This window comes from Oryx dammah, unplaced genomic scaffold (assembly GCF_014754425.2).
Source record: "Oryx dammah isolate SB20612 unplaced genomic scaffold, SCBI_Odam_1.1 HiC_scaffold_1, whole genome shotgun sequence".
Lineage (NCBI taxonomy): Eukaryota > Metazoa > Chordata > Mammalia > Artiodactyla > Bovidae > Oryx > Oryx dammah.
In genome coordinates this window covers 16,505,758-16,566,705 of record NW_024070185.1, presented here as the reverse complement: position 1 = coordinate 16,566,705, position 60,948 = coordinate 16,505,758, and the positions used below count along the sequence as shown (strand labels likewise).

The following is a 60,948-nucleotide window of genomic DNA, read 5'->3' as shown; positions in this document are numbered from 1 at the left end:
GGGGCAGATCAGCTGATAAAAATCTTGGATTGTCCTTCTGGTGGGAAGTGAGGTCTTTGTCCCATCAGAAGATAGAATGTTAGGAGAGTTTTTGATCCCTTAGGCTTTTGAAAATAGGAGAAAGACCTGAACCAAAGGAACCTCAGAATTCTTTCCTAGAGCTCATGTGGATGTGAAAGGTCAAGTAGGGGTCATCTAGGAAGTCTGAGGTGAGAGACAGAGGGGGATAGGAGATGGGGGGGCGGGAGGCAACAGAAAGACATATGTGGCATGAGTCCCTCAAACCTGGATTCTGACTGAGGGCCATGGAAGGACTGACGTATGGAAATTCTCAGTCCTTTCCCTGCTTTTGGCAAAAGCTAGTGTGCCATTCAGTCATTTTTTGGGTCCCCCAGTTTGTATTGAGGCCAGGCCTTTTGCAGGGTCAAAATTGTCCAGTTTCTGAGAACGTAGCCAAGAGGTGAGTCTGAGAGAGGCTCCTGAGACATACCAGAACCCATCCTTAGCCTATATGCTACGGAATGAGGGGGTACTGAGAGTCACCGGCTGGCAAAAAGGTGTCCCTTTTTGTCTCAGTGATGTCTCCGTGCAACTAATGGCACAAAAATGGCCGACCATCCCAACAGCCACATCTGACAGTGAGAGGTGATCTCTGAGAACCGTGAGGCTAAGGCACCATGTGACCTGGGTAAAGAAAGACAGAGCTAAGACACCATGTGACCCAGGCAGAGAAAGAGATTTCTCACCTGGAGCAACCGGATGAGTCACCATTTGGCAATCTCCTGAAATGCAGAAGGCGCCTTTGGGATGGCTCAGAGGCAACAACACCTGCTGCTGCTGCTAAGTCGCTTCAGTCGTGTCCGACTCTGTGTGACCCCATAGACGGCAGCCCACCAGGCTCCCCCGTCCCTGGGATTCTCCAGGCAAGAACGCTGGAGTGGGTTACCATCTCCTTCTCCAATGCAGGAAAGTGAAAAGTGCCCGACTCATAGCGACCCCATGGACTGCAGCCCACCAGGCTCCTCCGTCCATGGGATTTTCCAGGCAAGAGTACTGGAGTGGGGTGCCATTGACTTCTCCGGGATGGCTCAGAGGCAACACCTAGGCTCCTGTAAATCAATCTGGACCAAAAGGGAAAGAAATGAAGGTGACAGGGAAGAAGGCTGAGGAATCAGCCTTACAATCCTATTGGGGAGGCGGTGACCAGGGGACAATGGTCTCTGTTTTGCTTCAACCACTATGCGCCTGACATGGTGCACAGAAGTTGTCTTGCTGGGGGCGGATGCCCTCGTGGCCTGACCCGTTGTGTGTCTGCCTTATCCTCACACGGGAGTCTTCATGTGGCAGGCGCCCTAATGGTTTTTAAGTGCTTGACCCATGCCCACACAATATTGGTTGGCCTAGTCCTCAGGAAAGAAGAAAAAGGAGAGACCCTCACCCATCTGGGCAGCAGCTACTGGGGCTCAGTGAGTAGTACGGCATTTGGAACACACCAGAGGGTGACCCTGGCCAGAGCTCCTCAGTGGCTTCCACAGTACCTGCCTGTTCGCAGAAGGTCCCTGTGAGAAAGGAGAAGCAAGGAGGCGGGGGAAGAGACCCCAAGTTCCCCATATGGGCCACCAAAAATGTCATGGTCTGGGCGCAGGTTGGAAAAGAATTTCCAGACATGAGACAGAATGAAAGGGAAATAAAGTTTATTAGAGTGGGAGACACTGTTTGAACAGCAGGCCAGCTCAAGGGAGAACTGGTGTTGAACAGGGGTCCTTAGTCCACTTGTATACCCAGGGTACAAGGAGTGGGATAGGGGGCTTGCAGGTCATTTGCTGCTTGGATGAGGCACATATACTGGGTGGGGGAGGGGGGAGCAAGGTAAATATCTTCTCCCTATGGGGTAGGAGGGGAGACAGGTTATACTGCTCAGGAGGACCTGAAATCTGTTAATAGTTACAACATAGGGGAAGGAAGGATGATAAGGGTATGGTTTTTCCATTCCGGCATTCCAAGACCCTCTGGCTTTTTCTGTTCTTTTGTCCTTGGGTCACCACATTATAAAACTTTCCTGGTGGCTCAGACAGTAAAGAATTTGCCTACAGTGCAGGAGACCTGGGTTCGATCCATGGGCCAGAAAGATCCCATGAGAAGGGAATGGCAACCCACTCCAGTGTTCTTGCCTGGAGAATCCCAGGGACGTGGGAGCCTGGTGGGCTGCCGTCTATGGGGTCACACAGAGTCGGACACGACTGAAGCGACTTAGCAGCAGCAGCAATGCTTGTATTCATTCTCTATGGATGCTATCTATAACAAATTACCCAAAACTTAGTGGCTTAAAGTGATACAAAATTATTATCTATGGTTCTGGAACTTAGATGTCCTACACAAGTTTCACTGGGCTAAAATCAAGATGTCATCAGGGCTGCATTCCTGCTTTAAATCAATAGGGAAAATGAGTTTCCTTGTTTTACTAGCTTCTGGAGGCCACCCACATTCCTTGGCTCATAGTCCCCCTTCTCCATCTTCAAAATCAGCAAGGGTAGGTCAAATCTTTCTCATATTGCATCACTCTGGCCTTTTCTGCTTCCCTCTTCTATTTATGGGGAAATGACATTGAAGCCAACTAGAAAATCCAAGATTATCTCCTTATGTTAAAATCAGCTGATTAGCAATGCTAATTCCATCTGCAACCTAATCCCCTTTGTAGTGCAACATACTCACAGGTTGGGGAGATAAGGATGTGGATGCCTAGAGAAGCAGTTATTTCATCTACACACTGCCTAGTTACTCTTCCCACTAGAGTATAACTCCATGAGACAAGGATTTTTATCTGTTCAGTTTATTGCTCTGTCCCTAGACTAGCTCAATAAAAGCATAGGAAATGTGTAGATACTTGCTATGGACTGAATTTTTGTTCCCTACTCCATGCCCCCTCCCCTGCTGCAATTCACATATTGAAACCCTAATCCCCAGTGTGATAGTATTTGAAGATGTGGCCTTTGGGAGGTAATTAGTGTTAGATAAACTGAACGGGCATGGGGGTGGGGGCTGCTTCCCAGGTGGCTCAGTGGGTAAAGAACCTGCCAGCCAATGCAGGAAACAGAAAGAGAGGAGAATACGATCCCTGGGTCAGGAAGATCTCCTGGAGGAGGGCATGGCAACCCCTCCAGTATTCTTGCCTGGAGAATTCCATGGGCAAAGGAGCCTGGTGGACTGCAGTCCACGGGGTTGCAAAGAGTTAGACATGACTGAGCGACTAACACACACACACACACACACACACACACACACACCCACACACTTGCTAAGTACTTTACATGAAGTATCCCATTTAATTCTCAGAAGATCCCCACGTGGTAGGTACAGATGAAGATACTATAGACTAGAAAGTTGAATTAACTTGCTTAAGGTCATGCAGCTAGAACATCATGTAGGTGGGTTTTAGACTGGACAGTATGACTTAAGCCCACGGCCTTAACCCTCACACTCCACTGCCTCTATCACGTGGCAATAGGCAAACCTGGATCTTGCCCTCAATATTCTTCCAATCTAGTAAAAATGATAAGAGAAACACAAGCAGTAACACACACACACACACAAAGACTATGGAGTGTAGTGTAGAAGAGGCCAGCATGTTTTTGTGGAGCATAGAGATGGGATAGATTAATTCTGGTTGGAGCTGATTGTAGGCAACTTTAGGGAGGATGTGGCATTTGGGCTGCACTTAAGATGGTGGACATTGGTGGAGTCGGATGGAAAGGCTGTTTCAGACAGAAAGAGCCACAGGAATAAGGATACCCGAAAGGAGAAAAATGCTAGATGTGTTCCGGAAACCAAGATTCATCTTGTTGGTATGGGGACTATGCATGCAGTTAGAGGATAAGGGCTGGGATCCCAAAAGCTAGGCTAGAGATCAGGGGGATTTAATGATTTTGTTAACAGTTCTTAATGGAGAAAAATGACCTCAAGGAGCTTCCAAAGTAATGTCTGAAGCTGTAACTCAAAAGGCAATAAGCAGTAGACAAAAATGAATATCTTGTTGAATAAATTGTGTTCAGAAACTGCTGTTTGCAGGGCAATCCTGGACCTACAAATCTGAATTCAGAGCACAACCTCAAATACAGGAGGCTCAAAAGTTTCTAAAAGAGGGCAAAAATGGACAATGAGAACAACTGGCCACTCCCAACCTTTGGACAAGTATGGTTCTCACCACTTCCACTTCACAGATAAAGGAACTAAGGCTGGAAGGATTAAGTGATTCACCCAAGATGACACGACCACTAAAACTGAGACACTGAATCTGGATTTCATGACCATCAGTGTTCTGTGTATCCTGATACATAAGTGGAAAAGGCCACAGGGTGTATCAGTCCCAGGTGAGGAGGTTGTCAGCTTTTAGGCTCTTTCACATCCCAGGTTCCTATGGGATGAAGGTGAAGGTGAAGTCGCTCAGTCGTGTCCGACTCTTTGCGACCCCGTGGACTGTAACCTACTAGGCTTCTCTGTCCATGGGATTCTCCAGGCAAGAATACTGGAGTGGATTACCATTTCCTTCTCAAGAGGATCTTCCCGACCCAGGGACTGAACCCAGGTCTCCCGCATTGGAGGCAGACGCTTTAACCTCTGAGCCACCAGGGATAAGTCCGAGGAATTTGGATGTGGCCACTCATGAGTCTCACTTCCAAGCTCTTCTAGGGAAAAGAGAGAGAAGCCAGAATTATCTGAAAGATGAAGTATAGAGAGACAAGGTTCATAGTAATTAAGAGAATGGGCTTTGAAGTCTGAAAGACTGAGGTTAGCTGTGTCTAGTCTCTCTGAGTCAGCTTCTCATTTCATAAAATAAGGGAAATGACACACGTAATTGTACGGACTCAATGTAGGGCTGCATGTAACGTGCTTAGCAGAGTACCTGTCACTCTAAGCGCTGACAGGTAAGTGCTCTAAAACCTATGTCCTCTTCCTTCCAGTCATTCTCACGCCACCCTCACACAGCCCCTCCCCCAGGAGAGTAAGCTGTCCAGGCACTCAGCGCGTGTTACACTCCACACTGAATCCAGAAGACCCACTGTCCCTGGGGGTGACATCTCCTGGGACTGGGAACAAAAAGAGAATGTTTCTGGTGAGGTCGATACAGAATGAATAACATTCACATTTCTTGTCAAGTCAGTGCAGCTTATTTTTCATCATTTTCAGTTCATGCTTTATACATACATTTCCTGGAAGAGGACAGTCATGCTGGTCTTCAGTGGTGTTATGGGAAAAGTCCTAGAAAGATTCTGTGGCCAGACCTTTTCATTAAAGATTCCTCTGAGAGGGCACCAAAAGAGCAAAGGAATGTCAGAAGGGTATCACCATAGCAACATCATAACAGTCAGATTGAAATAGAGTAAAAATGGAGAGAGCGTGTATGCCTTGTCATTGATGAACATAGGCTCACAGTTACGTTGCCCTGGAGAGCAGTGCTCAGAGTTCAAGGGCTACTCCAGTTCGGTTTGGTGAGAGGTGAGATTTGGTGAAAATTCTGTTCATTTGGGCTGAGTTATTGTGTGCTAACCTGATTACTACAGGTGGCTTGCTAACAAACAGTAGATGGTATCAGAGTCTCTCCTTTGATCCCAAGCAATGATGATTTGCAAGCCTAAGTGTCTACATAACAAATCAAAAGTAAGGGCTTACCCACTTTGATTTTGTTTACAAAACTCTGACTAGTCACAAGTTTGGAGGGATTGTCTCAGTGCTTTATGGGATCTGTGATACTAGCATTTATGTTAGTGAATTCTGGGTTCTGGAAATAAATGTACATATCTCCCCCAAAGCACTGAAATAATGGCAATTCAAAGAAAAGTGTATATGTGTGTGTGTGTGTGTGTGTATGTGTGTGTGTGTGTATGTATATATATATATATCAAGCAATTTCAAACCAGGACAAAACTCCATGTTATCCATGTTGTTTTTAAAATGACACTGGATGTCCATAGTCATTTCTGCTGAAATGATACTCTATGATACTGTTCAAAGTCCTAGCAGCAGCTAAAAAAAAAAGAAGTGTAATTTAGAATCACAATGGATAATTACCTGCCTTCAATTCTATAGGCATAGAATGAATATTCTTTCCTAAATTGTTTATTGAAAGGAGACTGTGAGCCTTCTTTCTGTTTTTAAGATCTGTTTGCATTTTTCATAGTGACCCAATGTTCTTTCAGTTCTTCCCTACTAGACTAGATTTAGGGTTTCTAATATAATTTGAATCTTTAATGGGTGACTCTTCTTCTCATCAGAAGATAAGCCTGATGTTTTCGCTCGGGCCTGACACAAGCTGAGTGTGGTACACTTGTGCTTGGCCTCAGCACTTGAATAATGGAGAGAAATTGTCTCACCATTAAACAGGTCAACTTAGATATGATCCAAGGAGGGATGGTTACCAGGAGAACCAGCAACTAACGTAGTCTTCTTTGCTGCTGCTGCTGCTAAGTCGCTTCAGTCGTGTCCGACTCTGTGCGACCCCATAGACGGCAGCCCATCAGGCTCCCCCGTCCCTGGGATTCTCCAGGCAATAAGGACCAGGTATTCTAGTTCCCCCAAATCAATTTAAGAGTGAGTTTTGAGCACCTGTCTCAAGTGGGAAAATCAGACCATTGTATGCTCATGGATTTGGGAAGTCATGCTCTCAGAGTAGTTCATACAGAAGGGCATAGGAAGATAGAGAAGAAGCTGGTGTGTCATGGATGTTTCGAACTTGCTTACATCCCCTTCCTTCTTTCAAATAGGAACATAACATGGGTATCAAATAGACTTTCTCTTCAAGAGGAGAAAACACCGCCATACCTTTGTGATCAGTGTCTACCCACTGGGTGGCCAATAAGTCAGTCATGAGTCCCTGCCTACCTTGTAGGGCCAACCAAGAAGTTGTGCAGATATAGTTCTCCTTGAATATCTGTGCAAAGAAACAAAAGAAACTACTGTCAGACTCAAGGTGCCGTGGAAGAACTTCTCCTAAGCAACCCCTGCCTTCCCAGCCTAAAAAATAAACAAGATTTTCCTTTTCCTATCATAATTAAGGCAAGACACAAAAGCGAGGACATCACTTACTCTGTTCTACATTAGCCTCCAGCTGTTTCACCTACTCAGGACCCTCTTTCCTCAAGATTCCAATTAGATTTGATATACTGCTCAATATTAATTTCCTCCTAAGAAGCTACATCACCATTTGGAAAGCCCCTTGGGTTGAATAATTATTGAATTTCTGAATGGCCTCCAGCCAACCTCAAATGTGTCCAGTAATATGAAAAAGACTTTGCCCTGGGCATTGAGCAGCCCTGATGATGCTTTTCTGAAGAAGCACAGCTCTCTGAAAGGTTTTCAGGGAAGTTTCATTTTAAACTGTCCCTGAGTCTTACGGTCTGCTCAGTAGAGTCCCTGTTGGATTATTTCCTTCCTTCTTTCTTTTACTTATTCTCTCTTCTTCCCTTCTACTATCCCTCTCTCTTTCCTTCCTTTCTTTCTCTCCTTTCCTTCCTTTGTTACTTTGTTCCAGAGAGGATTTATGACAGCTAGGTCCCTCATCAAGATTTCCACCTAGCATTCCAGAAGAAATCTCCTTTTTTATAAAAATAGAATTACACTTCCATTCCCTTTCCATGGCTTTTTGCTTTCCTGGGTTCTTTTTTGTTTGTCTCAGCAGATGCTAAATCAGGTTTTCACTTGAAGTGGTTTCTCATTGCTACTCAAGTTGGGGCAGAGTCTTCACCAGAAACCCAAAAGAAAGCACAAGTGAAGAGTTGGAAAGACTTTAGAGTTGATTTGCTTCAGTGTCTACTACAGCTCCAGAATTTTTCAGGCAATGGAGGGCAGGGGATTCATATTTATTGAGTGCCTGGTATGTGCTAGGAGCTGTGTTGGGCATTTTCACTTCTATTAGCGCCTCTCATCCTCACAATGACCTTGGATGGTAGGTATGCTTCATCCTCATAGTGGCTTTTCCTCTTTTTTCTTTTAGTCAGCCTGCTCTCTAACTCCAGCTTCTTATAATCACCTCCCAAATAAACTCATTGTCCTGGAGTCCTTGTCTTAGGCTCTTATTTGAGGGGAATCCAAACCAAAATCCTTGGGTTCCTGCTGGACTGGAAATGAAAACCGTCTTGCATGCTGATTAGTAAGGTAGAAGGTTATTGTCCTGAGTTCTGCAAGAAAATAAACTAAACCAGAGAGAAACCCTGAAGCAGAGGAGACAATTCCAAGCCAGGAACTCTATTAAGAAAATTTCCCTTGAGTAGAGCTTTCTTTGAGAAAATATATGCAAAGTGTTCACTCAACATGCGTGGCAGACAATACATCCAAACAGTCAACGTTTTTCTCTTCTGAATAAATCTTCAATAGAAGTCCCCTGGTCATCCTCCCTTCTCTTTATCTGGCAGTCTATTTTTAAAAATTATTTCTTGGGCTGTGCTGCGTCTTCATTACTGCTCTCAGGTTTTTTTCTCTAGCGGTGGCAAGTAGGGGCTTCTCACTGTGGTGACTTCTCTCATTGTGGCGGCTTCTCTCGTTGTGCAGCGCAGGCTCTACGGTACTCGGGCTTCGGTAGTTGCGGCGTGGTGGACTCAGGACGCGGCTCCTGGGCTCTCGTGCACAGGCGCAATAGCTGTGGCGCAGGCGCTTAGTTGTTCCACTGCTTGTGGGATCCTCCTGGACTAGGGGATCAAACCCGTGCCTCCTGCATTGGTAAGCAGAGTTTTTACCACTGAGCCACTGAGGAAGAAACCCTGTCCATCAGTCTAAAGTGCACCCTGGGGAATCTCAATTCCTGCCATTGGAGATAATGACCTTTCCCCCTGCTGCTCACGCAAAGTACAAGACACAGCCATCCTTCTCTACCTGGAAGGCAGCACAGAGTGTCAGCTGAAATAAGTTGTGGGCCATAGAGGCAGGTCAGGTTCCAGTCAGCTGGGTGACTAAGTCTTACCGGTTTTGCTGCAGAAAGGATCTCCCAGATTCAGCGGCCGAAAACCCTAAGGCTAATGTCTTGCTCACGTGACGTGCTTGGATTTGGTGGATGGGGGTGGGGGAGGTTGTGCTTCCAAGGCTCCCGCAGCAGAACTGAGGCTGTGGAGCAGCCACTTTCCAGAATGCTGATGGTCGCTGTGACAGAGTGAAAAAGAGGCAGAGCTCACACTGATTTTGTTCATTCTAAGCGACCCATGTCTCTTGCTTAAGGTGAAGGTAAAGTACTGTCCAACTTTTAGGTAAGAGAAAAGAGAGAGATCGAAAAGCAAGACACTTGTGAAAAATGTCTATTTGGACAATCTTTCCACCTGAGTTTCAGTGTCTTTGTGGTGTACCATGCTGCTGCTGCTAAGTCGCTTCAGTCGTGTCCGACCCTGTGCGACCCCATAGACGGCGGCCCACCAGGCTCCCCCGTCCCTGGGATTCTCCAGGCAAGAACACTAGAGTGGGTTGCCATTTCCTTCTCCGGTGCATGAAAGTGAAAAGTGAAAGGAAAGGTGCTCAGTCGTGTCCGACTCTTAGCGACCCCATGGACTGCAGCCCACCAGGCTCCTCCGTCCATGGGATTTTCCAGGCAAGAGTACTGTGTACCATGGGGGTATTCAATTTCTGAGGTTGTTGTGAGGGTTAAATGAGAAATGGCACATAACCATTATTCCATAGATGTGGCTTATTTGTATGCCTGAAATATAGTATTAAGGCTTACTATAAACAATAGCAAGCTCTTCAACCCTTTTCTATAAATTGCCCTGTCTAGTCTTTAAAAATGATTCCTGTGCACTTTCTCTGAATTTCTCCAACTTCTGTCTGTTCTGAGATGTGGATTCTAGCAGTGTTCTCAGTCTAGAAAGGCCCACACTACTACTAAGAGATAAGAGTACTCTATTTTTTTTTTTTTTTGGAAGGGGAACTATTTGAATATAAAATAATGATCGTGATATTTAGTATATAGCAAGTATTGTTCTGGTATAGCGATGAAGCAGTGCAGAAGTTCATCAGAACAGTATGGGCTTCATTAGAAAGAATACATTACTATGATGCTCAGAAAACTCAGGCTGGGTATGAAGTTCCTAGAACAGCACGGGCTTCCTTGGCCAAGTGTGTTATTATAATTTCAGTGGAACCATTATCCTGTCAAGAAAACACGAGGTAAAACCTGCAGGAGCTCCCTGTGACTTCATGAGAGAGAGTGGATGCTGACTTTCCCTGGGGAAGGCGGAAGCCTGGTGGGGTCTGAGCAAGGGCCTGAGGCATAGCCTGTACCCACAGCTGCCTCCTAGTCCCTCATCAGCCTAGCTTTTGGCTCGGAAAGCTAGCACTTTGAGAATCTCGTCAGGAGACTTTCTCATTTTTCTTGGGTTGATCCCACCCCTCCTCCTCGCTCCCCATCATCTTTTCACATGATGGCCATCAACTCCTAGTTTTATAAGGTGTTCTTTATTCTGGCAGAATTTAGGCCAGGGACTTTCTGTTCAGCAAATGGCTTGGCTCCCGAGGACCCTGGGGCTGTTTACATTTTTTAGGACTTGCTATTGCGAAACCCTAGTTTATTTTACGTAGTTGGACTGCTTTTGCCAGAATGAATTCATTTGCTCAAGTTATTTTTAAAATGTGGTTTTTCTTAGTTTTTTAAGAGAAGCTCTAGTCTCTTGTTTGTGTGGATCTAGGCCAGAAAACAAAACAAAACAAAACAAAAACGCCAAGTCTTTTGATGGAAGCCAGAAAAAACGTCTAGCCAATGTGGATCAAAGGAGGTTCTCAGCTTTGAACAGAAAAGTCTCTCCTCCCTGAATGCCGACTTAACACACGCAGTGGTGCTAGTCCCAGGGCTGAAATCCTTGACGCTTCCAGAACCAGGAAGGCCCTGCAAATGAGTCTCAGACTGCTCCTGCAGGTATGCTGGAGGAGGCTTTCAGGATAGTTACTGAGAAAAAAAATACCTTCTGCAGCCACTTGGCGCCTCCACAGTCCAGCAGGGAAATGACTGGAGGCTGCAGGGCCACACACCCACTACCTCGTCTGGGCCAAATGGGCTGGATTCACCAAACTACCTTGCAAACAATTTTTTTGTGTGTGTGAGTGAGTGTGCTTTTATTTCCTTTTTTTTAAAAAAATTTTTTATTGAAATATAATTGATTTAGTGTTGCGTTAATTTCTGCTGTATAGCAAAGTGATGCCTATATTCTTTTTCATGTTCTTTTCCATCATGGTTTATCACAGGGTATTGAATATATTTCCCTGTGCTATACAGTAGGACCTTGTTGTTTATCCATCCTGTGTATAATCGTTTGCATCTGCTAATCCCAAACTCTCGGTCCATCCCTCCCCCTTGGCACCCTCAAGTCTGACCTGTGTCTGTGAGTCTATTTCTCTTTTGTAGTTAAGTTTGTTTGTGGCATTTTTAGATCCCACATATAAGTGACATCGTAAGGTGCTTGTCTTTCTCTCTCTGACTTTTTCACTTAGTAGATAATCTCTAGGTCCATTCATATTGCTGCAAATGGCATTATGTCATTCTTTTTTTTTAATGGCGGAGTAGTATTCCATTGAATGTAAGCACCACATCTTCTTTATCCATGCATCCGTTGGTGGACATTTAGGTTGCTTCTATGTCTTGGCTGGGGAAGCAGAAACTCCTCTGAGAATCTGATGAAAGCTGTGGCTCCACCACTCAGAAAAGTATAGGTACATACAAACATTTGTCAGTGGTATTGTTGGGATAACATCCAAGAACTCCCAAGGTGGGAATGGGGGGCGTAAATCCCATTGCTTCAGAATTTGGGGAAACTCAAAACTGAGATTAATGGTATGTGGATACTATTCATTCTTTTGGAACTTGTTGAGTTCCTGTTTCATGGCAGGCACTACACTGGAAGATGGGGACACAGTAGTGCAGAAGACAAGGATCCAGTCTCGAGTGTGAAGGCTGCAGTTTAATGGAGACAAACCTAGAATAATTGTGATTATAATGAGTTAAGTGTTATGCTAGGCCTGTGAGTATGGAAACTTCCAAGAACTCTGAATGAAGGGTAATTAATTCAACACATATTTGATAAACATATTATGTGCTAGATAATTAGGTATAAGCTAGTGCACACTGTCTTTGCCTCAAGGAGCTTAAAGTTTGGATGCTCTAAATCCAAAGTTGAGGGAGGGGCCTGGAAGAGCAGGATACCAGGTACAGGTAAACCCTGATGGACAAGGAAGTCCATCCAGGTGAAGGGGGTGAGCATCCCAGGCAGTGAGAGCAGTGATGAGAGCAAGGTGGGTGGGGAAACACAAACAGTCCATCTCTACATGGGGATGAGCGGTGAGGGCAGAGTGGAGAGGTCTGCTGGGTTGGATCCCACAGGTCCCTGTGCTTCACCCAAGGACGGTGGGTTTTATACTGTGTCAAAGGTTGTCACTGAGGGTTTTTTTTGTTTTTTCCTAAAGTGAGTGAAGTTAAAGAGGAGATATTAGAAAGATTGCTCTGCTTTCTGTGGAGAAAATGGATTGGGGTGGTGGAGGGGCATGGTGCCTAGTAGGTGAAAAGACCAGAGAGGGGAATCTGTTGAGTTAGTGTGGGTGAGCGATGAAGTCCTAGCAATGACAGTGGAACTGGAGTGGAGAGATTTGAAAAACAGGGTGAAGCCTCTGGATAGTACCTCTCAGGTTGTGATGGAGTCACACTAATAAAACAAGCTTGCTACTGAGGTGGCATCCTTTAGAATCATGGCTGCAGAACTGCTGTGGCTTAATAATCAGATGTGGAAACTCTACATTCAGTTGCTTAATGATGCTGATAATGACACTGATAGCATGGACAACAGTGGTAAGTGAATCTTGTTCACTTACCCTGTGCCCGTTACACCCTTTCACGTGTTCTGCATATATCAACCTACTTTTTTTTTTTAATGACTTTATGATGTAAGTTCCATTATTCCTGTGGAATAGATGAGGATATTGAGATACCACAGATAAGTTCAATACCTTGTCCAAGCTCACACAGCCAAGAAGTAGAAAAACAGATTTGAAGTCTCGTTCCACACTCCTATCAAAACTACTCTTTTCCTACAATGACAGATATAGTGTCTTTTCCTGTAAAATTCCGTATGAGCACTAAAGTGGGGATTTTCAATTTGTTCTGAACATTGTAGTTCAGTTAGTTAGTTCAGTCGCTCAGTCGTGTCTGACTCTTTGCGACTCTATGAATCATAGCACGCCAGGCCTCCCTGTCCATCACCAACTCTCTGAGTTCACTCAGACTCACGTCCATCGAGTTGGTGATGCCATCCAGCCATCTCATCCTCTGTTGTCCCCTCGTCCTCCTGCCCCCAATCCCTCCCAGCATCAGAGTCTTTTCCAATGAGTCAACTCTTTGCATGAGGTGGCCAAAGTACTGGAGTTTCAGCTTTAGCATCATTCCCTCCTAAGAAATCCCAGGACTTATCTCCTTTAGGATGGACTGGTTGGATCTCCTTGCAGTCCAAGGGACTCTCAAGAGTCTTCTCCAACACCACAGCTCAAAAGCATCAATTCTTCAGTGCTCAGCTTTCTTCACAGTCTAACTATCACATCCATACATGACCATTGGAAAAACCATAGCCTTGACTAGACTGACCTTAGTCGGCAAAGTAATGTCTCTGCTTTTGAATATGCTATCTAGGTTGGTCATAACTTTTCTTCCAAGGAGTAAGCGTCTTTTAATTTCATGGCTGCAGTCACCATCTGCAGTGATTTTGAAGCCCCCCAAAATAAAGTCTGACACTGTTGCCACTGTTTCCCCATCTATTTCCCATGAAGTGAACGTTGTAGCCACAATAAAAAATTTCCATGCCACTCACATCCTCCAGAAACGTAGTAAGTGAGGTGCTAAGTTGCTTCAGTTGCGTCTGACTCATTGTGACCCCATGGACTGTAGCCCACCAGGCTATTCTGTCCATAGGATTCTCCAGGCAAGAATACTGGAGGGGCTGCCAGTTCCTCCTCCAAATAAGTGAGGTGCATGAAGCAAAATGCTGGGTGTGAAGGTTTTTGCAGATTCAGTTCCCCAAAAACAGAAAAGCAGAAAAAACAAACAATGGTGTTTTCGAACAATGAATGCTGTTTTCCTTGAGCCATAAGGGAGTTTTAAAACTTGACAAATCTATTTAGCTTTCAAAGCATTCCATACTCCCCACCCACAAGCAAATGCCAGAAGGTGCCAGTCTGAGCCAATTCTGAGCTCAGGAATGATTTTCTCAATACTAGATCAGATTTCTTCAATGTCCATGCTCCACAAACCGATGCTTACCTTTGTTCTAATGGGTCTGATGAAAACTGCTTAGCAATTTATCAAGCTACTAATGTAAAAAGGACATTTCAGCAAGAGATGAGGTAGTGAGACACAAATGCAGAAACAGAAAATGACAGGGTCTTACTACTTTAAAGAGACTGAAAATCACTGCATTAAGATCTTTGAAACTTTAGAGCTAGGCTGTGCATAGGCTCAGTTTGATGGACTTTCTTGGGGGGAAAAGGCTTCCAATTACGTAAAGTAATTTCCTTATTTTGCAGGAACTAATTTTTTTGGAGAGGACAAAGAAAATCATGTTTAATAAACTCATATTCACTGAACTAACTTTTCTGGAAGCATGCCCTTTGACTTGACACCATGCTAGACACAGATGCAAAAATGAAAAAGGCATCTATCTTGTCCAGACTTTAGCAGTGGAGAAAGAAAAGCAAAGAAATGGTGTTAACAGACACAGCAAAAGAACGTACCAGGAAATTAGAAGTGAGACACTGAGAAGTGAGGATATAGGGAGGAACAGAAACTGTGGCTCAAGATTTTGGCCTTAAATTTGGGAGTGATGCAGAGCCATTAAACAGAAGTGATGATCAGATTTGATTTTAGAAGGATCATGCTGTTATCAGTGTGAAGATTGGGTTGCAGTGGGGAGATCAAAGGCAGGATCAGCTGCAATCTTCATAAAAATCATTCCAGAACATTTTGATATCTCCCTGGCTGCTCTCTAATTCGCTTCCTCTTGTCCCACGGACATAAGATTTATAATCTTTAAAATGCTATTTACTTTCCAAGTATTTTAGGTTTTCCCAGATACCTGTTACTGACTTTTATTTCCATTTACTCTGTATGACTCGAATCCTTTTATTGTTATGGAGACTTGCTTTATGGCCCAGAATACGATCATCTTAGTACATGCACCATGTGCTCTTGAAAAGAATGTGTATTCTACCATTGTTGGGTATCGCTGCATTCTAAGTCACGCGCATCAAATTGGCTGATAGTTTTTGCTCAAGTCTTCTATATCCTCACTGTTTAGATTTTTTTTTTTTGTTAAGTCGTTCATTAAAATTGAGTCTATGCATAATCTAGCTCTAGAATTTGTCTTCTTGTTCTAACACTGAAAGAAATTTTCAAATCTCCAATTATAATTACAGACTTGTTAATTTCTCCTTATAGTTTTATCAGTTTTTACTTCAAGAATTTTGAAGCTGTTATGTAAACAAGTATTTAGGATTTTTGTGTCTTCTTGCTGAATTGACCCTTTATTTGGCATTATGAAATACTCTTTATCTTTGGTAATATTCTTTGCTGGGAAACCTACTTGGTCTGATATTAATATAGCCACTCCTGCTTTCTTTTGATTAGTGTTAGTATGGTGTATCTTTTTCTACTTTTTTAATCTGTTTGCCCTTTATTTTCAACATATGCTTTTTGTTGGTAGCATATAGTTGGATCTTGTTTTTTACCCAATCTAGACAATCTCTGCCTTTTAATTGGGGTATTTAGAATATTTATATTTAACTCTTTTCAAAAGATAATTGACTGTTTAAGCAAACATAATAACAAAGTGTGGAGCTTATACTATATGCAGAAGTAAAACATGAGGCCACAACAGCACAAAGCCAAGAAGAGACAAATGAAAATTTTTCATTATGTCAAGTGGTGTATCACCTGAATGTAGACAGGTATGTAAAAGATATACATACTATAACCCTAAAGTAATCACTGAAATAAAACAGAGTTGTAACTAATAAATGAACAAAAGAGATAAAATGCAATCATAAAAAATACTCAATCCAAAAGAAAGCAGAAAAGGAAGAAAAAGAGAACAAAGAAAAAATGGAAACAGCAAGAGGATATATATTTAATATAAACATATCAACAATCACATTAAATGCAAAAGCTCCAAACACCCTGATTAAAAGGTAATGATTGTCAGACTGGGTAAAAGCAGGTATAAAACCACTCATCAGGTACTGAGCTAAGTACCTTACACAGTCTCATGAAATCCTCTTTAACAAGCATGATGTTATCATCATGCCTTCATTTCAAATATTTAAAAAATGAGCCTCAGAGAGGTTAAGTAACTTCTCCAAGTAGCACAGCAGGGCACTGCAGAGTGCTAATGAGCATATAATACTTGCTTCATTCCCTTCCCTCCATTTCAGCAGCACTGAGTACCTGTTTCATGGAGCTGTGCCACATGACAACTTCTATAACTGCTTGAGATGAAATCCAGTTTACCCATCTGAGTGACCACGGTCTGTGTATTACATACACTTACTTAATCTCTAGCTTCCTCATCTGTAAAATGGAACTAATACCTGCCTCATAGTGGTGTTGTGATGATAAGATTCAGAAAGTCCAGTTGGTAGTGTGTGTTAAATGGGGGTGTAACAAATGTTTTTGTTACTTTTAGCTGTACCCTAAAGATCACACGAGAAATATCAATTTGTACAATTCCATGTCAATACCAAAAGTGTTATAGAAATGTGATGTTCACTATCTTCCTCTTTGACCTGCAACATTACAGAAACAGATTCTAGTGGCAACTGTCTCATTCCTAATTTTCAGCATTATATGGAGTTCAGGTTTCCTCTTTGAGAATTTAGCAATGTAATGAATCAGTCTTCTTCTAGAGAAACCTTTCAACTCAACTGTTATATTTATGAACTAATTTTTTTCCTTAGAGTAAAAATGTCAATCTTATTTGTTTTCTAGATTGAAGGGTTTAGATTTCTTACACTGTCACATTGTATACCTATATTGGCAACCTGGAAGGAATAACTTCAGCTTAGGTTGTATTATTATAATAGTAACTAAGAAAAAAGAATTTGCCCAAGCATTATCTTATATCTGCTATTTTAATATGTAAATTAAAAAATCAGAATGTGATCTTGGGAATTAATAGACAAAACCAACCAAATAAACAAATGAACAAAAAAAACCAAATATGATTCCAGCATCATACAGAACCTGAAAATATATTTTCTTTCAAAAGAGAATATCGGTAAAATAAATGTTTAGATACACGATGATTGTCAGCTAAGAAGGAAGCCAATCACCTGTTCAATATAGCACTGCTTTTCTGAGCAAATAACTGAAAGAGACAAAATTTCCGACATTTTATTCAAAATTCTCCATCTAGGAGCAAAGACATATAACAATGTGCACACATGCTTTAATAACTTATTTCACTGTACAACCTGCATCCCAAACAACGGTACAATAAATGAGCAAAAGAAAATAATTAGCACTTAAATAATCTAGCAAGTAAATAGCACTGAATACGGGGTTCAGCAAGGTGGTTTCTGTACACTGTTTCATGACTGAGCCATACCACCCCTCATCTGGTTGAGTGTGTGTCTAAAAATCGAGATGTCTACACTTTCCCTATTAGTGATGTGAAAGGCTGGTAGGACCTATGTTGGTTCTGGTTAAATTCGGTGGGCAAAGGTGGAGGGGCTCTACTACTTTTCTCCCTTTCTTATACATATCTTTCCCTTTTATGTTACTTTCACAGTTTTAAATAAAAAATGTATTTTATGATTGTATATATTGTTTTGTCAATACTGTTTTAGCACAGAATTAGGTTAATTGGGTATTTTATAGCTAGCACAATGGTCCAAATACAGGAAGGAAACAAAGAAATTGACCACTTAGTTCTGCCAAAGTAGCACCTAGTAAAAACAGCAGGTCAGTAAAGTTTCTCTGCTAGTCCTTGTATGAAGGCAAAGAGACATGGCAACAACTCCAAAAACACAGGCAGAAACTTAAGGAAGATGATGTTATTCTCGTGCTTGAAAAAGAATCTTGCTAGTGAGTATTTTTCTATTCCACTTAATAATCTGAGTTATAATGATTACTAAATCAGAGCAAGACTATACAAGAGGAAAACAAGATAAACATGAGTGACTAAGGAAATCTGACCTTCTTCCAAGTGATTACATTTTCCAAGGGGAAAAAAAGGCACAGGAGGTACACATTTCAGTTTGGCTCAAAAATAATGAAAAGTAACTGGAAAAGTTGGCAATAACTATGGAAACATTAAAATCCAGTTCTCTGTATTTTCTGTGACAGACTTCAACAAACAGAAAAAAACACCCTGACCGTGGTTCATCATCATCGGGACTATACAGTGCCTGACGCTTCTACCCAGACTGAATCCCAAGGAGTACGTCTGCAAAGTAGGATCTTGTAACTGACTTCAACAACACGTATGCTCGATCAATATTTTCTTTCTAAAACTTAATCCATGTTCAAGCTACCTTCCTTCTGTGGAGCTGAAAGAATCTAAATGCTCTGGTTAGTAGCTGATTGTAAAAGTATTATAGTAACCCCACATACCAAGGAACATCAAGAGATGAAAAGTCAACTAGTCTTATGCCTGTGAAAGCTAACTCAGATATCACTTTGATACTTGTAAACCATGAATCGTAAGTTTCAAAAAACAGCAGTTGTGGTCAAGTTTATATCCTACATCTTTAAAAGACAGCAATACTATTTATTATAATTGTAAACATAATAAGTCTGTCTCCGAAGACAGCACATCCAGGAAAAGGTGCATTTATCGTAACCTGACATCCCCTTATAGACTTTTTGTGACAACCGTAGTGTAACTAACTAACTGCCGTTGCTAAGTAGGACTCTAGAACATGACTGGAGGGAGTCACCTTTCCCAACATCACCGACCTACGTTAGCAGCAATTATGGATTGTGACGAAACATTCTTAACAGGTTACACATTTAAAACGTCATTAGAACATCTCTTTCTTGGACACTGGTATAGAAAGGTCTTCCAAAGATAAAGGAGTGGAGGCCTGGCTTAATTTTCTCAGCCAGAGCCATTATTATGTTAAGATCGCCCTCTGCTGTTAAATCAAGGTCTACCTTCAGGTTCCGAAGCGATTTAAAGGGCTTTTTCCCCTTCTGCCTACAAATAATGATACAAGAGAAATTATAAGATAGAAGAGGTCCAAAGGGGACAAAATGAAAGCAATTAATGAAGGTTTTTCTTCCATGGAGGAGTCTAACTTACGTATCATCTTCTATATATTTTATTAGGGTCAAGGCTTTTCTGTGAAGGACGAGCAAAAACTGCGCGAGGAAAGTACTCCTGAGAGACAGACCGGGTTTCAAATGAAAGACCTGCAGGAAAATGAAGCATGCTTATAACTAATTTGCTCCTGTTCTGCTTATCCACAGCATGTTTCTGCTGATAATGCCTGGCAGGTAACCCACGTTTGAGCAGCTCTCCCTAATCGTCTCCATAGATGGGTACATCCTGGTGGACAGGAGGTGATGGACATACCGGAGGTCTGACAGTTCTGCTTCCTCTTTAAGAATGGACACAAAATTGTCCTTCTACCTTAGACTACAATCATATTTATTTTGTTATTAAAAATCATGATGTAGGTTACTTCTGGTTGTGTTACTTAGCTTTTCTCTGCCCACATCTGCAATTAAAACTGGAGCTCCTAGAGGTTGAGCTGTGCTTACACGATGGTTTTGAGATATTCATATTTTTCTATTTTGAGGGGTGGGAGTGCATGGGTAGTGGTATAACAATTTTATTTCTGCTTGGGAGGCATGGAATCACATGACTTTGAATTATCCCTGACTTTGCAATATGTCACAGATCACACAGACCTGGATCCAAAATTTCTAGTTAACCTCAGGATTATATTATTTCAAAGCTACATCTATGACAACTATTTCCTGGCCTGATCCCTAGAGCGACATAATAACAAAGTCCCTCTATTTTAAGAAATAAGACCCATATAATCTAAAATTTTCTTTAAAATCTAGATCTTTTACAAAGAAATGAGACAGTAAGGATGCTATCATTTAAGTAAGTCTTAAAGACATTTTTTGCTTAATTAAGGCAAATACACAACATTTGTACAAAACCTCCCTTCACTAAAAGAAAACATTCCTGGGTTATAAATTACTGCTTAGAAGTTATTATCTGAACTGGGGGATGCTGCATCTTTAATTGTTAACATACAAACTACTTTCCACAAATAATTCAGCAGAAAAATAATTTTGACACTTTAGAAAAATCAGAGATAAAACTACAAAAGGAGCTAATTTTACAGGCATTGTGGGATATACTGAAACAGAACACATGTCCTATCATTCACTCTGACAATCTCAGGTTTAACACTTACCTGATCCAGGAAGGCTTTCACAAGAGTGTCTCTATGTAAGACATCTTGAAAAATATTCCTACGAAGGAAACAGACCAAATGTTAACATGGCTATACAAAGCTGTTTTCCACAACCTCTCACGCCAGCCAAACTGAATTATTCGAAATGGGATTATAAACATATTTATAAGAATTACATAAATACAATAAACTACAATAAATAGTTTTGGAAATACAATAAAATAGATTAATACACTCATTTTAACTCAAGGATACAATTATCTATTACTGGAGTCTGTCAGGCCATAATGTAATTATTTTCTTTTTAATAGTGTAAGCAGTCCCAGGAAAGGTACGTATGTATCTATCAATGTATTTTAATACCTCAATCTTATAAAAAATATTGAGAGCCTTAGGCAATTGTTAAATGCAACTACCAATTCCTGCCATCTTGAAAACATAAAACAGCAACAAAAATAAATATATGCCACTACTATCAAAAACCAAAACAAAAGGTCAACTTCATGTACTAATAACTCCTAATAAGCAGTCTTGGAAGAAAAAAAAAGCAAGAGGATGAATGTTAGGAAACATTCAAGTGGGAATAAGGAACACACACAGATGATTATCTCCAACGTCTTGCCCACTGGGTATGCATCCACAAGTCCATCATCTGGTGAGTATCATGAATCAGCTACCTAAGAAAACGTTAGCTACATCGGCAATGAGCAGAGTCAGAAATTAAGTTCTAATTCACACTTGAGATAATATTCATCTACCATACAACTTAAGATACTGTAGGCATTTTAAAAAGACTGTCTATTTCCCACGTCCCAACCCCTTTTGATCTTTCTCTTCTTCCTTCCCTCTCCTTGCCTTCTACTTGCCTAAGGAATTTACTGGGATACTAGGCTATAATCAAGTCAGAGGGGTAATATAACATTTACTAAGGTAAGCAATTTTCAACTGAAAAGAAAGAAAATAGTAGGGATCATCATATACCTGACGGAAGTAGCAAGGAAAGAGATGTGTGTGCAGATGTAAATAGCAAAGTGCCTAAAACTTCCTAGTTTTAGGGAATGGGTGTTCCCTACTACAGAAGAAGGAAACTCAGAAAAGGGGAAAAAAAAATCAGCATTTCACAATTACTGGCTGTTCAACTGGTGGCCAGTGTGGGTACTGACAGCACCCACTTTCTGGCTTTGGAGAGAGAATTTAGCTATTTAAGTCTAGTGTTCTGAACATATCTGCTTTATAATTTGATTGTCTTGGTCAAAAGGGAATTAGATGAAGCAAAGTGTCATAAGAAGAGTTATTTTCAGTGACTGATTTTTCATGTTTAGGCAGTGAGTGAAATTATTTTTAAAGAGTTAAAATTAAAAATATCTTAAAAAGAAGTAATATTGCTTAACATAAACTAAAAAGTAAAACATGTCCATAAAACATGAAAGTTAATAATACATCAATCTAGAGTTTGAAAATATTATTTGTTGATAATTTTATGTTTAGAAAATTTACTTAACAGCTGGAAACAAATTTTAAAAGTTCATGACATTATTTGTTATGATCAGCAAAACAAGAACAGGTGGCTCATCATAGTTTGTCAAATCAGCAAAGCCAACATAACTAGCTAAAATGAGTAAGACATATTAAAACCATAGATGTAGCTCCTCTAAAAAAAAATTCCAGAACTTTAGATAAAGTTCACTAAATTCCCACCAAAGAGCTCTCCAGCTACCTACCAAAAAAACAGAAAAAATGGACAGCCAGGAAAAGCTGGTTCCTAATGAAGCCATCTTTCCCTATCTAGAGACACATGAGGCTGAGGATTCCTAGGACATGGTGTTCCTCTGCTATGCCTGCGGGCAACACCTGCTGTCTGACTACTGGTGCTTCACAAGTCTGTTGCCTCAGCTCAAAATTTTTCTGTAAGACACAGGATACGGTTGCTTGCTCCAATTTTACTGCTGCCTTATCCACTCAAACCTGGATTATTTACTACTAGTCAGCATTTACTGAGCACACTCTATATGCCGGGTACAGAGAACTGTGAGAGAATACGACAATTTATTTTCCTGATTTCAGAACACTATTTAAGTGTTTTACAATTCAGATTTCTTTTTTTTCTTAATTGGGTCCACATTCAACATTTTATTGTCGTTACTTTTTCTGTTAATTTACCGATCATACCTTATGGTAAGAAATGAATAACACAATACAAGAGAATATAAAAGAATGCTCTATTGATGTATTTTCACACTTTTGCTGTATTTTATATTTATATATCAAGGGGAAAAAAAAGACTTAGCATTCCCTCTTTGGTTTAGTTAATAAATAAGCTTCTTAATGACCTTTACACACTAGTCTATAAGCATTGGAAGGACCTGGGTCTGGGGCTGTCTGCTTGGCCACTATTAACCTTAACATCACTGATTCAATGGACATGAACTTGGGTGAACTCCAGGAGATGGTGAGGGACAGGGGAGGCCTGGCGTGCTGCAGCCCACGGGGTGGCAAAGAGTCGGACACGACCTGGCGACTGAACAACAACAAACCTTAGCACCTTGTAACTAGGGGCTCAATGTATATCTGTTAATTCAGTACTTATTTTTAAGGACTAATCTAACTTACCTTATGGCAAACACAATCATACTAAGAAAAACAGACATTTAAGAAAAACAATGCTTGATTCACCAAAGATTCCTTCTAGCATAATTAACATGTCTTCCCCTTTTAAACACTGAATTGTTTGTTTCTACTCATAAGACAGTTTCCTAAAACTGCTGAATGACAACATCAGAAAGCAGGGCGCGACGTACAAGTCGGGAGTAAAGCTCTCATCTGTGTAGATGAAGGTGTCCTGAGCTACGTCTTCTTCTGAAGTGGCTCGCCAGAACGCGGCCAGCTCCGATCGCATGTACCGACGCTGATTATAAATATGCTCGTGACAAGGTGGCATCTGCTTGACGGTATTGACGTCCACGTCTATGTGTGTGGTGGGGTAGGGCGCGTACATGACCTGCCGGAAGGGAAGTACAAAGCTTCCCGTTGAATCCTGTCAGAATGCAAAGAAAACTGTCTTTTACACTGAAAGATATGAAGATTATCTTTTAATTTAAAAAACTGGCTTTAACTTAGCAGCATCAGCTCTAGAAATCTATCCCAGAATACGAATCATGTTTGTGTGTCAAGTTTGAGTGACGTGCGTGCTGCAGCATTGGGTTAAACAGTAAAACACCAGAAACACCCTGAGCATCCAAAAAGAGAAATAAATATTCATTCATCTTAAATAAATGAAAGTAATTTATTGTTTAACTGCTAAAAATTAAGTTGCCAATGTTTATGTGTTGATACTGAAAGATGTTCATAATATATTGTGAAAAAAGGAGCTTAAAACATGAAGAGTATAATCTAATTTTCTGGGCTGGGGAAAGGGGAAGATATGAAAAAATTACAAAAAGACCAGAAAGATATATGCCAAATATTAATAGGGGTTATTCAATGGATTATGAGATTACAAGTGACTTTTAATATTTTTGGTTTTTCACATGTTCTGTTCAGTATCAGTTGAATATGCATTTTTATAGTAAGTATGAAAGTGAAGTGAAGGTGAAGTCGCTCAGTCGTGTCCGACTCTTTGCGACCCTGTGGACTGTAGCCTACCAGGCTCCTCCATTCATGGGATTCTCCAGGCAAGAGTACTGGAGTGGGCTGCCATTTCCTTCTCCAGAGGATCTTCCCAACCCAGGGATCGAACCTGGGTCTCCTGCATTGCAGGCAGACACTTTAACCTCTGAGCCACCAGGGAAGCCTATAGTAAGTATACTTTCCAGGTATAGTCAGTTGGGTAGTCAGTTGCCATATAACAAGTACCTACCGTTACAATATCAAAGTCTGCTCTAAAATCTATACAATTTAGACTTGCATGGAAAATTCTTAACAGACATGTTTTCATTAAATTATAGTTTCAAATTCTCTGCTATGCATTTGGTATAGGTCTCTTTAAGGGATAAAATTATACAATAAGTGAGATGATGCTGAGGAAATAAAAGTACTAACTACCTCATTATGCCTTTATAGGAGAAGTTCTAATTTTCAGATCTGTACATTTCAAATAAAAAATGAGTTTCTCTTAAGTAGTTTCTATATTTAAACAATATTATTCTGAGCTCAGAGCAAGCATATTATTGAAAATATAAAAGCTGAATATAATTTTTACTTGCAACAATTTTTAGTATTTTTTCTTTCATTTTACTATGCTTATATCCTCAAGAAAGCAATCACTCTGAGAGACTCAGACAATCATTAGGAAATAGACTTCTTCATATCTCTGATGGTAATTGAAACATCAGTAATAGATTCAATAAAGTGAATAAGGATTCCCCATAATTAATGAAAATAATTGTTAATTTATATTTATCTGTTTTGCTCCTTGAAAAGCAGACTCAAGTAAATAAATAAAAAATATAAAATAAATTTTTCCTTATATATACATATACACTGATATACAGAAACTGGTCAAATCCTGTATACTTTTTCAACATAGGAAGCAGCTTAACATTTCTTTTCAGTAAATGAATGTGGTACATAAAACATAAAATGGTAACACAAAAATTCAAATCTGTTCAGTAAATAAGAAATATTCCCATTTTAGTTGTGTGAACTGATTCAAGCACCTATCAAAAAAAAAAAATCCTAAGACCAGACAGGTGTGGGAAACCAAACAGAAACACAAAGAAAGCTATTCTGTGATGTTTCACTGATACAAACTATAAATTTATAAGATATACACTCCATCCTCAGACCTGTGAAAAGGAAGTCAAGCTCCTTACCATACAAACACGAGACACGTTAAATGCTAATGTTCAACATATAAAGAATCTCAAAAATGATTTTAAAAAAGTTGGTTTCACTTGTGATAAATGGAAACTGTACCTTTAGTAGGCCTTGTACAAAGAGCCCTGACTCGTATTTAAATGATGATTCTGCTTCACACAATCTGGAGCATTTTCTCTCTGCTGGAGTCAGAAAAAGGCATAATGTTCTTACTATCTGTAAAATGAAAATATTTTAGCATTAAAATATGGATAAAAAGGCCACTAGTTTGCTTAGGAAAGAGACCTGAATAGAAATTTCAGGTGTTACTTTCAATAAAACCTATTCTGAAAAATAAGTATTGATCTCAGTAACCTGGAATAGTCTATGGGATTATAACAGCTGTTGCTTAACCTAAGTATTCTGTGGCCAAATAAGCTTGGAAAATGTTAGTGAAGTTAACTGTATGGTATCTCAAGACCATTACCATTTGAATACACACTGTGACTCTCTAGGTGACTGATACAATAGGCAGACTTTCTCAAACTTATTTTACCATGGAAACCTTATTCCTAATCTTATATGAGGAAATAATGACCTAATATAAGTATTGATTATATATCCCCCGGGCAATAATTTGGATGAGAAAACTAAATGCAGTTCAATTAGGCAGAATTATATCTTCTGTTTAAAAGTTCTATATGTGAAATCTCATCACAATTAGTATCAAAGAGTTTCTAAATCCTTGAATAAAATGAGAATTAATTCTATCAAACTTAATTTGAATTTGGAAACCTATCATTCTGATGAGATTTGATCATAGATCTATTAGGAAAAAATAAAAAGCCATGTAACTATCTGAGAATTCAGGTTATATTCAAAATTTTTATGTTAAAATAGTGGTTTTTAAAATAGTGGTGGCAACCTTTTCCCCCTCAAATTAAAAAGATAAAAAAGAAGCTATTAAGCTAAAAGAGGATGGTAGATAAGAAAAATGTGCAAAATACAGAACCCCAACCATCGAGGCTTTTTCTCCCCAAGAAGCAACTGGGAAGGTCCTATGGAACCGAAAGCTACCTTTTTGGGGCAGCAGAAATAATAAGAAGCCACTAGATATAATATAATAACAGGTAAGTTAATCTGTCATAAATGGTTATACCAGAAATACAATCTTGGTAAATCAAGGGTTGGGTAAGTCTACAGGGAAGCTTATCACAGAAAAAAAAAAAATAATGAAATTATTTGTCAAGCAAATAATCATTCCTAACATACTTCTTGTGTAAAACCTGAAAAATTAGGTTCGCTTAAATTGATAAGATACATATACTTATCTCTTTCTAATTACTGATCAGTGAAGAAAAGTACAAAATCCCTTAGTTTACTATCTAATGCTTGGAAAGGTTCATGAATTCTTTTTTAACTCTCACAGCACTAAAGGAGGTGGTCACAAATGTTGCCATACAACCTCCAATGACCACTTATTAGCAATAGGTTCCTAAGAGGAAAAGATTTAGAGGGAAAGCAAGGTAATGAAATCAAGATGAATGATGAGATACCATTTCCTTGAGATTAGTACCAAAAGAACATGGCTATCTTCATATACATTAAAGATAACATCAGGAAACAGAAGACAAATATTTTTTAAAACATCTGATTTTAAAATATTATCAAAACCATTTATACAATACTGAGACTAGTATTTATAAATTATCACAATGAAATTGATAAATGACTTCCTATTCAGAGAGTTTATTTTTGCCATAGGGTATCCCAGTAACTTGGTCAGATTACATTGCCTCCTAATATTATAAGATCATCTTGACTGCAACCTAACCTTTAAATTACAATCCACATACGCTAGCAGCATTAAAAAATCAGATTATTTGCTGGATTACAAAATAAATTACCTTATTCACTTTCTCTGCACTGCTACCTACTACAACAGAGCAGCCACAAGTTTGCAAGTGTGAGCTGATAGCACTGTGAATTGAAAAAAAAAAGATTAAAAAAATGTTGACTGTAAAATAATTTCACAAACTAAAAAAAAAAAAAAAAGACAAGTGAACTTCAAAAAACTCTGAATAGCTTTAAATGATGAACACCCAAGTTTTGATTGTAATGCCATCTTTTATTTCTATAGTACTCGGCATTTTCCACCACATGCCTTTCACAGATTCTATCTGAACCTTAAAACAATGCAGTTAGTAAAATATCACAGTTTTATAGTGGAAGAAACTGAGGTATAAAGAGGTTAAAGTGGTTTGTTTAAAGTCAAATGGGGCTAAAAATAACCTCATGAATGGCTGACACTGAGGAGAATCAGGACTAAAGAGCTCCTGATTCAAGCCACGTAAGGCTTTGAGGTGAAACACATAACTTTAACACCCCATCATGAACCTAAAGGAGAAGACTGCAGACATAATATTTTATCCTTTCATTCCTCATTTTTTAAAACAAAATTTCATGATAATATGTAACTGTAAAGAAACACTCAAGTAGAAGATGAGATTATATAAGTAGAAGATGAGATTATAAATGCAGGCCGAGCACTTAGGGGACTAATATGCAGGCACTCAATAAACACTGGCCATTATCATCCTTATTATCATTTTTCTTAGAATAAATACATAGAAAATGTTAGCTATTTGCTATTATTATGTGCCACGCACTGTTCTAAATGCCTAACACGATTCATCTCACTCAATCTTACAACACTCCTATGAAGTGGGTAATATTATCCCATTTTATAGATGAGGAAATGCAGGCATGGAGAGCTCCTATAGCTTGCTCAGGGTTACACAGCAGTAAGCCAGGATGCCTGATTTTAGAGCTCACATTCTAAAATCTACTGTAACAAGGAAAGGATCAGTACAAATATGAAAATTTTCTTTTCTAGGCCTAAGTACGTCCATCTATAACACAACTTAATTAGAAAGGGTTCTTTGTTTCAGCTTTAATGAGAAGAAAAACAAGAAACCAGAACCAGACAAGGGTCCAAGAATTCTTATCTAAACACTATGGGAAACTCAGCTTCTTTAAATATTAAAAAGAGTCACATCAAATATATCATAGGTATGTAACAACTAAAGAAGCAACACAAAGCTAAGCAATAATTCAATCATGCATCGCTGACCCTAGAATAATCTAGTTAGGCATTCTCTTATTATTTTCTTCCTTCCCAATCTTGTCACACGTGAGCATAAGGTCTGCATCTGCTTCATCCAGCTTTTATGGAAAGAAACAAAATTCTTACTTGAGAAGAAAGCCTTCATGGCAACTGTCACCAATATCATCATCATTGAGAACTGTATCAGCTATCTAAAATGCACCAAAAGGAAAAAAAAGAATATTCTGGCTGTTAACAAAACGCTAAAATAACAATTTTAATACATGAGTTTTCTGAAGTCTAGGTTCAATATGACACATTGCCCTCATTTCTGAGCATCACAAATCCCCATAAAACAATCTGTGTCACCAATATAAACTTGCAGAATAAATGATGCAAAAGCTGGTGAGACAGGTTAAGCAATCATTTTTACAAGAACTACTTCCTCTTCTGAGCTGTCACAGTCCGGAAACAAATCTTAATTACAAAGTCAGGAAGCTGCTAATTTAGTTGCCTAAAGATTTCTCTTCACATCTATAGTGTGTAATTCCTAATGTCCTCAACAAATGAGTGATTAAGGAAATCACACTAGTGAAGATAAGGGAACCTCCATTAGCAGCTAGTGATCTGTACACTACTTTGTTACAAAAAGTACTGCACTAAACACTGATTGACTCTCTAAGGTCTGAAATTCTCATACTTCTAGGAAATGCAAAAGTGGAGAATTTAACTAAATAAATTTATCATAACTGCTATTACTAACCAAAAGGTCTCTGCTTGGCCATTAAATTCAGGATTTTAAATGTGCTTGTTAAAGTGGCTCATAATTCATATGAATGATATGTATGATAAAAATTTGTACTACTGAAATTAGAACATTACTAATATATGTAATAGTAATATAACTTAGGGGAATTAATAAACGGTACCAGTGCTCCGATTTAACATGACAACTGAGAACGTACATCGATTTCTTCAGGAACACTGTGCGATTTCATAGATGAAAGCAGTTCCATTACGGGAATGACTTCTCCAGTAAGCATTGGAATAATACTCTGACCCTGCACAAAAAAGTAAAATGAAGCGAAGAAAATCACAAAATATAGGATGAAGTTGGCGATAACAAATCAAAAACTGAAAGCAAAGAATAATACCCTTTAACAGAAATACTTGATAGCTTATTCAAACACTGGAGGAGGAAATAACAACCCCTTCTGGTATTCCTGCCTGGAAAATTCCATGGACAGAGGAGCCTGGTGGGCTACAGTCCATGGGGTCGCAAAGAATGGGACATGACTGAGCAACTGAGCACACACATTCAAACACAGCCTCAGTGTCTACTCTAAAACCTTTCTATTTCTAAAAGATTTATATGCTATTTAAAACTCCTTTTCATTCTTCCAGGAATAATTTTCTTTAGTCAGAATGGAATCATTGGTTTATCATTTACACGCAATAATTAAATCACCACACCAAATTTAGAAAGAATCTCCTTTGCAATTTTATTGTGAACTCTTGCTAATCAAAGGTGATCGATGTATTTTATATTAAAAATGAGGAAAGACAAGCGTAAAAAGGCTTTAAAATTCTCAGTAGAAATCTCAGTAGTAAAGCTTGAGTCAATATTCAATCTCTATATTCATAATAAGGTATAATCTACCCAAATCAAAGTCATAGCATGTATTTTTAAGAATCAATAAAGAAGACAAGTTTCCTTTAGTGTTCTTTCAAGGGAATACTACGACTGCTTACATCTCAAAAATGTAATTTTAAAATCTGCAGTTTATAGAAGGAAGCTGAAAACTCAATAGAGAACACCGCAGGTGTGAAGTGCCTCAAGTATGGGTAGCTCCCACATGCATTCGTGGCCACTGCTAACTCCCCCACAATGTTTTGCCCATGCTGAAATCACAAACTTTTAAAGAGGCAGGTGAAACTGTCGTATGTCTATCAATTTTTAGCTAAACATGTTTTTAAAATCACATATTAAGATCAATCTAAGAACAAAACTTATCCCCTCATTCACATTTTAGGAAATGATTATATTTAAACTCCTTACCTTAAATTGAAGAAAGTGGGGAAAACCACTAGACTATTCAGATATGACCTAAATCAAATCCCTTATGATTATACAGGGGAAGTAACAAATAGATTCAAGGGATTAGATCTGATAGAGTGCCTGAAGAACTATGGACGGAGGTTCGTGACATTGTACAGGAGGCAGGGATCAAGACCATCCCCAAGAAACAGAAATGCAAAAAAGGCAAAATGGTTGTCTGACGAGGCCTTACAAATAGCTGGGATAAGAAGAGAAGCTGAAGGCAATGGAGAAAAGGAAAGATAGACCTATTTGAATGCAGCCTTCCAAAGAATAGCAAGGAGAGATAAGAAGACTTTCCTAAGTGATCAATGCAAAGAAATAGAGGAAAACAACAGAATGGGAAAGACTAGATACCTCTTCAGGAAAATTAGAGATACCAAGGGAACATTTCACGCAAAGATGGGCTCAATAAAGGACAGAAATGGTATAGACCTAACAGAAGCAGAAGATATTAAGAAAAGGTGGCAAGAATACACAGAAGAACTGTATAAAAAAGATCTTCATGACCCAGATAATCACGATGGTGTGATCACTCACCTAGAGCCAGACATCCTGGAATTCTAAGTTAAGTGGGCTTTAGGGAAGCATCACTATGAACAAAGCTAGTAGAGGTGATGAAATTCCAGTTGAGCTATTTCAAATCCTAAAAGATGATGCTGTGAAGTGCAGCACTTGATATGCCAGCAACTTTGGAAAACTCGGCAGTGGCCACAGGACTGGAAAAGGTCAGTTTTCATTCCAATCCCAAAGAAACGCAAAGCCAAAGAATGTTCAAACTATTGCACAATTACGCATCTCACGCGCTAGCAAGGCAATACTCAACATTCTCCAAGCCAGGCTTCAACAGTACATGAACCGTCAACTTCCAGATGTTCAAGCTGGATTTAGAAAAGGCAGAGGAACCAGAGATCAAATGGCCACCATCCGTTGGATCATAGAAAAAGCAAGAGAATTCCAGAAAAACATCTATTTCTGCTTCACTGACTATGCCAAAACCTCTGACTCTGGATCACAACAAACTGTGGAAAAGTCTTAAAGAGATGGGAATATCAGACCACCTGACCTGCCTCCTGAGAGATCTGTATGTGGGTCAAGAAGCAACAGTTAGAACTGGACATGGAACAACAGACTGGTTCCAGATCAGGAAAGGAGTACGTCAAGGCTGTGTATTGTCACCCTGCTTATTTAACTTATATGCAGAGTACATAATGCTCTGGATGGGCTAGATGAAGCACAAGGTTGAATCAAGATTGCTGGAAGAAATATCAATAACTTCAGATATGCAGATAACACCACCCTTATGGCAGAAAGCGAAGAAGAACTAAAGAGCCTCTTGATGAAAGAGGACAGTGAAAAAGTTGGCTTAAAACTCAACATTCAGAAAATGAAGATCATGGCATCCGGTCCCATTACTTCATGGCAAACAGACAGGGAAACAATGGAAATAGTGACAGACTTTATTTTCTTGGGCTTCCAAATCACTGCAGATGGTGACTGCAGCCATGAAATTAAAAGATGCTTGCTCCTTGGAAGAAAAGTTATGACCAACCTAGACAACATATTAAAAAGCAGAGACATCACTTTGCAGACAAAGGTTGGTTTAGTTAAAGCTATTGTTTTTCCAGTAGTCATGTATGGATGTGAGAATTAGACTATAAAGAAAGCTGAGTGCCAAAGAACTGATGCTTTTGAATTGTGGTGCTGGAGAAGACTCTTGAGAGTCCGCTGGACTAAAAGGAGATCCAACCAGTCCATCCTAAAGGAAATCAGTCCTGAATATTCATTGGAAGGACTGATGTTGAAGATGAAACTCCAATACTTTGGCCACCTGATGTGAAGAACTGACTCTGGAAAATATCCTGATGCTGGGAAAGATTGAAGGCAGGAGGAGAAGGGGATGACAGAGGATGAGATGGTTGGATGGCATCATCAACTCGATGGACATGAGTTTGAGCAAGCTCTGGGAGTTAGTGCTGGACAAGGAGGCTTGGCGTGCTGCAGTCCACGGGGTCGCAAAGAGTCAGACATGACTGAGCGACTGAACTGAACTCAAACTCCTTACATGCCTATTTGAAGTAGAAACTCTGCATTCCTAGGACCAGTCCTTTTTTTCAGTGACTTAACCTAGTTTTCAGAGCCCCATATCATGTTAAGTTGCTTTATAATTTAAATGTGATGCTGCCTCTGGAAATGGTATCCTAAGTCATAGGCCCCCTTGTATCTCTCAGGATGTTTTATTATAAAAAAAATTTGATCCTGTAGTAAGCCATGAATATAAACCTTCATTTGTTTTTGCTTTTTAATTTTTTAAACGTCAGTTTATAATTACAACAATCAACACATGCAATTCAAAAAGACTAATGATTGAAGTTGTGTTAAATTTGCTTCCTTGTAAAACAATTTTACCATATGACAGCTACAAGCAACTAAAACTAGCATGACTAAACTTTAGACTATATATCATCATCAAATAGTATTTATTGCTCAAAATAAAGTCACTGCAACCTCATGATCTGAGATTTGCAAGAACTCAATTATCAGGCAACTCCTTTTCAGAAAGGATAATTATGGGAGAACACTGTCCCTTTGGGCCTTCCCTGGTAGTTATCTGGTAGAGAATCCACCTGCAATGCAGGAGACCCCGGTTGGATTCCTGGGTTGGGAAGACGCCCTGGAGAAGGGGTAGGCTACCCACTCTAGTCTTCTTGGGCTTCCCTTGTGGTTCAGACGGTAAAGAATTCGCCTGCAATGCGGGAGACCTGGGTTTGATCCCTGGGTTGGCAAGATCTCCTGTAGGAGGGCAAGGCAACCCACTCTAGTATTCTTGCCTGGAGAATCCCCATGGACAGAGGAGCCTGGAAGGCTGCAGTCCATGAGGTCACAAAGAGTGGGACACGACTGAGCAACTAAGCACACACCTTCCCTTTCAGTTCAGTCCAGTTGCTCAGTTGTGTCCGACTCTTTTCGACCCCATGATGTAGGCATATATACTATTTATACACAGCATCTCAGACATTTGTCATTATAAGCAAATGGAGATCCTCACTGAAGCTTAATAACAACAAATACTAGATGGCTGAACACAGAAGAGGCTCTAAAAGGTCTTGAATTTCTCAGCAGGAAAGCGGTTCCCCTTTAAAAGCCTCCTGTTTGTTCAAGTATGTGTGTGCTTAGTCGCTCAGTCATGTCCCACTCTTTGTGACCCCATGGACTGTAGCCTGCCAGGCTCCTCTGTCCATGGGGATTCTCTAGGCAAGAATATTGGAGTGAGGTGTTATGCCCTCCTCCAGGGGATCTTCCCAACCCTGGGATCGAACCCAGTTTTCCCACATTGCAGGTGGATTCTTTACTGTCTGAGCCACCAGGGAAGCCCAGGTATAATTTCCTCCCAACACAGAAAGGGGAGGATAACATTTTTAAGAAGAGGGCTTAAAAGACAAATAAACTTTAACGTTAATCGCTGTCAACTTTATAAGCACAGATTTCTGGTTTGAAAAACTCCCAGAAAACACAGAATTTTACTGGGTTCTAAATTTCATTATGTTGACATAACGCTACTAGTTCCTCTATAACTAGAAGGTACATCTAGAGGTTGGTGAAAATCACCCCGTTCCTGGGCACACTTCTTACTGCCTAGCAAGGAACTAGTGAGTAAGGGAAATATTTCTGTGAGTAAAGGGAAATATTTTCTTGTTAAGTCTTAGACCTTTCTCCATATCTCCCTCCTTCTGACTTTTATAAATGTTATTTACAAAAGTACAAACATATTAATTTTGTAAAGATCATTTTATAGCATTTTGTATTTGCCTTGTTTATGTTCCTATATCCTGACAAATTTCTAGAAAAAGTTATTGTTTAAAATACTATTTGTCTCAGGCATCCCAAAGAGAACCAGAGAGAAGGCTTGTTTACACTGGAGTTTTCAGAGAAGCAATGAGGGTGGCCAGAGGCGATGAGAGTAAATGCAGAGAACACTTTCTCTGTGGGAGATCTCCCTTTAGAGAATCTCTGCCCTGGGTTGAAATGCTTTGTAATTAATTTCCATGAGGGAAGCCATACCCTTGCAATCATGCTTCTCAAACCCTGGTGCCTGTTCCCTAAGGATATTCAAAGCCATGGGATAAACATGGCATGTTTTCTTGGAGACTTGATACCACCAAAAGCCAGGATGGTAAGAAGGTAAGTGGCAAACTGTAATATTAAAACAAATAGATGTATCACGGAATAAAGTGTAAACTGCATGAGGTTTAAACTGAGAAAGGAGCATTGATATAGACATACACTATCATGTGTGAAATAGATAAGTAGTGGGAAGCTGCTGTGTAACACAGGGAGCCTACCCTGGTGCTCTGTGACAATCTAGAAGGATGCGTTGGGGTGGGGATGGGAGATATATATATATATATATAAACTTATGCCTGATTCATGTTGTTGTTCAGCGGAGACTGCCACGAGACTGTAAAGCAATTATCCTCCAAAAAAAAAAAATTGCAAGAGTTTTAAAGATACAAATGAGACTTCAAAGAAATATTATGCCTAGACCTGTGTGTGTGCTCCCAGATATCTTAGGGGTACTCACTCTCCTGCTATAACTACTTCTGTGGAAATGCTTAAGAAGCAATACCTTAAAAAAAATAATATATAGCACTTAAAATTTTTACTATGTGCAACTTGTCCAAAACTTATCCTATGCAAATGGAAAAAAGGTAGCAAAATATTAATTTGTAGATGCAGTTCTTATTATCGTTTATTTATCTAACTCTTCAGGTCTAAGATATGGAAGTTTTCATCCAATTTATTCCATTTATCTCCATAAAGGTTCTGTTCGCATTCAGGCTCACTCTGTCAAACTAATAATGTCTGCAGGGAATCCTCTCAACCCAGGTCTCCTGCATTGCAGGCAGACTCTTTGCCATCTGAGCCAGCAGGGCAGTTTAACAGAAGCACCCCTTAGCTTTACGCAGCCCTTAGTGGTAGGTCTGGCCGTGTCTGGGGATGAGAAATCTGTGCCTTACCTGATCTTCCATTCTCTCTGTGCCTTCCAAGACGATTTTCTGGACATTTTCTTGCCTTTCCTGAGCAAGAGAAAATTCATTAAAATTAATAAACCATAACCGTTAGATACTTGTTTATTTTCCACAATACAGTTAAATGGCAGACATCTTCCTGGGTAATTTAGTTCATGGGAAAAATACTTTCCACTTTAGCGTAAAAAAAAAAGAGGTTGGGTGGGAAGCACCCAACAAATCCATGCTTTCATAGACAATATGAAATAAAATAACACCCTTTTGGTCAGCAGTTAAAAATATAATTCGACAGAAAGACAGTCAATGTAACATCTGCAAAGTTTCACAAAAGAAATCGTACTTTTCAAACTGGATAAGATCAAGATGAATCTAGGGAATATCAAGCTAGATTTTAAATGATTTTTATAAATGTGAGAATTAAGGAGCTACACCTGCAAACATAGTTTTTTAAAAAACTATCCTTTTAAAAGATATTACTTTCCCCTACTATCTGGTAAAAGCCTTACAAAAATCAGTAATGCTTTAGTGGATTTCCATGTTAGTATCAAACTGCAAAGCAGAAAGAACGAAATTTGTTCTTCTCATGAGCCAGAATGACAGTATATGGAAATATAAATATCACTATTTATTAAACTATAGGATTTAAGTGATAACAATAATTTCCTCTAGCTCAAGTCACAAAATCGAAAGGAATATCTTCTGAATACCATTTGGTCCAACTTTTTCATTTTAAAAATTTGGGAACTTGGCAAAGAACTTAAAGGGACCAAAGGTTATATGGGCAAAGGCTTATGAAACAATTGTCCTAAACTGCTTACACTATACACAGTAAGTGAAAGACAGGGTCATGCAATGCAAAAATAAGCTTTCAGAGTCAAACACTTCGCAAGACAAATCCAGACTCTGAAGCTTATGTTTCTTAATTTCTCTAAGCTTTGGTTTTCTGTTTACAATGTGGAGCTATCATCTTCTACCTTCCAGGGTTAAAAGACCACAAATACTAGCCTAAATGGATCTGTACCTAATATGGTAGAAGCAAATAATAGCTCCTGTTTGAAGTTAACTGTATATAATTTCTAAAAATTAGATATAAATGTGCGTGCGTGCCCACTCAGTTGCGTCTGATTCTTTGTGACCTCATGGACTGTAGCCTGAGAGGCTCCTCTGAACATGGAATTTGCCAGGAATTCTGGAGTGGGTTGCCATTTCCTTCTCCAGGAGATCCTCCCCATCCAGGGATTGAACCCTGTCTCTTGCATTGGCAGGCGGATTCTTACCACTGAGCCACCTGGGAAGCCAGATATAAATGTACTGGAAGGTAAACTGTCAGTGGCTAGGTTAGCATGCTTAATAAGTTCCAAACCCACTCACCTTATGCATCCATATCCTCCCTTTCCGGATAATGTGAGTTAATCTATCCACACACACTCTGTGAAGTGGGAGGTAGAAGCTCAGCTCTGTCTGGGGAAGGATAATCGATAGTCCATAGGTGCTTCTATCCCCATTCCAGTTTCCGTCGAAGATTAACGAAACAATAATTACTCCCTTCTCAGATAAGACAAAGAACTTCACGTCTATTGCCCCACTCTCTGCATTTCGAAGGATTTCTCCGTTGAGGGTATGGTTGGCAAGAAAAGTTATTTCTCCATCGCTGAGAAGTACCTGTTCTGTCTTTGGAGCCCAGATGTGCCTTACTCTGGGACCAAGAATATTGTCCCAGTAAGCGAAGGTCGCTGCTAATAAAGGGGATTCACCACTTAAAGCAATCTCTGTCTTTGCAACAGCTGGCGATGGTGGTGGACAGAGGGTCGACATCACTGCATCCCATTTGTCACATTATCTGAAAGCTCCAGGGGTATCTGGACAATGACATACAAAACCAGTAATCAAGTTCAGTGGTTTTAAAAGTCATCCATCAAAAACGCAATTGTTGGTACTGATATCTACTCGTGTGCGCAGACTCAGTCATGTCTGTCTATTTGTGATCACATGGACTGCAGCCCGCCAGGCTCCTCTGTCCATGGGATTCTCCAGGGAAGAATACTGGAGTGGGTTGCCATTTCCTCCTCCAGGGGATTTTCCCAACCCAGGGATCAAACTCACATCTCCTGCGTTGGTAGGCAGATTCTTTACCTTTGAGCCACCTGGGGAGCCCACTGATATATACAACACTACTCTGTTTAAAATGGATAACTAATAAAGACCTGCTGTATAACATGGGAAACTCTTCTCAATACTCTGCAATGACCTATCTGGGAAAATAACGTGAAGAGTGGATATATGCATGTGCTGTACAACAGAAACAGAACACTGTAAACTAACTATACTTCAATAAAAATTAAAAAAAAACAAGTGCACTCTAAGGTAAAAAAAAAAATCTTAAATGATTTAGACATATGTGGTTTTCTCCTCTCCAGTCAAAAAGATGTGAAAGCATGTCTCCAACTATGCATGGCAGGGGCACATTAAGTGGTTGCTGATATGATGATAATTTCATGATACACAGTAGTAAATTACCACTTATAACCAGGATACACACTTAGAAATCCAAAATAATGACCTTAAAAAAAGCCTTTGAACATTAATATGAAATATTATATACTAAAGCTCATTGAATAGATCCTCACTGTTTCTAAATGGCCAGCCTATTTGCAATTCTAATGTGATTAGCTATTTGGTTCCTGAACCATAGGAATTAAAGAGAAGCCAACTGGGAAAGGGAGGGCTCACCTAGAGACCATGGCCCCTGTTGTGGGCTGAACTGTGCCCTTCCCCACCCCAAACACATGTGCAAGTCCTAACCCCCTGCGATCTTATTTAGAAATGAGTGTAATGAGGTTAGGATGAGGTGATATTGGAGCAGGATGGTCCTAACACAATGGCTGGTGTCCTGACAAGGAGAGAAAGCTTTGGAGGCAAGCAGACAGAGACAGGGCTATGTGGAGATGAAGATAAACTGGAGTATGTGGCTCCAGGCCAAGGTATGTGTGCTGGTACTACCAGAAGCTAAACAGAGGCAAAGAGAGATTCTTCCCTGGAGTATTTAGAGGAGCATGCCTCTGCCAACCACTTATTTTGGGCTTCTAGCTTTCAGAATTGAGACAGGATACATTTTTACATCACCCAGTTTGTGGTTCTTTGTTATGGCAGTCCATACCTGGCAGCAGAAAACCTTAAAAGCTGCTAAGAAGGCGGGGGGCGGGAGGGTGGGGGGTAGGGAGGGTGGGGGGTAGGGAGAGAAAAGAAAGACAAAAGATTGTAAGACCACAACAATCTGGAACCTTATGAGAAAATGAGGAAACAGGATGCACAGGATTATTCTCAGCATACTCTTTGGGCATCAAGGGTATTAAAGCCAAAACAGGTGTTTAAAATGAGGTAAGTATATTTAATATGCTGTTCAAGAAATAGGAAATATATTTAATATGCTATTCAAGAAAGCAGTGTGGCATTTTATCATTACAAGAAGTTTCTACACTAAACGGCTGAAGTAAAAAAGCTTTAATTATTTAAAACATGTAGAGGACTAAATGGTTGGATGGGCCCTTTCAATCTACTGAGAAAATAGAGAAGAGTGAACTGCCCAAGGTCACTGAGCCACACTAGAATCCAGGTCTCTTCGACATCTTGCTGCTGCTGCTAAGTCACTTCAGTCGTGTCCGACTGTGCGACCCCATAGACGGCAGCCCACCAGGCTCCCCCGTCCCTGGGATTCTCCAGCAAGAACACTGGAGTGGGTTGCCATTTCCTTCTCCAATGCATGAAAGTGAAAAGTGACAGGGAAGTCGCTCAGTCGTGTCCGACTCTTTGCGACCCCATGGACTGTAGACCACCAGGCTCCTCCGTCCATGGGGTTCTCCTGGCAAGAGTACTGGAGCGGGGTGCCATTTTGACATCTTAACCCACTCCAATGGATCACTCTAAAACTGTACATTCAATGACGTATGAATGCAAAATGAATCATTCCTGCCTAATATTAAAATTGAATACCTATGCGTATTCAGTGCCAATTTCATTTAGGCAAGTCTAAAATTGTGGAATCTATTCATTATAATGGTAAAGGATAGTAGTTAATAGGTGAGCTATGATACATCTACCTTTGCCTGTATGATTGCTTTAGAAATAACATTTGATCTATAACTAAGTTCATGTCAAAGTAAACCATTTTACTTAAAATAAAGAACTTTATCTACACCTTGTCAGGAGGGCTCAGAGACTGATGAAAAGCAAAAAATAAAATACTCTAATTTTAGAGTGTTGTATGAGCACTTTTATCATGATGTCAAGAATGGATATACAGCGTTTGGCAAAATGCCTTACTGTAAGTATGTGCAGAAATCGTTTAACACAAAGACAGTCCTTGTGTATTTTTTATTTTAGAAATTCATTTAGGAAATATTCACAGTTTTAAATGTGCTGTCTCAATTTAATAGACTTTAGAGATTACACTCAGTATAAGTTGTATAGCTTGCTTAAAATATCCACTGTTGGGACTTCCCTGGTGGTCCAGTGGTTAGGATACCACGTTCCCAATGCAGGGATCGTGGGTTCAATCCCTGGTCAGGGAACTAGGATCCTGCAGCCCACATGACTCAGTCGGGAAAAAAAAAAATCCGTTGTTACAGATACAATTTAAATACTTTATAATGACAGTATATAGGAATATAATTTGAATAGAAACTGTAATGATGCTTAGATAATAACAGCAAACCTTAGAGGCCAAGGAGATGCATTAAGTAAACACATACCCATACCAGTATACTGTAACATGTTCTTTTGTTCTTCCTTTTTGGATAAAAAAGGTGAATAATCATAAAGGTAATATTGCCATTCAAACATTTCATCATTGTATTGAAAATAAAAAACACTTAAGTGGAATTGAGTCCTGGAACAAAATCTGGTTAGATTATAGCACAACCTTTTACCTAATTGTGAAAACTGTTCTATTATAGGCCACTAACTGCGTTCAACGGAAAAGGCAATGGCACCCCACTCCAGTACTCTTGCCTGGAAAATGCCATGGACAGAGGAGCCTGGTAGGCTGCAGTCCATGGGGTCGCTAAGAGTCGGACACGACTAAGCGACTTCACTTTCACGCACTGGAGAAGGAAATGGCAACCCACTCCAGTGTTCTTGCCTGGAGAATCCCAGGGACAGGGGAGCCTGGTGGGCTGCCGTCTATGGGGTCGCCCAGAGTTGGACACGACTGACGCGACTTAGCAGCAGCAGCAACTACGTTCAATCTTACTGCTAGTAACATCAGAAAGAAAATAAATGATGAAGATTATGTTGAATTGTTTAGCTTTAAATCTTACTGGAAGAAATAACTTAAGAAATTAAAGTCACAGAGAAGTATAGTTAAGAGAGCAGTAAAAATGAATTTGCTAACAGTTAAAGTCATCATCTTTGGCAAAGAAAATTCATATATACAGAAATGGCTTGAAATCAAGAGTCTTTCATCAATATATCTTTTTACATGTAGTGCTGGCTACACCAGACAGTTATGAAACAAGAGTTTTGAGGTAAGCCAGGATCCAAACTGGGTGACACAGTGGCTTGCCACACTCCTGTAAACAAAGAACAGGGTTCATGAGGGTATACCCAATATACTTGCTGAAAATAATCCAGCACATGCAGACATAAAGATTAATTACCACATGTTAAAACTGTTAGCACAGGGGTAGTTTTAAACTTTTGCTTTTTTAAAACCTCTGCTAAAAATCAGTTATCTCCTCTCTGGTTGATATTTAGAAAGTTGGTTGGCCTTTACTGCTGTTGTAAATAAGAACTCAACCATCATTAGGCCCACATTTCTCATAACCATGCTTTCTGTTTATTACCTCCCAATCCTAAAAGAGGGGGCTTCCCTGATCGTTCAGACTGTAAAGCATCTGCCTGCAATGCGGGAGACCTGGGTTCGATCCCTAGGGCGGGAAGATCCTCTGGAGAAGGAAATGGCAACTCACTCCAATATCCTTGCCAGGAAAATCCCATGGATGGAAGAGGCTAGTAGGCTATAGTCCACAGGGTCACAAAGAGTCAGACATGACTGAGTGACTTCACAATCCTAAGAGAGGGCTTCCCAGAAGGCGAGGTGGTAAAGAATCTGTCTGGCAATGCAGGAGACTCAACAGACTTGAGTTCAACCCCTGGGTTGGGAAGACTCCCTGGAGGGAGAAATGGCAACCCACTCCAGTATTCTAGTCTGGTAAATTCCATGGAGAGAGGAGCCTGGCGGGCTATAGTCCATGGGTCATAGTGTCAGACACAACTGAGTGACAGACACACACACACACAGACACACAGCCCCAAGAGAAGCAGGATCCTAATAAAATAGCCCAACTTCAAAAATAGGACCTGCCCAGACAGATTTTATTGACACTAAACTCCCTGTAATGCCAGATAAAAAAGACTTTGCAACACTTTCCAAGACTCAGAGGTGTAGTTCACCATAGCCCTATCTGACCATCTCCCAGAGCTCCAGTTTCTCAAATAGGCAGGCTAACGTACTACTCCTTAGAATTATTTAATTAAAACAGAAAAATAGGAGTCTTTGGTTTTTTCTTTCTCTGAAAATTAATTTGTATTGCTAACAGAGCCAGAAAAACAACAACAACAAAAAATGACATTGTTTTATTAACTTTATAAGGTGGGAGGAAAAAACCCTTTAGCTCCTATGTAATTGTTCCCTGGGGCAGGTTAAGGCTAGCCTAGTGCACAATCCATCACTTCTCTTGTTTTTGTTTCATAGAGTACATTCATCATGATGTTAGTTTCCAACTGATTCAGGGCTTTCCTAGACTGACAAGGTGCCGGCAATACTATCTGTGTCACATAACACCATCGTATTTCAAGTATTCTGACTTCAGGCTATTAATTTCCCATACATTATATTCCTGTTTCTGTGACTTTTCCAACGTCTGAGATCATCAGTAAGATATAACAGTATTTTTCAAGCTCTTTGTACAAATTAAAATGCCAGATGGATTGACACCCCCCCCCCGCCTTGCTTTGGATCACAAGATGAGAACAGTCTGAATCGGAATTCATCCACTGGCCACGGTCAGGATGTTTTCACTAAAGCCTAACAATCTCCATTGTTTCGGAAAGGGCCACCTCTCTAGGGCAAGTGCATGACCTCCCAGTCTCCTGAATACAGAAGCCTGGTGGAGATCACCAGGGCCAGTCAGACCCTGTGTGGTCAAAGCAGACGCGTAATCACGGCACTTCTTTCTGCAACTGATGCCATCAGTCAAGTGATACCCAAATCATAATGGTCACTTCCTTTAAGTCTGTGCAATCTCGGAGAAGAGAAGTAAACAGGTCATGAACCACAGAACGGGAGCAAAACCCAGTCTAGAATTGCTGCACCAGATTCCAAGACATCAGCAATCCTTAGAAACCTCGAAACCGAGACAATTCTGTAAGCCAGTAGTTTGATTCCAGCCCACCCCATCCCACTTCATCCTCTCTCGGACCCCGACTCGGTCCGGAGCAGCCGCGCGCCGCCAGCTCTCTGGCCTTCCCCGGGCCAGGCCTGTTGGTGCCCGAGGCTCCTTCCCCTCGAGCCCGCGCGGCACACGGATCCGACGGATCGATCTCTTCGGATCTCACGCCAGGACCCCGGGAAGGAGCCAGCTCGGGGACTGCGGGCGGGAAAGCAGAAAAGGAGACGGAACCCCGTGCCCCTATCTCTGCGCCGCCGCTGCCGGAAAGTCCGGGGCCCGGATGCAGACAACTCCACTAGTCGCCGGGCTGGAAAACCCGATGCCCGCTTTCAGTCACGGGGTGAAAGGGAAGACCCGCGGAGCCGAGCCCTGGGGAGAGCCTCCGCCTCCGCCCTTGTCCGATCCCAGCAACCGAAGCCCAAACAGCCACCTACACGCCGGCTTCTCACTCACCCACTCGCCACCGCCTGCTGCTTCGCCGTCGCCGCCGCGGGCAAATGAACCGCAACCGCAGCCACGCCCCCGCAGCTCTGGCCCCGCCCCCTGCCCCGCCCCCGTGAGCGTCGAGTCCTCGAACTGGCTTCACGCCACGGTTGTCTCTCGCCTCGTGCTCTTCTCCTGGTTAAATTTTTTCCTGTCTTTGCTCGTTCACCCTCCGCGAATATAGTGAGAGCAAAGGGAGGAGAGAAAGGGCGGGAAAAACAAAAACACACACTTCCTAAGCACCCGTCCTTTCTGGGCCCCGCCCCCTTAAGGAAGGAACCGGGCAGCAGGGATGGTTGACGCATTAAGCGCCATCTTCCACGCGGGCGGAACAAGTTGCAGCAATACCATCTTCTCGTGGGACACCGTAGGTACGTCTTGGCGTTTTCGAAATACGATTACGTAAACGCACGAGGCCGGCGAGAGGAGGGGCGGGGCCTTCTTGCTCTATCCCTTTGCTCAAAGACGGGCTCTGTAAACTTAGCGTAAGGAGTTAGCCGCGAAGATTTTATAGTTTACCCGGTGGGCTGCCGGGCCCCCAGAAAGTAAAGTCGAATTGATGGCTGTGAATTGTTTTGTTTGTGTTTGGCAGGTAGCGGGCGTTCAACAAATACTTGATGAATGAGTGGATTTCTTTTATTTATGACACAATTCAGTGTACTGTAACTTCACCCCAAGTGTCCTTAGGCAATTTCCTTTCCCACAATATATAGTCACCGCAGCTTTGTCTTCTGTACATATAAGCATTTTCTCAGGCATGATTTTCACATCTTTAAAGATCCTATTAGCCAGTTTCTCAATGTGAGTGAGTTGGGGTTTTACTAACCTTTCAAAATATATTGTATTATTCTCTGATGTGATGTAAGATTTTTTTTTTTTTTATTTAAACCTCGAGTTAAGCCTTTTGGTCTGCACATGTGTATATTCAGGTTATTTGCTGCAGATGAGTAGCACTAACATTTTAAATCTTTATAAATATCTTTATCGTTCAGAGGAAGAAATACACAATGATTCTCTCACACCTATACTCTCTGCGGAAATAGACACCTTTGTGTTTTATGCTTATATCAAACACCAGAAAAGCTATCATTTATCTCGTTCCTACTGTTTCTTTGGTGGTGTGCTTCTCAGCCTACATAAAGAATTATGCCCAATCCTCCTAACATGTTTAGGATATAGATATCGTCATCCTTGTTTTACAGAGGATTTGACTAAGGTTCAGACAGATTATCCAAAACCATCCAGCCAGTGGATTCAGGCCAGTTTTTTGCAATTCTAAGCACCCACTGAGTTCTGAGGATACCAGGCTGATACTGAGTTGATGACAGTCTTTCTCAGATAACACCTAGGGGAGATAATACCAACACTTGCAGTTTAGAGTAAGATTGGGACTCAGAGTAAGTGCTTGAGAGAGGAATACAGTGCCAAGAGCAGTTTTTCCTACTTCAACATTCTGCCTCAGGACAAGATAACTTCCCTTGTCTCCAATTCCTCTTGGAGACAATGGAAATTGTTTCTGGCTTTGTGCAACATCAACCCTAGAACAACTATGCTTCCTGTGAGAGAGATAATCAAACACCAAGGCCTAAATTCTGCATGGCCATGAGAAATAAGATACATAATGAAAGTGGCTCTGTATGCAGGATGCTTTATAGTTAGTAAATGTGAGTTTTCCCCCCTCACATCTCATTGAACAATTTCTGTAGGTATTGTGCAACACTCCAGTGTTCTTGCGTGGAGAATCCCAGGGAAGGCGGAGCCTGGTGGGCTGCCGTCTATGGAGTCGCACAGAGTCGGACACGACTGAAGCGACTTAGCAGCAGTAGCAGCAGCTTATATGTCTTTCAGTGAATCAGAACAAAAAAAAATCCAATTGGAAGGACAAAACAGTTGTGACAGTATTGTGGTTTTTGGTATTTGCATGCTCCAAGGTGTAAAATAGGAAGACAGGTATCCTCACACGTTGATTTCTTCAGCAAACCAAAGAGAAAATGGAGTTAACCATGTAGTAAAAGTGTTAGTTGATAGGTTGGGTCTGACTCTTTGTGACCCCATGGACTATAGCCTGCCAGGCTCCTCTGTCCATTGTATCCTCCAGGCAAGAATACTGCAGTGGGTTACCGTGCCTTCTCCGGTAATGTGATCTGTATTAGCAGCTGGAAAGGGTGGCTTGGGAGGACTTTAACCCTTAATCCCTCCAAGTTCTGTTAACCCAAATAAACCACCCCAAATATTCATAACTATACTGTTTAAGGGCAAGTAGGTTTTGTTATTGAAACACATCTTCAAGCAAGAGCCCTAGTTCCTCATTTCCAACCAGAATGATAGCCCTAAAATCTTATTTAGAAATGCGTGAGTGCACCAGCAGTCCACATATAATTAATGAGCAATTATACAAAAAGGCTTTGCAACTAAGGGCGCCATGAAGCACCTGGCTAAGAGTTTGGGCTCTGGCATCAGAGCTGGTGTATTGTCTCTGCCTTTGGCTAATTATTAGATTTTGAACACTACTTCACTTTCTTGCCTCAGTTTCCTAGCTGCAAAATAGCAAGCAGAGTAAGTTCTCAAAGGGTTCTGTGAGGCTTGCCCAGGATCAAGCAAGCTAAGAATTTAGAGTAGCACACTCAAGAGATGGGGACTCTAATCTCAGTAACAGAAGCAATAACAAATGACTCATCAATCTCTTCAACAATGTAAATATTTATAATTCCAATAATAGGCAGTCAGAACCCAGGGGACCTTCCTGCTACATCACAAATGTCAGTTATGGTCAGGGAACCTTTCCCCCATCTTCTCTTTATTACTTTATTTCAGAAACGTGTTATGTGCTGCTTCTGGGCTGGAGCTGGGGACTTGTTGACTGCCTCCCATTTACCAAGATTACAGCAAATTAGATTCAGCTGTGACTGGTGCGGGCACTCCAGTGTTGGACATGGATGAGGAATATTGCTGAATAAAATACAGTGAGTTTAATGTCTTTTAAGTAAAAAGATTTTATGTGGTTGCCTTAACCATTGCGGACGTAACAATATGTAGTTTAGTTTACTTTGGTGGGAATAGGAGTGAGCCAACCCCCAAATGAGGTACTTGCAGTTGAAATCTTGATTCCTGGATGTATCAAGTTAGTTCTTTGAGTTAGTGTGATGTATACATGGTTGAGAAAGCTCAAGTGGGTCCATGTTTGGAGCTCACAATCTCTAGTTCTAATGATGCTCAATGTAGGCAGTGAGCCTGCAGGAGAACATCATTAGGATCCAATATATATTTCTTTCTGGGTCCTCCGTAGGACTTATCATTCTATAGGCAAGTCAGTAAGCCTCTAGTGGGAGGAATCACACCATTGGCCAGATATTAACCTCCGTTCCTTCCATATTGGTGATCTGAAAACAAGTTGTGTATGATCTAAAGCTCCAGAAGAAAAACTCCCAGTTCACTACAGTCTCATGTAACCCACAACAAGAAGGGCAGAAAGAAGTAGGATGACAGGCATACCCTTTTCTGTTCTTGGCATGCTGTGTGGCATGTGAGATCCTAGTTCCCCGATCAAGGATTGAACCCATACCCCCTGCATTTGGAGTGTAGAGTCTTAACCACTGGACCACCAGGGAAGCCCCCCATTTTCTAAATTCCTAGACAAGATCATTGATTAATTTCTTACAGAAGACAGATTATGAAGTTTTAGCTTGAAAAGTTTATCCTACTTTGATGGAATTTAGGTGCAGTCAACAGTGCACAGTGATGGGTCTGGTGCTGCCCTACTGGGTGTCTGAGTCACAGTGGACCAGAAACAGGTGACAGGCAGCAAGCTCCCTTACTGACAGTGACAGGTGAAAGGCAGTGACTCCCTTACTGACCCTGTGCTTTCCAGACCCGCCTCCCTGAGCACATCTGCCCACAGTTACCCCTCTGCTCGCAACTCTCAGCACTTTTGTGTTTATATTCGTACTTTATTGTACTTAATAGAATGTTGCTTTGTAAGTAGGTTCCTCATTTCCTGTGTGTCTTCTGCCTCTTAACTTTGTCCCAGGCTATTTGAGACCCAGGGCAGAGTACTTACAGTTTCGTCTTCTGACTCCTTTGTTTGGATTGGCAAATGCCAGGTGGATGATTGAACTATTTCACTCCAACTATCATTATCCTTAGACCAGACAGCTGTGGTGTAAGTGCTTCTTTTGAAAATAGTTTTTGTCTTTAAGAGTCAGGGTTGCTCTGTTTGAGTATCAGGGTCCCTCTCTCATTTAAAGTGGATGAGGAGCTGTGAAGGAGACCATCTCTTTTTATCATCCATGTCATCTTTTCTGTCTCCCTTCTTCATACTGTTTCTTTAACCCAACAAAGAAATATAAAAGCACAACTGATGACTCTGGACCAATCTTGGGTCACTTAAAAATTTTTTTTTTAAAGAATAGTATCCTTCTTAAAATAAAATAAGTTACAGATATACAATATAGTGATTCACAGTTTTTAAAGCTTATAATTCATTCGTAGTTATTATAGGGGCTTCCCAGGTGGCACAGTGGTAAAGAATCTGCCTGCCAATGCAGTAGGTGCAAGACACTCCCTGGGCCTAGTAGATCCCTTGGAGGAGGAAATGGCAACCTGCTCCAGTGTTCTTGCCTGGAAAATTCCACGGACAGAGGAGCCTGGCGAGCTACAGTACATGGGGTTGCAAAGAGTCAGACATGACTGAGCATGCTCATCACATCATCATAGTTAGTATAAAATATTAGCTGCATTCCCCGTGTTGTACAGTATATGCTTGTGGCTTATTTTACACATCATGGCTTATACCTCATAATCCTCGACGCCTATCTTGCCCCTCCCCTCTTCACTCTCCCTCCTGGTAACCACTAGTTTGTTCTCTGTATCTGCCTCTCTCAGGTCACTTAGTTTTAAAATGTTTTAACACCTGGGGAGTGTTGACATCTCCTTCAAAATCATCTTGACCAACTTGGCCCTTTTTCTTCTGTGAACATGAGGACCAACTGGCCTGTGAACTTCCACAAATAACCCTTTGAGATTTTTATTGGTTTTGTATTGAATTTATAGATCAGCTTCTTATCTTTCCGTTTATGAGCATGGTCTGTCTCTCTACTTAACAGCTTCTCTTGTACTCATTAATTAGACTTTATAGTTTTCTCAGAAGAGACACTTTCCATCTTTTGGGAGTTTTCCCCGAGTTATGTTTTGATTAGGTTGCAATTGAAATTATTTCTTCTAAAAATGACATTTTAAATTATTTGTTGCTAGTATTCAGTTATACTCGTTGTGTATGTTCATCTTCTTTTTTGATGTGAATAATTAAAAGCAACAAAACAGAGAAATAAGCCGCAGACAAGAAGGTACTAATCATGTTACTTTCATGTCCCTTAACTCGCAGTAGCTGCTTATGTTTTTAGAGTGTCCGGAGTCCTTAGAACGGCTCTCAAGGCTCTCCCTAATCTCCTTCCAGTCGACTTTCCAAGACGTCATTCTTCTTGCCTTTTCCCCTGTTGCTTTCTGATGCAGCATTCACTGCTCTGTAACCATTCGGTTTTCTCACCCTGGAATGCCCTTACCTTCTGGTTCTGTGTGAAGAAATCTTGTTAACGGCAGCCACATGGTGTCATCTGCAGGAAGGAATTACTGCGTCTTGTGCACTGTTAATCTCCACTGTTAATATAAAAGCCAAACTCGTCATCATTTGTACTTTTCATTTTTAGGGCAAATAATGGTCTTGTTTTAATAATATTGAGGTTAGAATCTTTTGGAGAGGGTTGTGTGTGTGCTCAGTCACTCAGTTGTGTCCGACTCTTTGTGACCCCCGTGGACCTGCCCCCATGGACCTCTGTCCATGGGATTCTCCAGGCAAGAATACTGCAGGGGGTTGTAATTTTCTCTTCCAGGGGATCTTCTGACCCAGGGATCGAACCCATGTTTCTTGAGTCTCCTGCATTGGCAGGTGGATTCTTTACCACTGAGCCCCCTGGGAAGCCTTTGGAGATGGTTGCAGGAACACTGTAGGGTTTAAAGGCATCAGGTTTTAGACTTGAATCAACTGAGGCTTGAATCCCAGCCCAACCACTTTGTACCCTTGGGTAAGTTATGTAACATCTTTTTTTTTTTTCTTTTGTTTTTTGATAAAGGGTTTCATAAAGAGCTTACAGACTAAGAATTGGAAAAAGAGATTGTCTTATCATTCCACATCACAAAAAAAGCATCTTTTCCTGACATCATGAATTTGGCCCTGTCCCAGGAAACATCAAACTGACCAAAGTTAAACAGGCAAGGAGGACTTTCTACAGCTACTGTGATAGGGAAGAGAGACAGAAAACTCCATTGAAATAATAGTTGGAAAAGTTTTTGAGAGCTAAGATCTTTAAGCTCTGAGGGGGAATCTTAGGTTTTCTATATTTATTAATTGCCAAAAGGATAAGCGCAAAATTCTCCAAGCCAGGCTTCAGCAGTACATGAACCGTGAACTTCCAGATGTTCAAGCTGGTTTTAGAAAAGGCAGAGGAACCAGAGATCAAATTGCTAACATCCGATGGATCATTGAAAAAGCAAAAGAATTCCAGAAAAACACCTATTTCTGCTTTATTGACTATGCCAAAGCCTTTGACTGTGTGGATCACAATAATCTGTGGAGAATTCTGAAAGAGATGGGAATACCAGACCACCTGACCTGCCTCTTGAGAAATCTGTATGCAGGTCAGGAAGCAACAGTTAGAACTGGACATGGAACGATAGACTGGTGCCAAATCAGGAAAGGAGTATGTCAAGGCTGTATATTGTCACTCTGCTTATTTAACTTCTGTGCAGAGAACATCATGAGAAATGCTGGGCTGGATGAAGCACAAGCTGGAATCAAGATAGCTGGGAGAAATATCAATAACCTCAAATACTCAGATGATACCACCCTTATGGCAGAAAGTGAAGAAGCCTCTTGATGAAAGTGAAAGAGGAGAGTGAAAAAGTTGGCTTAAAGCTCAGCATTCAGAAAACTAAGATCATGGCATCCCGTCCCATCACTTCATGGAAAATAGATGGGGAAACAGTGGAAACAGTGTCAGACTTTATTTTTTGGGCTCCAAAATCACTGCAGATGGTGACTGCAGCCATGAAATTAAAAGACACTTAATCCTTGGAAGGAAAGTTATGACCACCTAGACAGCATATTAGAAAAAAGAGGCATTATTTTGTCAACAAAGGTTCATCTAGTCAAGGCTATGGTTTTTCCAGTAGTCATGTATGAATGTGAGAGTTGAGCCATGAAGAAAGCCAAGAACCAAAGAATTAATGCTTTTGAACTGTGGTGTTGGAGAAGACTCTTGAGAGTCCCTTAGACTACAAGGAGATCCAACCAGTCCATCCTAAAGGAAATCAGTCCTGGATGTTCATTGGAAGGACTGATGTTGAAGCTGAAACTCTAATACTTTGGCCACCTGATGTGAAGAGCTGACTCATTGGGAAAGACCCTGATGCTGGGAAAGATTGAGGGTAGGAGGAGAAGAGGATGACAGAGGATGAGATGGTTGGATGACATCACTGACCCAATGGACATGAGTTTGGGTGGACTCCGGGAGTTGGTGGTAGACAGGGAGGCCTGGCATTCTGCAGTCCATGGAGTTGCAAAGAATTGGACATGACTGAACTACTGAACTGAACTGAACTGCAAAGGATAAGCAGTCTTTATCTTCACAATAGGAGATAGCTTTACAACCTGGAGCAAGACTGTCTGCATACTGAAGGCAGGCTCCTTCTCTCTCATGGAGATTGGGAGAGGGGTTACTCTCTTCCTTGATGCATATATTTCAAAGGTATGATCCCAGGTCCTCAAGAAAAACATCCCTGGGTTGTAAAACTTGCAAGAGGCTTTTAAAAATTTTATATCTCTGAAGGGAAGATAAGGAATTTACCTTGACAAGTTTTCTAAGGTAAAAACTCTAAAGCAAGAGTGATAGGGACTAGAGTCAGAGAGAAACCAGTCTGAAGTTTAGACAAGCTGAGGTGAACATGAAGGCCATCTTCCCATCTTGATCAACTCGTAACTGCATTACCACTTTGAGGTAGAGTGAGAGAGACAGAATCCAGTTATGTTCCTGCAAAATAGACTGTTCTTAAGTATAGGGCTGTGTGTCTGTGTGTGTGACAAACAGAAGAGAGGGAGAGAGAGAGAGGGAGATTTGGACAAAGAATGAGATGGAAAGAGAATTATTTTTGAGAAAATAGGACATTTTGAGATAATGAGTTGGATAGCATCCCCTACTCAATGGAAATGAGTTTGAGCAAGCTCCAGGAGATGGTGAAGGACAGGGAAGCCCAGCGTGCTGCTTTCCATGGGGTCACAAAGAGTTGGACACGACTGAGCGACTGAACAACAACAAATAAATATAAATCAGAATGTTGGTAAATATCAGCAAACCGAAATGAAGGACCATTAAAATGATTAGAATGCTTAAGATCCAGAAAGACGTAAACAAATTTTCCATTATATTTATTAGATCTTATTAAGTAAGTTACTAAATAAAACATTATGGTTCTGTCAACAGGTATAGGTTTTTCTAATAATGTTTCCAAAAAAATGACAATTTCTTTTTCAGTCTGTCTCCTAAAGCAATGGTATGCCATCCAATCTTTTAAAAAAAATTTTTTTTATAGCTTTTTAAAAAATTTTTAAAATTCTGGTTGTTCTGGGTCTTTGTTGTGGCATGTGGGCTTTCTCTTGTTGAGGCAATCAGATTCTCTAGTGTGGTGCATGGTTTAATTGCCCCATGGCTTTGTCAGCAGGTGTAGATTTTTTGCGAAAATATTGTTGGAAAAACCTATACCTGTTGACAAAGCAGTATCTCTTAATTGCCCTGTAACATGTGGGATCTTAGTTCCCTGACCAGGGATCAAACCCAAGTCCCTGAGTCCCCTGCACTGGAAGGTGAATTCTTAACCACTCGACCACCAGGGAAGTCCTACCATCCAGTCTTAATGTGTACACTGACTATACCACAGAGAAGCGAGTAAATTCAACGTCATTCTTCCCTTCCTTCTGTGGAGATATGTAAAATATTTCAACATTTAGTTTGACTAAGATGCATTTCCATTGTTAAAGTACACCTATTTTAAGTGATGAGATGGTTAGGTAGCATCACTGACTCAATGGACCTGAATTTGAGCAAACTCTGGGAGATGAGCCAACTCCCTTGTGGTGTGCTGCAGTCCATGGGGTTGCAAAGAGTCAGACAGGACTTAGCGACTGAACAACAACAACATTTTAAGTGATGGTAATTTTGTGTGTGTATGGAGAAGAGTAGGTTGCTTGGGTTATAAAAGTGGAACTTGATGCTAGAGCAAGGTTAATGACATCATCCTTTTTACAGACCTCTCCAGTTTATATAGCAACACACACACACAAATTGTGTGCTTGTTTATGTGTTTTAGGAGATGGTAACAGATTACTAGGAAATAGTACACTGTTTTCTGTTTGTTAGTAATGCACTGTATTTATTTAAATTATTTTTAACCTTTGATCCACTTCACTCATTTCTCCCACCCGCCCCCACTCACTACCTCTGGCAACCACATATCTCTTCTTCACATCTACATGAACTTGTTTGTTTTTTCCCATATTTCACATGTAAGAAAAATCATACAGTATTTGTCTCTGTCTTATTGTTCAGTCACTCAGTCGTGTCTGACTCTTTGTGACCTCATGAACCGCAGCACGCCAGGCCTCCCTGTCCATCACCACCTCCTGGAGTCCACCCAAACCCACGTCCATTGAGTTGGTGATGCCATCCAGCCATCTCATCCTCTGTCGTCCCCTTCTCCTCCTGCCTTCAATCTTGCCCAGCATCAGGGTCTTTTCCATGAATCAGCTCTGTCTGTCTCATTTCATTTAGTGTGATTCCCTCAAAGACCATCCATGCGTGTGTGCATGCTAAGTTGCTTCAGTTGTGTCCGACTCTTTGTGACCCTATGGGCTGTAGCCCGCTAGGCTCCTCTGTCCATGGGATTCTCCAGGCAAGAACACTGGAGTGGGCTGCCATGCCCTCCTCCAGGGGACCTTCCTGACCCAGAGATTGAACCTGCGTCTCCTGTGGCTCCTGCATTGCAGGCGGATTCTTTACCGATGAGCTGCCAGGGAAGCCCCAAAGTCCGTCCATGTTGTTGCAGATGGCAAGATTTCCTCTTTTTTATAGTTAAATTATTTCATTGTATAGAGTCACAATTTCTTTGTCCATTCATCCACTGATGGACACAAGTTATTTCCATATTTTGGCTATTGTAAATAATACTGCAGTGAACATGGGAGTACAGATGTCCTTTAGTATTTTCATTTTCTTTGGATGAATACCTAGAAGTGGAAATATTGGATCATGTGATGATTCTATTTTGGTTTTTTTGAGGAACCTCCATACTGTTTTCCATAGTGGCTGTATCAGTCAACATTCCCACCAACAGCATAGGAGGGTACATTTTCTCCATATTCTCACCAACATTTATTTCATGTCCTTTTTTGATAACAGCCATTCAAAACAGTTGTGAGGTGGTATCCCACTGTGGTTTTGATTTGCATTTCCTGATGGTTAATTACTCTGAGCATCTTTTCATCTATCTGTTCGCCATCTGTATATATTATTTGAAAAAATGTTTATTCAGATCTTCTGCCCATTTTTTAAAATCAGATTTTTTTTTTGCTGTTGAGTTATATGAGTTCTTTATATATTCTGAATGTTTTAGCCCCTTTTAAGATGTATGATTTACAAATATTTTCTTCCATTCACTAAATTGCCTTTTCTGTTCATGGTTTCCTTTGCTATGCAAAGGCTTTTTAGTATAATGTGGTTCCACATACTTATTTTTGCTTTTGTTGCTTTTGCATTTTCTGATTAAAAAAAAAATCATCACCAAGACTTGTGTCAAGGAGCTTACCACTTGTGTTTTCTCATAGGAGTTTTATGGTTTCAGCTCCTGTGATCAAGTCTTTAATGCATTTTGAGTTAATTTTTGTGTATGGTATAAGGATAGTGGTCAAGTTTCATTCTTTTTCAGTTTTCCCAACACCGTTTATTAGAGACTGTTCTTTACCCATTATGTTTTCTTGGCTCCTTTGTTGTAAATTAAATGACCATATATGTGTGGGTTTATTTCTGAGCTCTCTGTTCTGTTCAGTTGCTGTGTGTGTCTGTTTTTAGGTCAATATCATACTATTTTAATTACTATAGTTTTGGAATAGTTTGAAATCAAAGAGCATGATACCTCCAGGTTTGTTCTTTATCCAAATTACTTTGGCTATTCAGGCTTTTTTTGTGACTCTACACACATTTTAAGATTATTTGTTCTGTTTCTTTGAAAAATGCCATTAGAATTTTGATAGAGATTACAGTGAATCTGTAACTTGCTTTGGTAGTGTGGGCATTGAACAATATTGGCTATTCTGATTAATGAGCACAGAATATTTATTTATGTCTTGAATTTCCTTCATTAATATCTTGTAGTTTTCAGTATACAGTTTTTTCACCTTTTTGGTTAAATTTATTCCTAGATATTTTATTCTTTGTCATGCAATTATAAATGGGATTGTTTTCTTTATTCTGTTTATGATAGTTATTGGTGTATAGAAATGCAGCAGATTTTGTGTATTGATTTAGTATCCTGCAGCTTTACTGAATTTATTAGTTATAATAAATACTAATAAGAGACAAAGCTGACATTACATGATGATAAAGGGCTCAATCCAAGAAGAGGATGTAATATTTTACAATTTTTATACACTGAACATGGGAGCACCTAAATATTTAAAGCAGATGTTAACAGACTAAAAGGGAGAAATGGATAGCAACACAATAATAGCAGTGGATTATAACAACTCATTTACGCCAACAGATAGATCAGCACACAGAAAATCAATAAGGAAACATTAGCCTTAAATGACATGTTAGAACAAATATATACAGAACATTCTGCACCTTTGTGTGCTAACAACGAGCTGTGAGCTCTTTCCGCATTATCAGCATCAGGTGAAGGTAAGTTTTATCTCACTAGACTAAGATTTCTGAGAATAGGGGGCTTCTCTGATTCACCTTTGTCTGCCCCTTTGCCTCTAAGCTCAGTGCCTTGCCCAGGTGAGAGTCTCAGTAAATGGTTAATGCAGTTTAACCTAAGAAAATTCCCACCAGGAATGAGGATAAATTAAGGAAATTTCTCTAGTCAGTGCATAGATTTGACTTTGGAGAATTTTGCTTAGCTCCAAATATAGTACTGCTAAGTCACTGTAGTTGTGTCCGACTCTGTGCGACCCCATAGACGGCAGCCCACCAGGCTCCCCTGTCCCTGGGATTCTCCAGGCAAGAACGCTGGAGTGGGTTGCCATTTCCTTCTCCAATGCATGAAAGTGAAAAGTGAAAGGGAAGTCGCTCAGTCGTGTCTGACCCTCAGCGATCCCATGGACTGCAGCCTTCCAGGCTCCTCCATCCAGGGGTTTTCCAGGCAAGAGTACTGGAGTGGGGTGCCATCGCCTTCTCCAAAATATAGTACAGATGATCCTAATAAAGAAAAGCTTAACTTGAAATGTTATTGCATTGTTAGGTGACACAGGCCACTTGCATCAAGATTTCTAGATAAACATTTCATACACTACTAAGTGAAAAGGATGAGAAATTCCGGCATGTTATTTTTAACTGGCAGTTGTACCCATGGTGTTAATCATCAGTTTAAACTTTTGTTATGAAAGGTAAGAAAGAATTGTCTTTATGAAAGTAATAGAATTTGACAAGTTGTTATCATGAAGGTTAATTTGGACTCTTTGTGAGAGCAAGTAACTGAGTCACAGGCAGTAAGTCTGTTTTTAAAAACATAAAAAGGAATGAGTTATCATGTCATTGTTTTTCATCTTAAAAAATGTAGAGAGATACTCATCTTTTTAGTAGCTTGCCTAGGAAATTACAGAATGTCTTTTTTTTTTGCCGTAATTAAGATTTTGCAGCTTTTCATATAAATTATAAGCATCCTGCTGCTGCTGCTGCTAAGTCACTTCAGTCGTGTCCGACTCTGTGCGACCCCATAGACGGCAGCCCACCAGGCTCCCCCATCCCTGGGATTCTCCAGGCAAGAACACTGGAGTGGGTTACCATTTCCTTCTCCAATGCATGAAAGTGAAAAGTGAAAGGGAAGTCACTGAGTCGTGTCCAACTCTCAGCGACCCCATGGACTGCAGCCTACCAGGCTCCTCCGTCTATGGGATTCTCCAGGCAAGAGTACTGGAGTGGGGTGCCGTTCCCTTCTCCATACATAAACATACAGACATGCGTAAATTATTTAGTATAGAACAATAAACTCGATGGATAGATGAGAGGTCGGTTATTAGTATGAAATCAAGTATTAGTTCTCTCTAGATTTATTTTCCTGCTCAGAAATGACTCATTATTTGCTTGCCGATATTCCATGTGCAGTGACATAAAAGAGAAATAGTGCTCAAACATTGTTCATCACATCTCAAGACTATCACCTGCTTTTACAATAGTGCTTTAAAAAAAGAATGAAAATGCTGCATGGGAAATGGCATAAGAATCTAATTCTAAAGCACTTTTTCCTCTAATGAACTATATACATTATAAGTCAGGCGATGTGCACATTTCTTTTCTGAACACAGGGGAAAAAGAAAAGAAAAACAAGTGGCCTTTTTGATGAATAGCAAATACCTAATACCCTTCTAGTTTTGCTACAGCGAGATCCAATTATCTCCCACATTTCTTAACAGTTTTTACAAACTGCTTGTGTATTCAAGTACATGAAAAAAAACCCAGTGAAGAAGAAAAAAAGAACAAAGTAAAGTTGCAGTCCAGATGATTTTTAAATGCCTAAATAATGTCATTGTGGAAAAAACACCATAAAAAGTGCACTTCGAATTCATAGTTGGTCTAGGGCAGCTCATCTACAGGCCAGCTCAGGCTGCCAAGTGCTTGTTAAAATTAATTATCATACAGCAGCTTCCTCGCTCTAAGTGGAACTCACAGAAAATGTGCTTGGAGTGGGGAAATGCAAATTGGGTGATGAAGTAATTTTATACTCTAGGGACAGATTTTCTTTTTTTTTTTTTTTTTTCTCATTTCACGTTAGGTCTTGTTGGAAAAGCTTCATTATTATTTATAAAGCAGAACAAGCCCCAAAGCCAATCCATTTCCAACCTCATTGTCACTTTTCTGCATTCCAAACACCGCTAAATTCCCAAATGAGTAGGCTAATTCTTTCCTTACAGAGCCATAAAACTTGCTTGGAGTATTACTAACTTAGGTGACAGCACTTTATTTAAAATAATTCTTATTCTCTAGGAAAAGCTTTCCAAACACCTTATTTCTGGGTGGCCATAACTTTGGTGGAAGCTAAGTAGGCTTGTCTCCTGTTTGTCACTATTGAATTTTGTTGCTTTGAGCACCTGGGTCCTACAGTGATAGGGGCTCCTCGGATGCTTCAGAGTGCCTGCTTAGAAGACAGTTAGGACTCTGTTTGTCATTTTACATGTTTAAGGTGCACTCCCGAAAAACATTATTTTTCGGGTGAATTTGGTCCATTAGAGGATTAAAGGCTACACTGAATATAGTATGCTTCTATTTTGCAATTAATCTAAACACTGTTACCTAATTATTTTCACTGCAAAAGTGACCGATGTTTGCTTAGAACCCAACAACAGGGACTTCCCTGGTGGCCCAGTGGCTAAGACTCCAGGCTTCCAATGCAGGGGGCCTGGGTTCCATCCATGGTCAGCAACTAAGAGTGTGCATCCTCCAACTAGAGATCCTGTGTGCCACAACTAAGACCCAGCACTGTCAAGTAAATAAATAAGTGTTTTAAAAAAAGAATCCAAACCCAGCAAAAACATTCATTCTCTTTGCCCTTCCCACTCCTGCATCCTGACTCCATTAACTAAAGAAAGCCATAGAGCAATTCTTCTAGTGTGATGAATTTAACTCATGTGAGATGAATTTGCCTTGTCTGCAAATTTGTGGTCAGCATCAGAACCAGGGGCTTGAAGATAAGAGATTTTCCACCTCAACATAAGAGCTTGCATCCAGATGACGGTGGTAGTGAGTTCCCATCACAGGAAGTGTTCAAAGGTGGCCCCCCTGTGCCAAGGAGGCCATTCAGGTATTAGGGGGGCAGTTCCAATCCTGAGCATCAGGGCAGTGACTCCTCCCAGGGTGTGTTCCCTCTTCCCATCGCTATAGCCCTGTTGTGTGTGTTCAGTTGCTCCTCAGTCCTGCCCAACTCTTTGCTCCCCTGTCCGTGGAGTTTCCCAGGCAACAATACTAGAGTGGGTAGATTCTCCAGAGTATCTTCCTGACCCAGAGATCAAACCCATGTCTCTTGCGTCTGCTGCATTGGCATAAGCACTTACAAAGCGAAATCTCTTTGTAAGTGTAGGACAGGAACAGAAACTTGCTGTTCCTCTCCTGATTCTGGCCAACCCATGCAGAGGAACTGTCTATGAAAGCTGACAGAGAGAAAAACTTCCCGAGGTGATGTGAAATTTTAACTGAGAAAGCAATAAAATACAGTAGTATAACTTTTTGAATTGTTTCAGTCCAGACTCTGATTTCTGTATACTATTTTTATTTTAAGGAAGGACTGAGATGACCAGGAAAACCTAATTTTGTGACATTATTCACTTTTTGATAATTGAGTAGAAAGGATGGAGCGTCTCCTTCCTGCCTTCCCATTACATTCCCTTACCCTCAACCCCCATTCAGAAAAATCAGCGTAATCAAGGCGGTTCTGGGAAAAAAAAAAAAAAAGCATTTGTACAGAAAAACTTCACTTTTTTCCTGTGGAAGAACTTTTTGTGAAAAAGGTTTTATTTATATGATACCCACGACTGAACTCAAGTTTTACCTTCTCTGAAGCCTTTCTGGATGAGTTCAGCAGTAGGACTTTTCTCTCTTCTGACCTAGAAGTATATTTCCTTCAGCATTTATTTAGCTCTATTGTACACCATTGATAGGTATCTTTTTATCCAGGTGTGTCTTGTCTCCTCTAAGATCATATTCATGCTGGGCCCTGAGACAGAGAAGTACAAGTCAAAGATGGAAATTTTACTCCAATATGACTTATACACCATGAACAGTTCCCTTCCTCCCTCAACCCCCATCAACCAACTCAGACACTGTGTCAAGCACACTGATGCTCGTAATTAATCATTGTAGCTGGTTTAAAAGTGTTACTAGAGTACTGAACACAAGGCTTTCTACCTAGCAGGTAAACAGTAAGTACATCTTAAGTATAATTCTCTGAATAGATAACACAGTCATCTGTTAAAAGATCAAAATGATCTTAAAATGAATACACTAGGAAATCTAGTTCCCACCTTCATCCTCATTCACTCTATTCTTCCTGCCTTGGTAGGAAACCACTTTTTTCTATTCCAGTTTTATGTCTAGCACCTCTTTATGTTAATGCAAGCAAATATAAATATCTGTTCATTTTACCTTCCTTTCTTTGATTAAAATGTCTCCGACTCTGTGGCCAGTTTTATACTCTTTTCACTCAGCCATCTGCCGTCCTTCTTTGTAAGTGTGTAGAGGGCTTCCTCGGGCTTCCCTAGGGACTCAGATGGTAAAGAATCTGCCCACTGTGTGGGAGACATGGCTTTGATCCCTGGGTCAGGAAGATCCCTTGGAGAAGGGAATGGCAACCCACTCCAGTATTCTTGTCTGGAAAATTCCATGGACAGAGGAGCCTGGTGGGGTACATGAGGTCACAAAGAGTCGGACACGACTGAGTGACTAATACACACACACACACACAGACACACACACACACAGAGACGGAAGGCTTCCTCATTCTTTTTCTGGGCTATAGAATATTCCACTTTGTGGCTGAATCATAGTTAGAGAACTGGTTCCCTTTAGATGGATATGTGAGTTGCTTCCAGGTTATTGCTATTACAAAGAATTCTATGATGAATAACCAGTAATAAATATATGTTATTTTCTAAGTGTGTAGGTAATCTTTAAGGCAACCCCCCAGAAATAGACTTGCTAGTATAAATGCACTTATAATTACAGTTGTTACTGAATTTACTTTCATTGGTGTTAAATGATTTTCACTGCCTCTAATAGCACACGAAGAGTCCATATTTCTTCACAACTTTGCCAACCAAATGTTTAATCAAGCTTGTGGATGTTTGCACATTTGACAGGTGGGAAATTGCAACTTAGTGTAGTATTTTTTTTTTGCATTGCTTTTACTGTGACTGCAATTGAAATCTTTTCATATATTTAAGGATCATTCATACGTGCCAGTTTTTTCTATTGGATTGTTGGTCTGTGTTTTATTTCCAGCAATTTACTATATATTATAGAGATAAGCCCTTTGTAGCATGTGTTGAAATCAAATTTCTAGTGTTTTATTGTCTTGAGTTTGTCATGGAATTTCATTTTAGTATTTTTATGTAATGAATCAGTTGATCTTTTTTTTTGTTTTATGACTTCTGAATTATGAGTCCTAGTTGGAATTGCCTTCCTTTCTCCAAGATCGTAAAATTTTTCCATTTCTTGTAGTTCTTTATGTTTCATGTACAGTCTT

At 40.4% G+C, this 60,948-nt stretch overlaps 1 protein-coding gene and 1 non-coding gene across 3 annotated transcripts; both read right to left on the bottom strand.

Annotated features, from left to right (window-relative positions):
- Window positions 1-4,093: 4,093 nt before the first annotated feature.
- C9orf72 (C9orf72-SMCR8 complex subunit) lies at window positions 4,094-43,439 on the bottom strand. 2 transcript variants are annotated; one of them, XR_005720672.1, is made up of 12 exons: window positions 43,363-43,439; window positions 36,833-37,320; window positions 35,450-35,509; window positions 29,299-29,394; window positions 28,481-28,545; window positions 27,135-27,207; window positions 25,348-25,464; window positions 23,232-23,467; window positions 20,434-20,491; window positions 19,302-19,411; window positions 18,342-19,196; window positions 4,094-4,104 (listed from the first exon to the last, which is right to left on the bottom strand). XR_005720672.1 is itself a non-coding variant. In XM_040237940.1 (11 exons), exons 2-11 carry the CDS (start codon window positions 37,274-37,276, stop codon window positions 19,010-19,012), a joined length of 1,446 nt encoding a protein of 481 aa, XP_040093874.1. In that variant the 5' UTR covers window positions 37,277-37,320; window positions 43,363-43,439; the 3' UTR covers window positions 17,365-19,009. The 2 variants fall into 2 exon arrangements, 1 of the variants encoding a protein (XP_040093874.1); XM_040237940.1 differs by lacking the exon at window positions 4,094-4,104 and having other exon boundaries at window positions 17,365-19,196.
- Window positions 24,149-24,220, bottom strand: TRNAC-GCA. Its single transcript has one exon. It is a non-coding gene; the product is annotated as a tRNA-Cys (tRNA).
- Window positions 43,440-60,948: the final 17,509 nt, after the last annotated feature.

Bases quoted from the DNA above. Each gene is read 5' to 3' on its own strand.
- C9orf72 (XM_040237940.1), bottom strand. From the start codon at position 37,276: ATGTCGACCCTCTGTCCACCACCATCGCCAGCTGTTGCAAAGACAGAG. The intron at 27,208-28,480 runs GTAAGAATTTTG...TTCAATTCACAG, and splicing joins CATGAAGGCTTTCTTCTCAA to TGCTATCAGCTCACACTTGC. The intron at 20,492-23,231 runs GTACGTCGCGCC...TTTCCTTCGTAG, and splicing joins GAGAGCTTTACTCCCGACTT to GAATATTTTTCAAGATGTCT.